Source organism: Neodiprion fabricii, chromosome 5 (genome assembly GCF_021155785.1).
Source record: "Neodiprion fabricii isolate iyNeoFabr1 chromosome 5, iyNeoFabr1.1, whole genome shotgun sequence".
NCBI classification, from domain to species: domain Eukaryota; kingdom Metazoa; phylum Arthropoda; class Insecta; order Hymenoptera; family Diprionidae; genus Neodiprion; species Neodiprion fabricii.
The window spans coordinates 7948390-8020316 of NC_060243.1; the positions used below are offsets into that span (position 1 = coordinate 7948390).

At 37.2% G+C, this 71927-nt stretch overlaps 5 protein-coding genes, 1 long non-coding RNA gene and 1 other non-coding gene across 10 annotated transcripts; 3 read left to right on the forward strand and 4 right to left on the reverse strand.

Annotated features, from left to right (window-relative positions):
* Positions 1-2443: 2443 nt before the first annotated feature.
* On the reverse strand, positions 2444-30027 carry LOC124182370 (synaptic vesicle membrane protein VAT-1 homolog-like). 2 transcript variants are annotated; one of them, XR_006870753.1, is made up of 8 exons: positions 29450-30027; positions 18528-18657; positions 11314-11529; positions 6778-6926; positions 6361-6520; positions 5860-6286; positions 5632-5716; positions 2444-5275 (listed from the first exon to the last, which is right to left on the reverse strand). XR_006870753.1 is itself a non-coding variant. In XM_046569528.1 (7 exons), the coding sequence occupies exons 1-7, from the start codon at positions 29764-29766 to the stop codon at positions 5691-5693; spliced, it is 1425 nt and encodes a 474-aa protein (XP_046425484.1). In that variant the 5' UTR covers positions 29767-30027; the 3' UTR covers positions 2444-5690. The 2 variants fall into 2 exon arrangements, 1 of the variants encoding a protein (XP_046425484.1); XM_046569528.1 differs by having other exon boundaries at positions 2444-5716.
* Positions 30028-32295: 2268 nt separating this feature from the next.
* Trnac-gca lies at positions 32296-32367 on the reverse strand. The gene has a single exon. It is a non-coding gene; the product is annotated as a tRNA-Cys (tRNA).
* A 1033-nt stretch (positions 32368-33400) lies between these two features.
* LOC124182200 ((Lyso)-N-acylphosphatidylethanolamine lipase) lies at positions 33401-37621 on the forward strand. Of its 2 annotated transcripts, none has more exons than XM_046569140.1 (7): positions 33401-33602; positions 33792-33945; positions 34204-34410; positions 34779-35108; positions 35336-35453; positions 35537-35723; positions 35855-37621. In XM_046569140.1, exons 2-7 carry the CDS (start codon positions 33846-33848, stop codon positions 36086-36088), a joined length of 1176 nt encoding a protein of 391 aa, XP_046425096.1. In that variant the 5' UTR covers positions 33401-33602; positions 33792-33845; the 3' UTR covers positions 36089-37621. The 2 variants fall into 2 exon arrangements, with proteins under 2 accessions (XP_046425096.1, XP_046425095.1); XM_046569139.1 differs by having other exon boundaries at positions 33869-33945.
* Positions 37221-39057, reverse strand: LOC124182201. Its single transcript, XM_046569141.1, has 3 exons — positions 38906-39057; positions 38158-38773; positions 37221-38069 (listed from the first exon to the last, which is right to left on the reverse strand). The coding sequence occupies exons 1-3, from the start codon at positions 39055-39057 to the stop codon at positions 37734-37736; spliced, it is 1104 nt and encodes a 367-aa protein (XP_046425097.1). The 3' UTR covers positions 37221-37733.
* Positions 39058-39451: 394 nt separating this feature from the next.
* LOC124182199 (retinoblastoma-like protein 1) lies at positions 39452-47852 on the forward strand. 2 transcript variants are annotated; one of them, XM_046569136.1, is made up of 9 exons: positions 39452-39931; positions 40596-41127; positions 41278-41574; positions 42643-42744; positions 43377-43474; positions 43569-43958; positions 44069-44508; positions 44601-45549; positions 45647-47852. In XM_046569136.1, the coding sequence occupies exons 1-9, from the start codon at positions 39794-39796 to the stop codon at positions 45836-45838; spliced, it is 3138 nt and encodes a 1045-aa protein (XP_046425092.1). In that variant the 5' UTR covers positions 39452-39793; the 3' UTR covers positions 45839-47852. The 2 variants fall into 2 exon arrangements, with proteins under 2 accessions (XP_046425092.1, XP_046425093.1); XM_046569137.1 differs by lacking the exon at positions 42643-42744.
* A 1384-nt stretch (positions 47853-49236) lies between these two features.
* Positions 49237-53668, forward strand: LOC124182768 (DNA replication licensing factor MCM4). The gene is made up of 8 exons (XM_046570419.1): positions 49237-49535; positions 49775-50100; positions 50319-51214; positions 51278-51600; positions 51700-51977; positions 52066-52466; positions 52556-52766; positions 53087-53668. Exons 1-8 carry the CDS (start codon positions 49376-49378, stop codon positions 53180-53182), a joined length of 2691 nt encoding a protein of 896 aa, XP_046426375.1. The 5' UTR covers positions 49237-49375; the 3' UTR covers positions 53183-53668.
* Positions 53669-55753: 2085 nt separating this feature from the next.
* On the reverse strand, positions 55754-56236 carry LOC124182779. Its single transcript, XR_006870857.1, has 3 exons — positions 56181-56236; positions 56061-56120; positions 55754-56000 (listed from the first exon to the last, which is right to left on the reverse strand). It is a non-coding gene; the product is annotated as an uncharacterized LOC124182779 (long non-coding RNA).
* Positions 56237-71927: the final 15691 nt, after the last annotated feature.

Sequence of the window (71927 nt, forward strand, 5' to 3'; positions counted from 1 at the left end):
TCGATTTCTCTCGCAAAATTACGTCGGAATAGTGCCAGAAAGAATTTATTCAAGCACTTTTCGAATTCGCGAAAATTTTCGCCAAAAATACAAAGGGGTTAACCTTCCTTTTTTTTTGACCAAAAAATCTTTCGTCTTAGAATTGATTTGTATGACCCTTACCCGACTAATTAGACCCTCAGGAACTCAGAAAACGCAGCGAAGAGAGCGTGGGACCAACGGGAGAGATAGGGCGAGCGAAAAATCACCTGCTGAAAAATGTCGAAAACACAGGTTCACGTTTTTTGGCTGTAACTTTTGATGCGTTGATCCCAGCGTATTGGGACTGCGCCCAATCGATTTCTCTCGCAAAATTACGTCGGAATAGTGCCAGAAAGAATTTATTCAAGCACTTTTCGAATTCGCGAAAATTTTCGCCAAAAATACAAAGGGGTTAACCTTCCTTTTTTTTTGACCAAAAAATCTTTCGTCTTAGAATTGATTTGTATGACCCTTACCCGACTAATTAGACCCTCAGGAACTCAGAAAACGCAGCGAAGAGAGCGTGGGACCAACGGGAGAGATAGGGCGAGCGAAAAATCACCTGCTGAAAAATGTCGAAAACACAGGTTCACGTTTTTTGGCTGTAACTTTTGATGCGTTGATCCCAGCGTATTGGGACTGCGCCCAATCGATTTCTCTCGCAAAATTACGTCGGAATAGTGCCAGAAAGAATTTATTCAAGCACTTTTCGAATTCGCGAAAATTTTCGCCAAAAATACAAAGGGGTTAACCTTCCTTTTTTTTTGACCAAAAAATCTTTCGTCTTAGAATTGATTTGTATGACCCTTACCCGACTAATTAGACCCTCAGGAACTCAGAAAACGCAGCGAAGAGAGCGTGGGACCAACGGGAGAGATAGGGCGAGCGAAAAATCACCTGCTGAAAAATGTCGAAAACACAGGTTCTGGTTTTTCGGCTGTAAGTTTTGATGCGTTGATCGCAGCGTATTGGGACTGCGCCCAATCGATTTCTCTCGCAAAATTACGTCGGAATAGTGCCAGAAAGAATTTATTCAAGCACTTTTCGAATTCGCGAAAATTTTCGCCAAAAATACAAAGGGGTTAACCTTCCTTTTTTTTTGACCAAAAAATCTTTCGTCTTAGAATTGATTTGTATGACCCTTACCCGACTAATTAGACCCTCAGGAACTCAGAAAACGCAGCGAAGAGAGCGTGGGACCAACGGGAGAGATAGGGCGAGCGAAAAATCACCTGCTGAAAAATGTCGAAAACACAGGTTCAGGTTTTTTGGCTGTAACTTTTGATGCGTTGATCGCAGCGTATTGGGACTGCGCCCAATCGATTTCTCTCGCAAAATTACGTCGGAATAGTGCCAGAAAGAATTTATTCAAGCACTTTTCGAATTCGCGAAAATTTTCGCCAAAAATACAAAGGGGTTAACCTTCCTTTTTTTTTGACCAAAAAATCTTTCGTCTTAGAATTGATTTGTATGACCCTTACCCGACTAATTAGACCCTCAGGAACTCAGAAAACGCAGCGAAGAGAGCGTGGGACCAACGGGAGAGATAGGGCGAGCGAAAAATCACCTGCTGAAAAATGTCGAAAACACAGGTTCTGGTTTTTCGGCTGTAAGTTTTGATGCGTTGATCGCAGCGTATTGGGACTGCGCCCAATCGATTTCTCTCGCAAAATTACGTCGGAATAGTGCCAGAAAGAATTTATTCAAGCACTTTTCGAATTCGCGAAAATTTTCGCCAAAAATACAAAGGGGTTAACCTTCCTTTTTTTTTGACCAAAAAATCTTTCGTCTTAGAATTGATTTGTATGACCCTTACCCGACTAATTAGACCCTCAGGAACTCAGAAAACGCAGCGAAGAGAGCGTGGGACCAACGGGAGAGATAGGGCGAGCGAAAAATCACCTGCTGAAAAATGTCGAAAACACAGGTTCACGTTTTTTGGCTGTAACTTTTGATGCGTTGATCGCAGCGTATTGGGACTGCGCCCAATCGATTTCTCTCGCAAAATTACGTCGGAATAGTGCCAGAAAGAATTTATTCAAGCACTTTTCGAATTCGCGAAAATTTTCGCCAAAAATACAAAGGGGTCAACCTTCCTTTTTTTTTGACCAAAAAATCTTTCGTCTTAGAATTGATTTGTATGACCCTTTCTCGAACAATTGGACCCTCAGGAACTTAGAAAACGCAGCGAAAAGAGCGTGGAATCAACAGGAAGGAAGTTACGAAGGAAAAAGCACCCGCTGAAAAATGTCGAAAACTCAGGTTCTTGTTTTTTGGCTGTAACTTTTGATGCGTTGGTCGCAGCGTATCGGGACTGCGCCCTATCGATTTCTCTCGCAAAATTACGTCGGAATAGTGCCTGAAGGAATTATCGTGTATTGATGGTAATAATTGATGTAGGAAATAGAGTTTAACGCAGACGTGTTTTTGAAGCAATCTTTAATATAGCAACATAGTCAGTCTTACAATAATAAGCCAAAATACAATCTTCATATTAAGCTGTTTGGAGCAAATGAAAGATATTTTTCAAATTCATTCTGGTTCCAAAAGATACATCATTTTTGCAACGGTATAATTTTATCCGCTCCATGGATAAATTTTACACCTTATACATGTATATCATGAGTTACCATTGGCAACTTAAATTTCATTGACTGGATTCTGAGTTGCCAAAAATCCTGAAACCTAGAATAAAATCAAATTTATACAACGTTTTGGCGTGAATAAAATATGCTAGTTTGCAAACAAAAAAAAAAAAAAAAAATAATTAAACATATCCGTGTTATATTGTACATTTTATTAAAAACTGAAGATCTTCCTTCATACTGTTTATAATTCTACAGCTGGTTTCAAATATAATAATTAACTACATTAAAAATACGTATTCTTAGATAATAATTTAGAAAAAATATGAAATTATCTCAGCAAATTACAAAATATGTGATCAAATACGTTTTTCCTCTGCGACAAATTCAATTTGAAGCTAGCTGTATACATCGTAAATTAATATCATGGTATTATTATCGCCTTTCTTCATCTAAGAATACAGCGGTAGAAAGAGTGCCAAACTTTTTTTTATTTATACACCTCAGACTTTGTAGTGACATCAGAACAGGAGTGTGTTAAACTTCTCTATGTATGTAAAACATCTATGTATCTACGTGCCTGCAGTTGTTCCGAAAAAATTATACACGAAACGCACTACATGATTATAAAACTATGCTCAAGCTATCAAAGGTTTTGTTGTTTACATACATTGGATATAAATACTGTTCCTAAAAACTCTTTCTTCGACCATATCCTTAGTCTATAAACTAAAATAGAGAAGATAGTTGATACAAATATATAGATATATTATATTATAATAGATAGGTATTTGATGAAACATTTAAAGCCTTACGTAAAATTTACATTGTGTGTTGTATATATTTTTTTATCATTCAAACATGTAGCCGCGATTACTGTGTATTGGCAAATTTCCTCTTTTTTCACTTTTTTCAAATTAAATTATTATACATATACTTTTTTACTGCTAGCATAGCGTTTTAATATAACTATTTATATACACACACATATATATGTATATATATAGGAATATTCAAAAATTGGTAGATATTTTTTAAAGTACAGCATTAGTAGTATCAAATTCACTAAACTGGCTATAGAAAATTGATCCGATGTTCCTTGTCAAGATATGCACTTGTGTTCTTATTAAAAATTAATTGAATACATTATACATTTCAATAGTTACAAGAGATATCAGGTTTACAACGTTAACATGAATTACCAAACATATGAATAGTTGTTTTTTCAGACATTATTGTTATGTTTAGTTGCATGGTATTCGTAATACTCAGCTTTGAATTAATCGCGTTTACTTTTTTATCACCATTGAAATGTACTACATATCGCAAAAACTGAATTTAGTCGATGTATAGGAATAGACGTTAGGCATATTATCTAATTATTTACTCGCCGTGAAAATTTATAGTGAATGTGTATACCGAATAATATTGACTAACTAAGAATTACAAATTACAAGAAATTGAGTAACAAATATTTTTGGCGGTAAATTTGCGTAATTTTTCATTCTTGTGTCCTAGCTAAAATATCTTATGCTAATTGGATTCTACGTGCACGTGTTTACGTGCAATAATGGTAAATAAAATTTGTATGAAGTGATGAAAATAACGGAATAAGATTTTTCTTGTCAAGTAACTAATCGCAGGATTATGTCGAAAAATGTGAGATTAATTTTCATATGAAATTAAAATCTCAATATGTAATTTCAGCTTTTTTTGAAAGCGACTTTACCATATAACTTTCCACGTAAAATAATTTGATACAATCACGATTTTTAGAGAGTTCGAATAATTCGTTGGTTATTAAAACCTTCGGGTCACCAGGAGACCGTTAATTAGAGCGCCAAATGGTTAAAGTTTGACTTATAAAGATAAATATCCACGCAGTAACTATTATTTACGTTTTCTTGTGCAGCACTTCTACTACATGCTTCTATAAGATTCTAAGTTTCTCAAGGCTCATTCATACATTGAGCTACGTTTCAATTCTTATTTGTGAAATAATATTGTTTGCATGCGTGTACCTTGGATAAAAGTAGGAAAAAAGTTTTGAAAGATTATTAGTGTCTGCAAAACGCGACAATTCAGATGATTTCGAAACGCTTGTTCTATAGAATTGAAATTGAAATGTAGCCCAGGTAAACACACACAGTGGCCACGATCAACTATGTTTCAAGTAGTTATGTATTTATATCAAAACTGAGCAATTTATTGTAAAAATGGCAATGACAGTATCATAGGAATAATAATCAGGATTTGAAAAATTCACTATTAAAAAGCTTGTAATTTTGTATACAATGTTCATAACGCGTCAAAACTTTGGTATGTGTACTCGAACTGTGGCTCAAGGCAATATAATATGCATGGGTGTATGTATAATAATGTGTATGTATGAAACATGAATGCTGCCACCATGTGAAATGTTTTTCAATCTCTCGCACACAGCTTAGTTTTTAAATTCAAGTGATTCAAACCTCGATACATCATCATATATTATTCAAATTACAAGATAGGTATGCAAAAATTAAAATATAGGTATTAAAAATAAAATTGATATTTACGTTAGAGACTAACATGGACCACGTCAATTGATATTTGGTTGATTTGTTTTTATAGGTAGCAAATCTTCAATTGGATATAGGAGTCCACCCTTTTAGTAGATGAATATGTGTCTGTGTAATAAATTTGAAGCGATTTAGAATAACGATTCTGGCATGTTTTTTTCATTTTGTAATGTTGCATGCTTCTGTTTTACAAGTTAGAAACAAATCGTTGGATACACTCCTTTTAAGCTAATATCTTACAGAAATGTAGCACACCCCACGGATTTTAATCTGTAATTGATATTGATCATAGCGGGGTGCTGCTTTTATTGATTTTACAACTTTTCCATTAGACAGAAATTTATCGATAAAATATTTGCATGACGCTTAACGAGTCTTTTTGATTAAACTTAGCAGCCCAATATAATAACATATTTTTTTTCAATCTGTGATGAAACTTTTTAACATTACAAGATTATTCTTACTTTTCACAGACAATCGTGTGCAGGTCTTTTTAATTAGTAGATTAGCTGACACTGCTGATTCAACTCGATTCTTTTTCTTTGGAATCTGAAACAAATACATTAAACAAATAGAAACAAAGTAATCGTATTTTTATGTAAGAACAAAAATTTTAAATACTTCGTCAGACTTTGGTAGAACTACTAGCTTAGCTACTAGATACACAGATCATCTCAATTTAGTCACTGTACCGGTGTCTGATTTGTCTTCCGATGTTCCGTTAGTCAGTTCTGGTTCCTTCTTCTTATCGCCATCAGTTGATTCCACACTAGAAGCCTTTTTATCGTCAACGATCGCAGCCTTCTTTTCCTTTGCCTTACCCTTGGCGGGCGTAGCTGGTTTCGGTTTGGGTTCCAGGCTAGGATCCAAAACAATCTTTCCAATATTTTTCCGGTCATGCATCTTCTGCATGGCTTCTGGGACGTCTTCTAATGCCCAAGTAGAATCCACAACTGGTTTTATCTTTCCGTCAGCCCATAATTTGTACACTTTCTCAACGGCTTGTCTAACGAAACCCTGTCCGCCGTGTTGATGCATCAGATGACGTAAATTGAAACCGGAAATAGATTTGTTTTCATCGAACAATTTTGGAGGAGACACCTTGTCGACTTGCCACCACTGCAAAGAATATATGCAATGTTAACAGTTGCAGTCCATATATAAATACGGTATCGAAGAATATCTCTACTCACGGATCGGGCAGCCGAAAACAAGCTCTTAGTTTCGCCAGTTACAAGGTTGCTTGAACCGTACAGGATATATTTCCCCATCGGTTTAAGTAGAGCATATCCTCTGTTGCATTCTTCGCCACACATGCAATCCAAAACGATATCTACTCCTTCTGGAGAAACCCTGAAATAATTAGCAATTATGTCATAATTAGAATATTCCCTGTAAAAATTTAAGAATTCATTTTCTTCAACGAGCTGTGGGAATTGTAATATTTTTTCTCAGAAGTTACTTCGCAATCTCGGAATAAAAATTACCCGTCATTATCGAGTCAAGTTAATTTCAATATATTCAATTGAATGAACTTGACAATCAGTGAAGTTGTTCTTTACTTGATAAAAAATACTTTATTTGGGTGTATCGTTAATTGTTGAACGTACTTTCTCACTTCTGCGCTGTAATCAGGTCCTCGTTCCAACAAGTGATCAATGGTTCCAGCTTCTTTCAGAGCCTCGTGTTTAGACTTACTGCATACTCCGAAAATTACGACATCCTTCACAGTTTTCGCTAATTGAACAACCGCTTGGCCCTAAAAGTGAATAGAAAAAATAAACTTAATTTCGAGATACAAAGATAATCGCTCTGACCATGACGGTCATTACCTAGTGTAAGGTCCAACGTTTAACGTGATTAAATATTTTTAAATAAAGTCGTAAATCTTACAAAACATTCCAAAGTGACTGCTGCGAATATAAGTTGGTGTTCGATATACTTTCACATTTGTATTAGTATAAGGATGAGTACAAGATAGAAGATCATTCCCTCAGTTCATACGGTATGAAACACTGTCTCATTGAAACAGTTTGAAAATTAATCCAGCGCGGTATGGATTTTGAACAGAAGAAGGCATTCATGACAATTTCTGAGAACTCAGCCCCGATGTCTTGAAATTTTTATACACACATATACCTACTTTCTAGTCTTTAACTTATCAGGTCTGAAGTAAGAAGACATCGTGGAATTTAAAACCGTATGCTGTTTTTCTACCCTGTACAAGTGAAATTCCATCAAGTTACTCCCTACAGTGCATAAACGGACTATATATAAAAAGTCTAAGATAATATTATTTCAACAAATAATGACCACCGCGTTTCTTTTGCTCCAGACGATCCCCGTCTTCCCATCACACGCGATATCAATCTTTCATTTAATTCGGAGCATATGTATACAGGGCATTCCACGTAATATCGATCAAGATCTGAAATTTAGATTTAGATTTGTTCCAGAATTTTTTATGCAACGTACTGGTCGAAATATAGATCCCATTTTTTGTTTTTATTTTTTTCAACTACCTTTATCTGAGATGTGATTTAATCTGCTATTTAATGATAAAAATAAATTTTTCACATTAAATGAACTGGTAAAAAAAGGTCTAATAATGTGGGTTGAAATAGGCACATTTAGAGAATCAGAATGTAGCGAATATATTGTGACATAAAATATTCATTACTTATAAATTTTTATAATTATTATTTTAAACTACATATCTTTTGTTGTTATGCAAACTCCACTTCCAACAAGGGCTCAAAAGTTTTGTTACATCTTACTGGATTTTTCAGAGATTTTTCAGGTTTTAGAAAATTAGTGTTTCGGAAGTAGTAAATCAAATTATACCTCAGATCGGGGTTGTTAAAATGTCTTGACAAAAAACAGAGTTGTCCATTTGGACTCGTACAGTCATGTAAAAAATTCTGGAGTAAATTTAAAATCTCAATTTCCGATCTTGATCGATACCTTGTGGAATGACCCATATCATATAGCCAAGAAAAACCGCTAGAAAAACTGCGGGCGACATGCATGACTTGATTACAAATGATTACATTCCTATTATCGATATGAAGAGAAAACCAGGCCAAATCTACAGTATTATCTGGATTTTCTCAGGTGATATGAAAATGAAATTATGCATGATAATTACCGTCCTATACTTAAGAGTTTTGTCGGATGTCTCATAATCGGAATATATCGGCCGTGAAATTGGTTTTCTACGGATAAATAGGAAACTTAATAATTACAAAACGAAAGAAGACACCACAAAGATAATCTCTTCTTCAGAAATTGTACAACAGTGCGGTACAAAAAATGAGTTGTCTTAGTGGAAAAAGAGATAATTAATGTCGATGACTGTTGAAACATCTTTAGACTGTGAGCCTACTATACAGTAGTTCGGAAGATAACTTTCAAACAGATGTGTACACCTAGTACATATCATTATGTATAAATATATATCTATATATATTTATATCTCGTGATCGTTTTTCATGTGCTTTTACGGTTTATTGACAATCGATTTTACGCCTTGGACGTACAGCGTACAAAGGAATCGCACCAGTTTTATTGTGTTCAGAATTCCCCGCGAAAGGATAAAAAAAATGTACAGTAGACGCGAACCTGTTTTGTTATAGTCTGCGTGGTTTTATATGAGTACCCAATTATTCGATTCTCGACATCGTTCGCGACATAGAAGCAACAAAATTAAATTTTCCTCGTATTCCCAATCGTGACAATAAAATTACATAACCCGTGTTATCAATGATAATGTTTGTAGTAAGAAAAATGACCCCAACTATCAAACGTATCCGAGAAGGTATGTACTCAGAGAACGAATTTTACGTTCTTTCAAAAGATTCCATCAATAATTGTTGATCTCAGTATGCCTACGAAATGAATTGAACAATTCCGCAACATCTCAATGTTGAAATTTTATAGAATAAAATCATATCAGATTTGATAAAACAAAATTTTTCTCTTTTAGGAATATCAGAAAACGATATCATCAATAAAAGTGTCTATATTTACAAGTTATTCAAAAAATCCCTACGTTTCGCAGATAATTGTAAGATTCTCATTATTGCAGTGCTAAAAATTTTAAAAACCATATAATCCATCTTGTTACGGGGTGCAGAGTTCAGTTGCATGTATATTGTACATAGCTATCAGTCTGTAAATTATAAAGCATTAAGATTGGGTATTCGAAATGTGTTGGTGGACCGAACACACTTTACGCATCGACACAGACGTGTTCATACGCAGAGCGACTCGAAAGTGATTTGAAACGGTGTGAACGATATTTGAAAGCAGAGTGTGCGTGTATTTCCTTCCCTCCTGCGTAGACCGGGCGGGGTCTCAACGCGTAGGGGTCGATGGTCTCCTAGCAACGTCGAGAGGCCCGCAGCATCCCTCCGTTGCACCCTATATATGTACATTTGAACCTATGTAATATACATATATACTACACGTCGGCCAGAATTCGCCTCACGACGCGACGAAAGGAACGGGTGGCCGGAGGGAAAAGTAGGGAAAAAAGGGAAGGAAGGCTACGATGTTTTCTTACCGTGTCGCAGTCTATGTATGTGATACTACAGGGTTACGTGTATGCGCGTCTGCACCTCGCAAATTGTTATATCTATATATACATAAGTTGGGATTAGACGAAAGGATATATAAGAGAGGGATGAGGAGGAGGGTGGGGGAGGGTAACGAAAACCTCTCTCTATGTACCTGTTGAGTGATATTGATTACCCGCCTAACATATGGTCACACTGGATCTATGCAGTACCATATTTATCCTGTTAAGAGCAAGGACCGATTTTGAAAGTGCTCTATATATGCACGGATAAACAAGGGACGAGGATTTATGCCATGTAACTTATTCGTTAGACAAGGAAATGAGATTCATGGTTAACGTCGGGCGTCTGGTTTTAACGGCGTGAGCGTTTACAACATCCTGATATTTTTCGATTTTTCACTCGGGAAGTACCGTCTATTTTGTTTTTTTTTTTTTTCAACGACACATTGAACACTCACGAGGTACTTTGCATAATGGAGCTATACCAGTGATGTGTATAAATTTCGTTTCTCTCTGTATTTCACAAACAATACGCATTACAATCAAGAAACTCTAAAAAAAAAAAAAAAATTTTCCTTCAAAACTAAGCTGTATCGTAACGCTATATATTTTTATTGATTTGATTTGAATTTTCACAATTTTGACAAGGATGAAAAGAATTCATCTAGATTCTAGGAATTATGATTCTAGATTATAAAAAACAATACCCAACTTCTTCCAAATCCTCAGTTCAAAATTTTCTTTAATTTCTTTCCAATATTATATTTTTGTGTATACATTCCGAGAACAGAAATTCGTATTAATACCACAAAACTTGTGAAATTCAATCTTAAATTCAGATATAAAATCAAAAGTCTCAACTTTGAAGTAAAAGTTAGAGTCATACAACTTCTGTTCAGCCAACGTTGTAAACATACACTTGTCCGCAGTGATTCCGAAACGGCTAATTTTATGGACATATCACTTACGTTGGCAGTGCAGAATCAACCCGCAGCGCCACTGCCGGCCGGCAGTGAAACACCCTTAATCTTTGTAAATACAACACAACCCATGACCGTAGAATTCCGTATGTATTCTTGGGTTATATTCAACGGTCATGTTACGTTTACAAACAATTGAGTGTGTTTCACAGCCGGCCGGCTGCGGCGCTGCGTGTTGATTCTGTATTACCAACATAATCGAGTACAAGATAGAATCTGAGACGGCTAATTTTTTACACTAGACAGTTACGTTGGCAACACAGAGAAATCTACAGCGCCATAGTGGGCCGAGCGCGAAACAAACTCAATTTCAATAAACATAACTTAACCCATGACCGTCGAATCTAACCTTAAAATATCGCGTCGATAATGACTTGTTAGATTGACAGGTATTCTTCGGTTAGATTCGACGGTCATGGGTTATGTTACGTTTATTGAGATTGAGTTTGTTTCGCGGTGAGCCGACTGTGGCGCTGTAGGTTTCTCTGTGTTGCCAACATAACTGTCTAGTGTAAAAAATTAGCCGTCTCAGATTCATTGTCCCCAAGTGTATATACTCAGCAATTTCCATGACAATACAAACTTACCACACCACCGCCGGCGCTGTGTACCAAAAGACTTTTCCCCGGGGAGAGATTCGCCAACTCGAACAGCAGTATGTAAGCAACCGTGTAGTTCATCGTGATCGTAGTTGCGTCCAGGTAGCTCATGCCGTCGGGGAGCGCGAATACGGACGTGGCAGGTACCGCGACTAGTTCTGCCCACGCCCTGTGATCCGGCAAAGCCACGACCCTGTCACCCACCTGTAAAAAATCAAGAGGATCGTTATGATTATGATTATTATTGTTTTTATTATTACTGTCAGTACGAAAAACCAATGAGCATAATCGTTAAATTGGGTCGATATTCCTGGAGAAATGGAGAGGTTAGCTGCTCTAAAACGTAAGACGAAACGGCGACACGTGTGCTACACGAATTTCAGGGTGCTAAGTCGAGGGCAAACAGAATTGTATGCTTTGGGATTTACAATGTGTGTTTTTTCTTCATCTTTTTATTATATCAACGGCAGCGTGTTTGCGGGGTTTCCCCTGTTTCCTACAATAAAACGTAAAAATTGGGGACCTTGGAGTGTAGTACCTTGATATAGGTATGTTAGGTAGTGTATTACATAAGGTAAATGTTTGCAATGTGTAACATGGAAGCGGCAGGATCATAAAAAACGTCCGCGAGTTTAACTCATACCGAACGACGCCATACGCTTGTCCTTTTATGCGTACAGATTGAACCGCGATTAATGCATGACGTAAAAGCATTTCTCTATTATTGTAGGTATACGCGTATACAGCAATAAAGACTACTGCAGTTATACATATTGATATAATATCGTTGATCACGAAACAAATTTCAGACAGTGAACTGATTTATACACAGCTATAAAATTGAGCGGTACCGATTAAAGTTGGGACATAAAATTGTACATGATAAAATATGAAAAAATATAGGCGTATAACCTATACAACGCTTGCATGACTTGGGAAAACAATTATGCGGCTTTACTGTCGCAATGCTTACCCAAGGTTGAAGATCGAGGAAGAACGTAACCGCTTGTCCTGCGGACTTGATAAAAATAAAATATATGCATTTTTAAGGCAAATAAAACGTGGATTATAATTTGATTAATTCTTCGTCGTGAAATTTGAAAAGGTATTTTTTTAATATTTATTTTTTATACGTCATATAATTGAAATCGGAAGGTATAATGATTGAAACTTAATACTTATACTTGTGTACGATTACAAAAATTGTAAAATTTCGAATTTCTAACCTTGATAAGATAAATTTATTGCAGTACACTATACTTGGCAAATCCACCATTGTACATCAAAATAAATTCTTAATTACAGGCGTTACTGTCTACATTCCTCGATTGCCCCAATTTTTTTTATCACAAATGAAAAATATACTTCAGAATACGAGGTGAAAATAATGTTTATTATATTTTCATGTAACTACTGAAGAAATTGATGTTGAATTTTGATACTAGTGTTAAAAAAAAAAAATATGTATCAATCAGAAACTATAATTATACGTTAGAATAGTTGCTTAATTGTACCCATATTTCTTACTAGTTCCAACAATATTTAAACCAGTGTTATATAACGGTGACAGTTTCACTAGAATTTTTCATTAACCATAATACGAAATAAATTTTTTCTTTTACAATTGGCGTCTAACTTATGCAGTCTCGGTAATTGGAAAATCGATTCTATACCACATTACAGGTATAGTACAAATCAAGTTTTTCCCCGCGACGACAGGAATACGCGCCGAATGTCTGCAACGGTAGGGTCGCAACCCTGAACTTTGAACTCTCGCCACGTGCGAACGACCCTCGGGTTGTAGGATGGGTTGCCGGGCGGTTTTACGACCCCTGGAAAGTCGAGTGGAAAGACTCGCAGAGCCGGCTTTTGCCGAATCCTGATATACGGATTAGGATCAAAGATACATACCCGTCTGCGGTTTGCGAGCGAAATTTAGCTATTTCTGTACATCGCACAGTCATATAATACATTTGTCATATCTCAAACGTAAAATTAGACGATTTTGGCCCCCTGGTGAAAATGAACAAAAGACGCTATTTCCTGACGAACGATGTGCGCGTTGGGAAATAATGTCTTTTATTCATTTTCAGCAGAAATTTTCATACCCAATTTTTATTATATTCGCATTCGCCTCCGGCTCGTGTGGCTAACTTCACACTCCCTCAGAATCGTAACTTTTTCCCACACGTTGCACACACTAAGAGAAATTTTTAGTTACGGTTACCGCTCAGTCCTTAACTATTTTCATTTTTTACCACAATCGAAAAATATAGTTCTAGGTAGAAAATTAGTTTTTCCTTCTCATTACGATCACTGTTGCTATATTTTCTCGTAACTGTTGCAAAAATTTAACGCTTGTGTAACAATAAATTGACGTTAAAGCCTTATTTAACTAAAAAAAGTCGAGTAAGCCTCACAAACTGATTTCGCGTTGCAATAACCAAAAAAGGATCGACGATAGCGCAAAATGGTTACGCGTACTTCGTTTTTCGTAATTCCAACAATGTTCAAACAGTTTTTTCAACGACACCTGTATTACTGAATTTTTCTAGTTACTGTAAAAAATGAAATTTTTCTCAGTGCAATATATTATTGCCAAATTTGACCGCCTCGATTTTCCCTGCCTCCCTGATGTATCTTATACACATACTATAAGTTATATATACTCTGTGTGTGTGTCTTATATAGACATAATACGTAGGCTCGGAGTGCGACTGATTAAGAAACTTCGGGCCGAACCACTTTACGACTCCCTCCGCATGCGGCAGCGGCGCTACGGAAAAAGGAACTCGCTGTGGGTACATATTAGAGGGACAACCTTTTCAGCCCCACGGTCCCTTGTATGTATTCTTCAAGTATTCAGTCATCTCATTCCCCTTTGACTCTTGATTTAGTCATTTGGGCGTTGACTTTTTATTCTTCTTATTCCGTCACTGCCCGCATAAAGAACATCCGGTCTAGCTGCAACGCGTATACGGGGGGGTGTCCAGTCGACTTTTTTCCATATCGAGACGTATGTAAAACATACATACGAAACATACCGACAGAAAAATTCGATATCAGAATATTTCGGAATATAAATAGCTACATATATTTGCCGAGTTTGCGCCAAACCTGAAGAGTAGAATTCTACGGTGAGTTTTTACCGACTGAGTAAAATGTCGCCAATTTTTATTATTATTCAAACTTACGCACGGCTGATGTGAAAATGACGTTAGTCAGCGCAATTCTACACGAAATACCGGATAAAAATAAATAAAAAAAATCTTTTGTCTTACGCAACAATCAAGTGTCAAAATATTATGCAACATTTTACTCGATCGATAAAGTCTAACTTTGGTATTCTCTTAAATCTAGCGAATAATTCCGTGCAATGAGCATTTCAATTATGCGGTGAAAATTCATAAAAAATTTACCGTTCGCGAGAGGTGAAAAATATACGAGCTCAAAGACAATAATTGTGAGTCGAAACGTGCGATGTATATCGCATGATGAAATGAAAACACCGTATGTAAACGGTGGAGGAAATGCGGCAAATGTAACAGCAAATAATAACAATTTAGCTACCCTTTTCCGCACATTCGACACGCGCCACGTTTTTACATAACAGGAATGTATACACATGGTCGTATACATACGATATATACGTAGATTATGGGTAATATACACGTACGCCACCGCACGCAAGTGTCACATTTCAGTTTATAACTCGAACCGAGTTGTGAAATGAAAAGTTTTTACTGTTAACAAATGACCTATTAGTTCTAATATATGGTATTGATAATTTTAAGGAACTACTGACATTGTAACTTTCAGCGTAATGGAATTTGTTTGAAAATTATCATCTGAGTAATTTGTTGAAATTAAGAAACTTAATTTGCAAGTGAATCGATTTAATTTTTTCACCCCAGGAATTGACGAGTGTGTTGAAGTCGGAAGGAGATATTTGTAAAAAAACAAAAACAAAAAATAGATTATTCACTGCAATGCTAAAAACTAGTTTTGTCAGGCAATAAGCTAAAAATTTTTCTTTCAAATATATCCGATGATAAACTAAAAATTTCATATTCCGACCAAAATATTGTTGAAAAAAAATTTTGGTATTGAAATTCAAATATCTAGCCACGAGCACGAATCGATAAACAAGTTTCAAAGAGCGTGTCAGAATTTAAAATCGATTGTCGCGATTTTGATTTTAACTTCATTGAAAAAATTCAAAAATATTATTGAAACTATGAATAATAAAGTCGTCAAACTCAAATTGCTCTGAATGTTTCCATGTTCTGAAAAAAAAGTACTCCTAAAAATGGAAACGATTTTAGACCGTCTAAGTTGTACCTCCACCCCCTTAAGACGGCTCTGATTGTAATTCCAACAAGCTGGTCTATCAGTCGAGAAAGCGTCAAAGGGGGAAGCTAGGTGAAGAAAACCTAGCGAAGCCTAACCAATAAAGGCGTGACTTTTCAACCAAAGCACGTGCAGCGTATCAGGGTTTCATTTCCATCGCTCACATATCTCTACCGCAGGGATATATATATATACAGAATTAAATTGCGGTTTAGATTCCGCAATCCAGCGTGTGTGACACGTCCGGTTTTGCGGTAAACCTACAACTGACAAAGACCGCCGTGACAACGACTTCTGCAAGTCGAATTGCTCCGCGCATGGATTTTACATGTTGAGAGAGTAAAAAGGAAAGTGTTTCAGTGAAGAATTTGTCGAAAATAATTTTCCAAGAAAAATCTACAACAATCTACTGGATTTAGAAAAAATCTTCAAGTGATTCCAAGTTTTTGTTTAAAATATGATAATTTTCTATCTTCAAAGTACTCGAATGTAATAATTTCACAAATATTCAGCATATCTTCACTGATAAAAATTTCATTTGTTACAGTAACTAGAAAAATTCGGTAAAACAGGTGTCGTTACAAAAAAACTGGTGTGCAGCGTAAGGATTAACCCTTTCATTCACAGCCTTATCACAGCGTATTCGCAACTTCAAAATGATCTTTCTTACTTCGTGTAACCCCAAAAATCCTCAAGTAACAAGTTTCGGCTAGAATCATCGAATTTTGATAGTTTTTCGATATTACACCCGCCATATTGGATCCACCATCTCGGATTTAGATATTATCAAATTCTGACTTTAGATTCGTGATCAGCGATCCCAGAAAACCCTCGATCAACAAAATTCAAAGCAAAACATTGGGTTGAAAAAAGTGTCACTGAAAGGATTAAACCGATATTTCTAAGATTTGAAAAATAAAAAAGAAAACGTGATTTTTCTTCGAATGTTTCGTCGTATGTTACACCGTTGACGTTCCTGTTACTGCAATCTCGGACAAGTCAGGGGAAAAAAAAAAAAGGCAAATTGACAAATAACAAAAAGTAACAAATCCAACGATCCGCGTGTCGCATCAGATTCACATCGGCGCCGGCGACTAATAGACGCGTCTGTGTAGTATGTATTTATAATTAATAACACAGGTGCCTGGCGCCTCGCATCCACCTCACGCATGTCTGGATCTAGGTAGACAACTGGCGTGAGTCACTCACCGATCTATGCACGGATGCATGGATGTATATACGTGTATACATGTATATAAGGAAAACACCAGCGCGCATGTAATATAATGTATGCATATGTGTGTGCGCGCGCCTATTTATGTGCCCTACTGCAATTTATTCACGTTGAATATCGCTGCGATTGCAACCCCCGGCGAAAATTGCATAGTATGCATGTGTCGCGCCCTGCGGACCTCGGGAAAATTTTCGCGTTAGCGTGACAAAATTTTATAAGTATGTATTTAATAATATCTTCCGCGTGGAGGGAGGTTTTACTATGACGAGGCTGCAGTTGGTAACGTTAACGTATGGAAAGTCATAAGTTAAAAAAATCATTACGGTACGATTAACCGAAGAATTACTTTCCGGTAGTTGGCTTTTCAAAATTATACATATATGAGTATGCCTCGTTTATCATCGTTTACCAAATTGCAGACGATCCGAAAGTTCCGGAGTAACGATTTTCCTCACATGCATCTCTGCAATAACGATCCGCCATCTTGAATTTTTTAAATTTCATTTTAGACTTGTAATTAGCCATCCCTAATATCACCGCATACAGTTTTTTCACCGAATTTTAGTAAGTTTGAAATTTTCATCGGCCCCGTTAGATCCGCCATCTTAAACTGTTGAAATCTAATTTCAGATTCGTGATCAGCGACCCCGAAAACCATGGAATACTATTCTGTTATAAGATTTAACTCAGCACAATAATGCGTATCTCAAAGGGTTAAACGAGTTTAAAGCATCGTTCGTCACGTACAATGAAATAATCCGCAAATATATTTGAAGTGGTAGTAAATTGGTTTATTCCTCGATTAAGAGAAGAAGAAGAGAAAAAAATAGGTCAGCAAAAACGGTTCACTGTGCAATATAAATATACTACAGACGTTTGATCCTTTCCAAATTCCACCATTCCTGTAACAACACTTTCATTGAATTCTGCAGCGTAGATAATATATCCACAGTAAGAGTAATCTTTTATTCTCGTACGCACAGTAAAAATGTATATAGTTATCTATAGGTATATTAACATTACAGGACAAGCCTGCACAAGCCCTTTATCTGTGAGAAGACAACGTTAATCTTCCCCCCAGAGGATTCCCGAGCACTTTCTTTCCTTTATACTCTGCACTTGCATTATCTTGGACATCCGCTCAGCTTTTGTTATACGGAAGGCTCAAAGCTTGATCGTGTATACATATGTGTGTGTGTGTGTGTGTGAATGTAGCTTTGTACGCGTCTGACAATCAGCTTGAAGATCGTTTCCGCATTGTGTCGCCTAATCTCCGCACAGTGTGCTCGGCGCGGTTATAATAAACACACATTGAGAGACATTGGCATCAATATGACACCGTGTATACGAAATAAAGTTTGAAAATGAAGTATAAACTTTGCGATATTTTCCGAACGCGATGTTTGAATCTCATGAATAAAACTTGATGGAAAAAGAAGCAGCGAAAAATTTCCACATTGCAAATATGAAACTTTTCCAGTTGATATATGCGTGTACCAATGTCGGTACATAAGACATATTTCGTTGTATCTATAATATGTGTAGAGGACAAGTTTATATCTTAAACCGTATGATAAAATTTACAATGTAAACTTGACGTATATAAGGATTAACGTACCTTGAAGTTCTCGACACCTTCGCCAACCTGTTCGATGTCACCGGCGCACTCGACGCCCATAATGAACGGGGTTTTCGGTAAAGAATCTATCGCCCCCTGTCGTGCCATGAGATCTTGGAAATTGAGACCGCTGTAACATCGTTAATAAAGAAAAATATAAAATTTCTTTCGCTATACCGGGGGGGGGGGGGCATCAAAGCATACGGAGTGAATTGCTAACCATTAAATGATTCAATTCTTTCAGTCACAGTGGCAACTATTCTTATCAGCTATTTTATATCCAGTATTTTTTGTATATTTAGATAACTTTTCAGCATATTTCTTTACAGTATTTTTTTTTTTTTTTTTGCTATTTCTGACATTATACCAACAGGTTTTCAATGCTCGAGAGTAATTAATGCGGTATAATGTAAATTATTATTGTTAGAAAGAAATTGATTGAAAAGAATCTTGAAAATTGAAGGAATAATTAATTTCAGAGAAAGTAACCCCTCTACGCATATAAATGTTTTACATAAATTATAGATCTTTGGCGTTACTGATTAAGAATCTGAACTCAGATTTTGAAAATTTAGTACGACGAATCCATTCAGCGACCCCAAAAACCTCTGCATAGTGTTTTTGGCCGTAATAGATCGAATTTGAAATCTTCGTCCACCATATTGGATCAGTCATATCGAATTTTTAAAATCTGATTTCAGACTCGTAATCAGCGACTCCAAAAACGATAGAATAATATCTTGTTATAAAAGTTGACACAGCACAATAATGTACGGCCCTCAAAGAGTTAATGCGCATGCGCTGAAGTTCGTGAGCGTTAGCAGTTGTTTTGTCAGGGCGACCAACGTTCATAAATTGAGATGACAGGTCGCCGTGATGTATGTAACCTCAAAATTGTTACAGCTGTCGGTAATCTGAGATTAAGAATGTTGGTCGCCCTGAAAAACCAACCGCCATATGGTCGTTAGAAATTCACTCCTGTATATCTCTGCGAGTATCGACAGATGATCTTACGATTAATGAAATTCATTCAACTTTTATTCAAATTTTGACACTCCAGTGCCACCACACTGACAGAAATTTTTAGTTCCGGTTACCGCTCAGTCCTTAACAATGTTCATTTTTTACCACAATCGAAAAATACAGTTACTAGGTAAAAAATGAAAAATAGTTTTCCAGCTGTTACCAGAAAGTCTGGTATTCTTTCTCGTTGCGATAATTTAATGCTCGTGCAACGATAAATTGACGTTAAAGCCTTGTTTAACTAAAAAAAGTCGAGTAAACCTCAGAAATTGATTTTGCGTTGCGATTACCAAAAAAGGATCGACGATAGCGCAAAACGGTTACGCGTACCTCGTTTTTCGTATTGCTAACAATATTCAAATAGTTTTTTTTAACGATTCCTGTTTTACTCAATTTTTCTAGTTACTGTAACAAATGAAACTTTTCTCAGCATGCACGCACCCTTGAACTTAGAAGATAACGTTGAAAATACTAAGACGAGACTCGACGGTCTCTTTCTTGGTAAAGGTGCCTGCGTAATGCGTATGTATTCCTGGCTCCCGACACTTGAATAATAGAAAGGACGAGAAGGCGTGCTTTATCAAGAATCGGGTGCCTCGCGAGTTTGGCGTCGCGTGAGACGCCGGCAGCTCGAGGGCGTCGCGACGTCTGAACAACGTACACATAAAACTACACCCACTACACGTCTTGTTGTCTGTACAGCAGTTACGATCCACATACGAGTCGAGTCGAGTCGAGTCGAGTCGCTCCTCTATCCGGAGGATCTTTCCTTCCGTCTATGAGGTGCGTGCCTGGTTGAAAAAACACGTGCGTTGTAAAAGATGAGTGTGTGTGCGCACAGTGCACGGGTGTAATAACGAGTAAGCCCAGAGCTTGCATACCGCGTTCCCTGCACCACGTGATGGGAATATGTATTCTATTTCCGTATACAACGGAGTAGGGGGAGCATCCCTTGTATAATCTTGCGGTTTTGCATTAGTAGGAGGAGGAGTACAAAGTTGTTGAATACAGCGGGTGCAATTCACTTTTCGAATTATATTATTACACTCGCGAAGGAATATTCGCTACATATTACACGGTGAGAAGATTGAAGAGGGGATTTAACTCGAAACTGCAGGAAAAAACAAACACTTGCAAAAGTTTTTGGTAAAAAAAGAAATATATCCCTGTCAGCTTTATTTTTTACCACAAATATTGAATGCGTTTTAAGAAGTTTATTTTAATGAAAAAAAAAAACAAAAAAAAGAACCCAACGTTTTCCTTTATTTTCTTCAGTTTTTAGTAAAATATGCTCTTTTATTCTCTCCGTGCAGGTATGATTGTCAACAAAAATTCGGAGCATGTAATGAATTTCATTATAAGTATAAATTATACATGAGAAATCTCGAAATTCGTGAACGCGAATATTAATATACAAACATATATACATGTATACATATACTATACATACACGTACTGCAATCGAATTTGACACGAAAAGATACCAATATACATAACACAATTTGCGTACGTCTCATTTGTATTCTGAATTTGTTTAGCAAAATTTAGCGAAAGCACGCGTTCCAGTTTAACACCGCTTGTATACATATATATGTATATATATATTCTACAAACTTCAAGTTGTGTAATTATTATCAGTTGCGAATTGTTATAATGCAGATAATTTATTCGTAATTACCGGGCGGGAGTTAGATTAAACCTTTCATTATTCTCCGTCGTTCTAAACTCGTCGCAAACTACATTTATATTCACTGCATAGGTATACATATAAATATATATACGGTGTCTAACTTGTACAGCTATGTTACGCAGCGGTATAGTTAAGAGACTACCGACTGGTAATTTACGATGAACGGATAGATTTTCGGAATCTTAGATATTTTTTCGTAGTACTGACTGGATAGAGCAAAATTAGATATATGTATATACTAGGGTGTTGCTTTGGTCGTTTTGGAATTCTTTCGACTGTACCCTAAAAATATTTTCATATTATAAAGAAAAAAAAAATATCTCCTGTGAATACACAATTTTTTGGATAACATTAATACGTGCCGGAGGACGATTGAAATTTTGAATCTTAATTACAAAAAGTAATTTGGGATGAGGGCATGCAGTATTCCGTAGATAACGACGCTCGGACAAATTTAAAAAATGATATTTTTGTGAAATACGAGAGAGTTTTGAAACTGGGTGTATGTTTTTTTTCTGCTTTTACGTTAAGTTGGAAGTATGAACATTGTTCTCAAGCATGAAATTGATTATTTTATTGATAAAAAAAACAGCAACTGAATGGCGAAAATAGCGTGGTTTTAGGGCGGAAAATTAACTGCCTGGGGTACGTTTAGGGGAAACCTTCAGTTTTAGAGTACTTATAAGGGAAGAAGAATAAATAGGGTACTTTTAGGAAAATAGGGGAATCGCTGTGTAGCGTGAGAAGTAAATGGGGCGGGGTTGGAAATTCCGAATTTGAAAAGTTCCGAAAGAGCGTAACTCCGACGAGTTAAAGTTCCGAAAGAGCGAGAATGGGAAAATTTAAAAATCTGAAACATATAAATTCAGAATGATCGAAGACTTTCGGTTCTGTAAATTCCGGGCTTCATGAAATTTCACCACTTTGATCTTTCTTTGTTTTGGATTTCCGACATTTTTACGTTCGGAATCCTGGTCATTGCGATTTTTAGTTTTTCTGATTTTTTACACCCACTCGTTCCGTAAACTAGTCCTAAACTTCCGACCATTCGAAACATCGAGGTTTCGCAAGGGTTTGATTTCTTTGCTTCAAGCTTCGCCACCGAATAATTCGGAATTAGGCTCTTTCGGAACTTTTCAAATTCGGTACTTTAACCCCGCTCCAAGTGAATAAAGTAAGACGCTATGCTTCAAGGATCAGCTGTAGGCAAAAGCGAGAGAGAAGTTCGAACGACACGCAACTTGCTTTCGGCCCTTCTGTCTTTTCATCGATTAGGTTGTCGGGTAGGGGATATAAAGGTAGGCGTAAGGTAGCCTGAGCCCAAACCCAGACTCGTCGAGCCTGCAGACTGTCTGGCTGGTGCACCGTCGGCCTCCAGACTACAAGGCGCCCTGGACTGCAGTAATAAGTGGTGCAAGGCACGCAGGAAGCCGGCATTACTGTATAAGCTGCCGTGACATATACGACGACGATTTTTATCTATACAGAGTGGGTGGCTACCGCAGTCAAGGATTTGGATTCCAAGACTATTCGAGGGGGAATTGATGAGAGTTAACTGCAAAAAATCAGAAAAACTGAAATTTGGAATGACCAGAATTCCAGGTAGCACTGAGAAAAATATCATTTGTTACAGTAACTAGAAAAACTCGGTAAAACAGGTATCGTTAATGAACAAAAACTGTTTGAATATTGTTGGACTTACGAAGAACGAGGTACGCCTAACCATTTTGCGCTATCGTCGATCCTTTTTTGCTCATTGCAAAGCAAAATCAGTTTGTGAGGTTTACTCTACTTTTTTGGTTGAACAAGAACAAGAAAACTAATTTTCATTTTGTATCTGCAACTATATTTTTGGATTGTCGTAAAAAATGAAAATAGTTAAGAACCGAGCGGTAACCGGAACTAAAAATTTCTCTCAGTGAGAAATCCACGGAACTGAAAATCTTGGATCATTCGAAATTTCAATGTTTCAGATTTCAAAACTTTCTTATCCTCGCACTTTCGGAACTTTGAATTGTCGGAGTTACGCCCTTTCGGGATTTTCTCCATTCCGAACTTTGATGTTTCGTCGAAGTTTCATTTCATTATTTTAAATTTCACCGGCAAAAAATTCGGAATTCGTACGCTTTCGAAAATTTTCAAATTAGGTACTTCAACCCCGCCCTTAATTTAGTGGTCGTAAATAGTTGCGTTATTGTACAATAAAACGCATATTTTTCTATCGACTTCCCAAACGTATATATATATATATATGAAAGAGTGCAAAGTTTTAATCGGTTCAAAAGTTTGAACAAAAAAGTATAAAAAAAAAAAGAACAAATAAGTTTAATTTATTTCTTCAAAGCAGAGGATTGTTATTAAACAAATTCTCTCGTTATTTTTCACCAGATAACATTACGCGCTATTGATGTTTTCGTTTTCACGATGAAAATAATCAATTATCTTCTGATATATACTTACATGTACGTATACATGTAATCGGTGTATCTATTACACATTGCCGATAATACATAACACCTAAATGTGTATACATAAGTTCGCTGTATAAATCCATACAATAATAATCACACACACTGACAATACTGCGGTGCTGATAAGCAGGATAATTATACGTGTAAAGCATTACAAATAACGCGTGCGTGAGACTTTAAATACATATGTAATATGCATATAAGGTATATATTATAAGCGACAAAGAGTACGTTACTTTGCATATTTATCTACGAATGCAGTTGCAGTTTTCGCATATGTATGCGTATGCGTGTGTGTATACGTGCATTACACGCAGTTACAAGTTAGGTGTGATTGTTTCATTTGTGTCTTTTCTCCGACAGATGCTTGATAAACCCGTGCGTTAATACTTGCTCATTCTATCGACGATGAGAGATTCTTCTTCGCTGTACACCAGTAGAATAACACACCAGCTGTACGGTAATTGTCCAAGTAAATTGCAAAACTGTTTTTCTCCAACTCATTCCACACACACACACACACACACCTAGTATCTCTTTTTATAAAGCGAAGTACATACAAGATAAATCTCCCCGCTGCAAGCAGCTTTCGCATTTCTCTCATGCTGTGCTATGCTGCGGTTGCAGTAATTTATATATATATGCGGACAATCGATCATTCCAGACGTAGAATTTCAATTCTATGATGAATTGAAAAATACCGATTGCTGTAAACCAAATGATCTTGTGAACAATATGTATAGAATTGTACCTACAATAACACACACGCAATTAAGAAGGTAGGAGAAAAACAAAAAACGTCTGCAGAGGTTTTGTGTACGTTCGTAAATTCTGTTGTCCGAGTACTGACAATGAACTGTACAACATAAGGGTATATTTTCCCGGATTTGAAGCGGATTAAAGTGAGACGGTATGGGTAAAAGTCGAGTCGGCCGGCACCTGTCGATATGCGGTGACGAGAAAAAAACATACACAGACATGCGCACACGGTAGAACGTATAATCGAAGAAAGGAAAGAGAGATAGGACGTGGTACGTACGTGGAGAATTGCGCGTGACATTATTGACAACTTAATATTACACCATACGTATGTAGCTTTGTTTGGTCGCTTGCATTGAATAACTATACAGGTACGTTGTAACGTTGGTATCACTGTACACACTGATTAACCATTTGAGTCACACATTATTGTGCTGATTTTGAGTCAACTGTTGGCAACAAGGTAGCAGGTATTCCATGTTTTTTGGGACCGCTGATTACGAAACTAAAATCCAAGATGGTGGATTCAATATGGAAGACGAGAATTTGAAATTTGATCGAATATGATCAAAAGACTTTATACAAGGGATTTCGGGGTTGCTGAATGGATTAGCTATGCTGAATTTTCAAAGTTGCATTCAGATTCGAAATCAGCGACCCAAAAAAACCCTCGACAGAGTTTTATCTCGGACTTGAAATTTTCGTCCGCCATGTTGGATCCGTCATCTCGAACTTTTAAAAGCCGACTTCAGATTCGTAATCAGCGATCCAAAAAACTTATAATTTATGTAAAACATGTATACGCGTAGAGGGGTAACTTTCTAGGAAATAAATTGTTCCTTCAATTTTTGCGACTTTATCAATTGATTTGTTTCTAACAATAATAATTTACATCATATTAGAAATGGCAAAAAAAAAAAAAAAAACGCATAGAAATGTTTTAAAAATTCTCTAAATGTACAAACAATGTATATAAAATAGGTGGTAACAATATTTATCACTATGATTCAAAGAGTTAACGGGCATTGCACAATTAACCGACGAAGATAACGAAGAGAGTGAGTATATTATTTTTCTACCGCGTAATTTATAACTCCTCTCTCTCTCTCTCTCGTCTGCAGCGCATACATATTACAGTACATACTTTAGCATACACTATACTACATACACACAATATATATGTATATAATAAATTTTTCTCTTGAAACATTTTCCCTCCCTCTCTCCTATCTTGGTATAAATGTATTTATACGTTATATCTTTTTTGTTGTTCAAGCTGACCCATCTCCGCGAAGTCGTTTAGTAGAGAGGTATTATAATAAAATTACCACGCAGTGAATACAGGGATGCATATCGGTGGTGTAAAATACATGTGTAACACACATATGCGCGTAGAAAACGCAGGATGATTAACGACTGGTAAGAATCCTGCGCTATGCCTGCGATCGTTATAGTGCACATCCTGAATCTGTGTTATACCGCAGATGGTTTTCGCCCCGGTGAAAATGGGTAATCGACGTCCGTACGTCGCGTTGACTGTGTAATACAAGGTAAGCTGGACTGTAGAGTCCTGCCTCCGATACGAATCATAACACGTGGTGGTGTGTTTAGGGGTGCAGCAGACCGGAGGAGTAAAGCGTTGAAGCAGATGTCATTCCGTACACGGCGTTGACGATCGCGATCGCAGCTGGCTTCGTCAAGTTTATACATACCGGAGAGCGGCGTACGTGAGAGGATGTATGCATGCATTAGGCACGTAATACGAATGCAGGGAAAAGTTGAGGGTGAACAACGTCGGAGCGGACCCGCTGGGCGTATACGAAAGGCGACATGACACACACGTGCAGGATGAAGAGAAGAAGAAGAAGAAGAACAGGAGGAAGAAGACCCCCTGAAGTCAACCAGGTCGAACGAGTTTCAGACGTTGTCTTGGGTACATCTCGACAAGGGCGAACGTAACAAACAAACTAGAAGAAATACGAAGAGGAAAAAGCAAAGGAAAGGAGAAAAAAAAAATAAATAAATAAATGGAATAGAGACAAGAAAATAAATAAAGGTAAATAGAGATACCGGAAGAAAAAATGTCGCTGTGAGGCTATTCTTCATCGAGCTTATAGACATAATATTTTTATAAGTGGAATACCGAGTGAGAATGAAATGTGAAGGCTTTCTATATACGGGTAATAGAAGAATAATATGAATAGTATAATAGAGTACGAGAATTCGGTTAAACGAACAAACACTGCGATTAGTACCCGAACATGTATGAATGATTTTGTGTATACATACAAACGAGATTTGAAAATGAATTCAACGAACGGAAGTGCGATCGCTTTTGTTTGTGTGTTACGATACAATTAACATTGCAGGAAACAATTGAATTAAGACAAATAAAATGTGACTAGGTTAGATAGAATTATCTGAATTCGTTATATTGCATGTGAGAAAATTCGAATTGTTTCAAGTGTAAGAGGAAAAATGGAAAGAAGAAAGGAAAAATTCAAGCCTTGAATAAGACGTCGAAGGGATCAGAGTCCACGCATAGGATAATTTAAGTTAATTAATCCTTTGAGTCATTGATACTTTGGTAAGTACTCTTACCACCTATTATATAGAAATTTTTTGAATACTTAGAGAACTTTTCAACATATTTCTTTTGCGGAGTTTTTGATAGTATATTAATAGGTTTTCAATACTCGAGAGTAATTATTGCGATGTAATGTAAATTATTGTTGTTAGAAACAAATTGATAAGTTGTTGGGGTCACTGATTACGAATCTGAAATCGAATTATAAAAATTCAAGATGGCGGATCCAACACGGCGGACGAGAATTTCAAATTCGATCGAATTTGAAGAGAAAACTCCGTCCATGCGTTTTTAGGATTATCGATCACGACTCTGAAATCAGATTTTGAAACTTAAATATAGCGAATCCAATCAATGATTCCGAAAACCCCTGTATAGAGCTTCTTGGCTGAAATCGATCGAACATAAAATTTTCGACCGGAATACTGGATCGGCCATCTTGAATTTTTTAAGTCTGATTTCAGATTTGTAATCAGCGACCGCGAAAACCAAAGAATACTATCTTGCGACAAAAGTTGAATCGTCACAATAACGCGTGACTCAAAGAGTTGAAAACAATTGTAAAAAGAGAGGTGAAGAGAATTGAGAAGGCAAGAGGCGCGCTGTGCAACCCGTTGTTCGTTAGCGAGTAAGAAGGAAGTTTGAATCCGATTTACCGGACACACCCTGCGGGTTCGGGGCGTCGCGACGCCCAGACAGTGGTTCTCCGCGTCGATTTTCATTGCGTAGGACGACGCACTTGGCACCAAAGTGTCTATAGGGTGGCGGTATTGATCGGGCCACACCCCATGGGCCTCAGAACGTACGCCTTGCCCAATACCATGGCATCCCGTATACATTACGCCGCTTGATCATCCGGGCCTGATAATAAATATGCGTTGCAACGAAACAGGAAAATATTATTCGGACGATGATTTTCGATCCGTATCCATAGGACGGAGATACGATGTTTAAAAAAACACGCGATACCTCCGCTCGGAAAATCTATGGTGGTGTAATTTTACATTTATCACGGTATAACGCGACGCGTCGCAGGGAGTCGCAGGTCAGAGATAGCGTCCCTGATGACTGAACGAATGACGCGTCAATCGGCGATATACGAGGGACACCGAGAGGTGTTCGTTTGTGTCGTGTCTCATGATTGTACCGGCCAAGAGTCAGCCATCGTGGATTTATCATGTTTATTCGAAGAATTTCTTTTCCTCGGCAAACTACGCGGATATTAAAAATGAGATATATGTACGTATTTACTCGTATATTTTTATCGAATCTCAAACGCGTCAACATTTTATAGGTACTAACGTTTGTACGATATTTTTATAATTATGTTCTTTTTTGTTTATCTATTCTTATACACTCCTACGTCGTGTAATAACGTCGAAGATGTTATTACACGCAAGACCGGGGTGAAATTCCTTCAGCTCTAATGAAAGACGCTTTGTTTTTTAGTTACTACGACTGATAAGAATGACTAATTACCTCCTAATATCTCTCCACGACGGAATATGAATACCCTTCTTTCAGGATCAGACCTGCACGAAGTGCCGGCTTTGACCCTGGAGTCGAGAAAGTTCTATCTCTCGAAGAAACTACTGTAACGTAAGCAAGACACACGTCCTGGACTCTGGATGAAAAAAAAGAACATAGGTATCACGCAATTTTGGGTCAGGTTTGCGACATGAGAGAATTAGTCGAATTGCCGAGGCTCATTTTACTCTGCAGAGAAAAATGCTCAAGTTCTGTACAGTTTTCGAAAGTAACGAAAAAACAGTTCGTTGGGGTTCTATAGATATTTAAAAAAATTGGATCCCCTTTATTTTTCATTCTTGTCATCTCTCTGTCTCTCTCTCTCCCTCTCTTCCTCTTCGTGTATCAACGACAGCGGAGTGACGCGCCTTCGGGCGGTAGGAAACTAATGCATCCGTCGCGTCGCGTCATTTACTATATAATAAAGCGATGCTCGACGTGAGTCACGCGTAGAAATGCATCAACGGCAGAAACAACGAACGATCGGCCGGCTCTCACGTGTTCTCGCCTCGACCTCTGCTGCGATTTGTCAAAATTAACGAGGCGAATCCCAGGCTTCCAAGGCGCCTGAATAAAAGTGCACGTTAGGACTCGCTAACGTCACGATCGCAGTTTCTAAACTCGACTATTTTGGAAAAGCCGTTGCGCGACGTCGAGCGAAGAAAAAAAAATGACGATCGAGAAAAATCGCCATCTTTATGCGGGCGATACATGCCAATGACGTACGAAGAACAAAAGAAAGTGAGAAAAACAAAACGCCGGCTGGAAGTTGAGCCGTCGTTTGTTTGCTGACATTGACAGAGGAGCGACGGGGAACTTCCGGCATGCAGATAGATGGATCGCAAGGGCGTTTTCGGGTACTCACCATGCTTTGACGCGAATAAGAACCTCGCCCTCGCCGAGCGCCGGTTCGGGCTTGCGAAGAACCTTGACGCTCTTCAATCCGCCAAAACCGTTGAGAACGATAGCCCGCATGTCTTTCGGCTCGGGCGACGGCTTCTCCTCGCCGTTTTCTTTAGATTTTTCGCCGTCCCCGTTCTCCTCGGCCTTTTTCTCATCCGCGGACTCCTTCTGTCCCTCGGTTTTTTCATTTTTCGCCTCGTTCTCGTCCTTCGCTGCTATATCCTGGCCCGTTTTATCCCCCTCTACGGTCGGGCTGGTCTCATTTTTCTCTTCGGCCATTTTTCGGCTTTGAAACGCGGCGTGTGCGGCTTCTCGATTCCCTTTGTCTTTCTACCACCGGTCTGCGTTACCTGACTTCTGCGTATATCTGCCAAAACGCGTTATCGTGTTTCCTCTCTATGTAGCTCTGTGTCTTCTTTGATTACCGGGAATTCAGAGCTCGATTTCCTACGATTTTTAACGCCGAATTTACTAGCTAACTCTGCAAAGACTACACTACGTCCTCACGAGACAAGCTCTGACAGCGATCTGACGCGCAGCGTCGCTTAGCAACTCGCCGCCCCTGTAACAGGTGCCCGACGACGCCTTCGTCCCCGGCTACGCCCACGTAAAGTAGTCCCTGATCCTACGCCGCAATCTTAAACGCCGTTTCACTACCGAAATCTATGAACAATGATAATAATAATATGTCAAGAAATAAAGATTCACTCGGTCCAACAATCGCCCCCGATTATTTTCTTACTTTATTTCGTACGCTCGGATCGTTTCGCGCTCGTTAAATTACGATTATCGTAGCGATAGTGCCGGTAGTGCTGATATGTACCGGCTTATTAGTACAACCCAAGGACGTGAATTTATTTGCATGTACTTTATAGAAACGTATAAAAAATAGCTGGATATGATATCTACGTTCGACTTAAAGATAAACCGAAATACTCGTATTTGTACTCGATTTGTAATCTCATTAAAAACAAATATATTTCCTTTCGGATGGGAAGTATCGAAATGTACAAATCTTTCGTTTGCAGTGTAAAATTTTCGTTTTCGTTGGCTCATTTTTAGTTTATTCTCTCTTTACCGTCTTCTTTGCATACATTTTCCATCGATAACGTCGCGTCTCTTTTTATCTTTTACAGAATTTCTGGACGCCCTTACGAGCAGTATTTCATCGCTGAACCCGTGAACCCAACCAGTCACCGCGGCTCGAGCGAAACCGGCGTCGGGGTGGCTCCGGATTCGTCATTGGAAAAGCAGTACAGCAGACGACGCCCGGCGTCCCGACTGTATTAATCCGCCGTCACACGGTTTCCTATAGCATCCACGATTTTCCAGATACGCAATGTGCGGTACATTTATCACTGACAGAGCTTAATTCTGAGAGAAGGGCCGACGATGCGTAACAGGAATTATGAAAAGGTTTTAATCAATCGGTTCATATATAGAATCGCAAGATTCAAATCCTTGTTAAATGGTTAAAAGCTACCGTTGGATTACAGGCAGCTCCATGAGAGTCGATACGTCAATCCCGCCTCTACTTCAATAAGCAATTATCGTGTACGTCCACAAATCGATTCTTACTTTACGATTGTAATAACTGCCTGGCTCGTTGGAGCTAATCGCCGAGTATAATTTCCATTTCGATAAACGTAATTATGCGAATTAATGGTTGAATCTATACCCCCCGCACGAGATCGTTTCACGTTAAAATTAATAACGTAATGTGCATCAATGGTTTGGCGATACACCGCATAGTGCCTGCTTTAGAATAATTTTTTCGGAAAGTGGTATCGACTGGGAACGATAAAACAGTCGTAAAGCGCTACAACAAAGAGCTCTGTTGTATCGAGAGAAAGAACAACCGCTGCTGCTTGCATGAATTTATACGAAATGCGTAACGCGGTGGCTAATTTTCGGACCTTTCATTGCCATGCACAGATCGATGGTATTATTCAAAATATTTCGCAAATCTTCCTTCAAATTTTAAGCATCAAACTTTCCCGCTACGAAACAAACTTCACTCCCTCCCCCTTTTCGAATGCAACTAGGCATACACGCCACACACACTTGAAAGCTGAAATCAGGGGGTATTTGTGGGGATGTAGACACGTATTCATACGACAAATGTGCTTGGACACGAATAATGTAGGTATATTAAGCTACATGGTAACGTGTTGCACCGTACGAATACTGTACATATATACGAAGCACAGATTAGCATTAAAGTCATTCACTCCAATCAGCACATCCTCATTGCGGACTTGCAGTTCTCATGATTCGGTCCAATTGTTTCGCGAATTTACCGTTACAATGCGATAATTAACTCTCGGGTTTGCCCATTGTCAGATATGATATAGTTGCTCGTGCAATCTGTACATACCTATATTGCCGTTTATTAATTCGTATCGTAATATCGTAATTACAAGAGTCGTTCTCATCAATATGCATTACTTGTAATAGAAAAAATAACGAAGTTCTATGAGTCAGCACAAATTTTCCTGCCCCTTGAAATTCGCCCTAAGTTTTACCTTAAATTATTTCTAGCCGATTACTCTCGTTCTATTTCCGTATTGCTTACTTAGCCACGCCCATAAGTTATCGTTACCTCTACATGTAGCTACAACGCCAATCTAATCTTCAAACGGCCCTGTGGACACTCGAAAAATATATTTAACCGATTAAAACTTGCATGGATAATAATTTATAAAACTGTACCACTTACAGCGAATGAACTTTCAAGGATTAAGTATAATTTTCTGACGGCTTTTCATATTCCACGAGAGTTTTTGTGGTCAAAAAATAGTATGGGGTAGGGGACACCCGGGTTTGAACCGGGGACCTCTCGATCTGCAGTCGAATGCTCTACCACTGAGCTATATCCCCAAGTGGTCGTCATACGATTCTGATTGTACAGAAAGAAACGGAGAAAATTAGAATAACGATAAATTGAGTTTTGAGAACAGTGTTTACGAGATAAAATAATTTTCGGAGAACTATTTACTATATCTGTGAAGAATTGAAGTTGTGAAAAATTCGTTCGTAAAATAATACTAACGATTGTTTTCCCCGAATGCAGATACGTGTGTCCTAGACGTAGATCCCGTATTTTGCGTACATTCGTGTGGGCACCGACAAATTATAGTACGTGAACAAGGAAATATATATGGCGTGTGCGGCCTTTGAATCCCCCCTTCTACGTTTCTTCTATTCGGGCTGCAAGTCAATACAAACAAACGCTTATCAGCGTAAAAAATTATTTATATCTCCACGATGAAAGTTATACATACTGCAGTTATCCGTCAAGGAAATCAAACGCTGGGACTACATTGTATGTCGACAAAGTGATCGAACGCATTGCCTATACGCGAATGCATTGTATTAATTGTAAAGTGAAAGATTCATAATTTCAAAGTTGTAAAGTACTTCGAACCGTGAATTAGAAGAAAAAAAAACTCGGCGATTATCTTTGCGTGCGAATAGAGAGATCGCAAGTAAATCATGTCATCAAAAACAAGTCATAACTTAGGGCCCGAATTAATATATGTAAATACATATTTTTTCATTTAAATCATTTTCATTCTTTGATCGATTTTCCACACAAAGTAGAAAATTGATGATTGGAGCCAGAAAATCCTGCAGTGTATTCTAATTTACCATATTTTAGTTTTTTAAGTCTATATTGTATCATGTACGTATTTTGTAATTTTTGAATGCACGATTATCCGGGCCCTGCAGTTATAACGTTAGGTAATCTTGTCATTTCCGTTATAATTTCGAATCATCTACCTAACGGAATACGCCGTGTACGAAGTTGTAGCTAATTGCGCGGTACATTCGTAGAATTATCCAGTCCCCCCCCCCCCGAGCCTTCTACTCCCCCCCCCCTCCACCGCCGCGCGCCGCGCGAGACATCACACAGCCCCATCATTCAGAGTCTAGCAGACGACACAGACGCAAGTGGTCGCGCGTTGCGTTACCAATTGTTTACGTTAAATTTTGTAACTTTAGACCGAAAGAAAAAACTAATAATATAGAAATAAGAAAAAGTTCTACAGGATAATATTGTCTCGTGTGGAAACTCGTTCGATGGCCGAGAATGCTGTGGTTCAATCCGATAGGTAAGTTAAAGATATCGGGGTGATATTAAGTGACGATTAAGACGGAATCAACTGTCAAGAACATGTGGTTTCATACCGTCACATTGCTTCGGTTACCAAACAACTACGTATTTCCGTTTGCCTATGTACGTAATAGGTTTTTCTGGTCATCCTCGGCTATATTCTATTTATAATAATTTTCGCTAACAGTGTAAGACTCGACGCGTTACATAACCTATAAATTCAATATCTAAGAGTTTGAAAATGGTACATTCTGACGTTGATAGCTGGATCTGGGGATGGCTGAGCTGGTCCCGATCGTCCACCACTATGTTACGTGCTGCTGAGAAGAAAATACTATCATGTAAGTGCTTTTGTTACTCGTTTTATCCTTGCTGTGATTATAATCGCCAAGGCCACCAAATGACTTGTATTATATACATTTGTGTATGTTGTATTGATTGCTTGGTATGATGTAACATGTTGTGAGTCATGAAGATACAATGAAATGAACAAATTCATTGTTTAGCCAAAAACGTTATCATAAGATGACGATAATGTTTAATCGATATATGGTAAACTGATATCTGTTCTATAATTTGCATCGGAACTTTCTGACAAGGCTTGAAAACGGCATATCGTGGATGGTACGTTGATATCGGACCGGTTGTGGGAAACGCGGACAAAATTTGGACAATATCATTGAATGAAGAATCGCCAAAAACTCCGATAGTCTTGCTGCATGGCTTAGGCGCTGGCGTAGCTTTATGGTGTTTGAATTTGGATGGGCTTGCGGCTCAGAGACCGGTTTATGCCATAGATTTACTAGGTGAGTAAAACCGTTAGCTTTACTTTGATCGTTGAAGAACCAAAACACTTATCCCTTGTAAAAAAATGTGACAATAATGTTACATTTACTATGTACTTTGTCAAATACAAAAAAAATTCCTCCACCAGTAAAGCACAGCTGGTATTTATTAACCGATGATCTATTTTGATAATAGACCGACCTTCCTCTTGCTGTATTGCTTTATGACTCGCTCATGAGTAAGACAACGAACTTTGCCCCCAATGTTCTTTTCGTTGAATATCCTTTGTCTTATGTCAATTAATCTTCCGTCATGTGAATTATCTAAATCTCAATTGGTTTCAGAGTCTACATACTTATGCTGAACTGATTATTCTTACTTTTGACAGGATTTGGACGGAGTAGCAGGCCTGATTTTAGCAATGATGCAAAAGAAGCTGAAAGTCAGTTGGTTCGATCGGTCGAAGAATGGAGGCGAGAAATGCAGCTTGAAAGGGTTGTCCTCCTTGGCCATTCCATGGGGGGTTATTTAGCAGCTGCATATGCCATGAAATATCCAGAACGAGTAAAACATTTGATCCTAGCTGACCCATGGGGCTTTCCTGAAAAACCATCAGATTATGCTTCCAAAAGCAATGTTCCGCTTTGGGTCAAAGCCATAGCATTTGTTGTACAGCCTTTGAATCCATTATGGGCGGTCAGAGTTGCCGGACCTTTCGGTAAAATTGATTTTCAATTAGTACTATGACAGTAATCTCTACTCTTGCCGAACTCTGCATAAAAAATACAACGCAATTTAAGATTTACATTCCGTCGGACAATGAAATTCTTATTTTTGACTTAATTTTTTTTTTTTTCTTAGCATGTTTACTCATTGATTTTTCTTACTTAATTTTCAATGTGCTGCTTTTTTACTGAGCAGTACTTATTTATATGTGTTGTTTAGGACAGTGGCTGATTGAATCAACCAGACCGGATATCGTAAAGAAATTTACCCCTCTATTAAAGGAGGATGTTGGAATTATTGCGCAGTACATTCATCAATGCAATGCACAAACGCCCTCGTAAGTGTACAAAACATTGGGTTTTTGTCGAATTCTGATATATTATTCAAATGGTATTAATGGTATAGTAAATCAAATTTTAGGGGTGAGAGTGCTTTTCATGCCATGATGCACGGATTTGGTTGGGCAAAATATCCAATTGTAAAAAGAATGGACCAATTAAAGGACGATATACCTATTACATTGTTGTACGGCAGTCGATCATGGGTGGACAACACTGTAGGAGACATAATAAAACAGAAAAGATCCAACTCTTATGTTAATGTACAAGTAAGTGTACATCATTTTTATGCACGGTAAATGTGACAATGGAATTGCGTGTTCAAAGCAGAATTTCACCTTGCACATATCTTCATCTTGCTCCTAATCCAATTTACAAAACTTTTGATTGTCTATTTTAGGTAATAAGTGGTGCTGGTCACCATGTATATGCAGACAAGAGTGAAACGTTTAATAAACATATACTAGAGGCATGCGAGCTGTGTGACGAAATTGAGAAGCCTACATCTTCAAATGTTAACTTGAAAATAAAAGATGCCAGTGATGAATGTGCAGCAAAAGATGATGAAGAAGGATCTAAAGTAGACCGAATAGAACCACCCGAACTAACAAGCTCTCGACCAAGATCTAGTTGAAGATCGTAGAAAGTGCATTATGTAAATTCGAATCTGTGCATCGAGGTCTTGCTTTTATTTATATTCGATCCATTCTGGTACAGCGTAGATATGAGATGATCGGCTGTAAATATTATTCATCAAATTTAACATAACGCGACAAATGAAGCTTTTTATGTCATACGAGCCTACTTACTCTTCATATTTTCTTTGTATTTATCATTTCGATATATGTTAAACAAAGCTTCTTATTTATCAAAAATTACTTATCTCTGATAAGGTGATGTTTAAATATTTTCAAACAACTGCATTATTACGCTGGCGTTTTGTTATGGTACTTCCAAACTTCATAGCTTTACGCTTAATACTTGCGAAATTATAGGCAAAGTGTAACCTCAGCTACTTTTTATAGTATCAGAAAAAGTTTTTCTTGCGAGTTACTTAAAACTCAGCATTACATTGGTGTTTTTTTTACGACATGAAATTTGCTCCTCAAACTCAAAATCAATTTTCCGAATCTAAGATTACCTCAACATGAAGTTAAACATACTATCAATGTATCGTCAAATTTGTGTAAAAATTGAAACTGTTTTCGATAGACAATTGTTTAAAATTTTGCGTGATTGATGGAAAAATATTGATCAAATTTGCACTCTAAACCCGTCGTTTTACTAATACTTCAACTGTTTCAAGATTTTATACGTACATGCTATACATAAATAAGATTTCGAATAGACAATTTCGGTTTCCTTAGATAAGTCTTAATTTCAACTTGTTAGATGCTGTTATATTTTAATATTATAATTATCTAATTTTTATGATTGTATGTCATTACTACAGTAGCTAGAATTAGAAATATCGTAGAAAGTTCTGGAGTCAGATTACTACGAATTGTTGCTATTGATAATAGGAGCAGGACAAAATCTTTATGTCAAAGAAAGTGGTCATCAAATATGAAGTACAAATTAAGATTGCTTTGTCAGGAAAATTGCCAGTATGTAGAGTATACGAATATTGGATCAAATCTTATGTTGTTAATGTTATATTCCGTACGCTGTGAACCGGTGTAAATCACTGAAAATTACACTAAAAGAAAACTAATAAGTTACCTCAAGTTGTGCAGGTAGAAATTAGAAAAATTATTTAAATGAAATATTACAAAGAGAAATTTATTTTTCTGTTATTTTTATTTCTATCTGAATCTTGCCATATTTATGTACAAAAAAACTGATAAAAGTTTACAACACTTTTACTCAGCTGTCAAAGTATTACGAAATACGTGTATATTTACATATTTTGCATCACTGAAAACATACGGAACTTTAATAATGTAAGTATTGTATTTATACGAAACAATAAAAGTATATTCTTTGTTAACATCTTTAAGAACATTGTTTCAAGTAAAACTGTACACCATTATTCGTGAGAAAAAGCCGAAAATTTGAATTATTGTCAATTATTGAGAAATATATTAAAATACAAATTTTGGTGTAAAAAAAAAAAAATATTGCACCGTTGAATTGCGAAAAATTATGAATAACCCCTTAACGATTATCTCACAAATTTTTCCACCACCAAAAGTACTGGGACAGAGTAATTGAACAAGTATTGCGTTTAAATTATTTTCAAGAAGTTTCTTAACAGGTAAACAATGAATATACAGATTCTATGCGAGTTTATTGTCATAGAATTCATCCGAATCATCATTCAATTGATGTACATCGACATCCAAAATATCGTTATCATCATCAACGATTTTCGGTTCATCTAAAAAGCTAAGCTCATCTTCACGGTTCAAACTCCTCCCTTTTTTAACCTGTTTTCTAATTTTTTCGTCAATCTGTCTTTTGCTCAAGAATGCGGAAAATGCTTCACTCCTCTGCTTCACAGACAAATATTCCGTCACCTTTGAACTCTGTTGTGTTTCTTTGGATAGAGGGTTTACAATATTGAGGCATCGATTACTGAAAGCTGCTCTTGATTTATCCATAGAACTTTTAACCTGACAGAGAAAACAGGATGAAAGTATTAATTTATGATAACTAATGCATGTATAGATAAGGTAGCATGTAGCACCGTTTGAAATATACCTTGGCCATGATAAGAGCTTGATCTAATCCCAAAACATCATTTCTCATAGATGGTAATGGATCCTCAGTTACGTGTTCCTCGATTTCTTGAGTATCCTCATGTAATTTTTCAATTTCAGACCAAACCTGAGCAGGTAACTTGATGTCTAATACCGGAATAGTCTTCAGACGTTGAGCCGGATCTGTAGGAATGAAACCCTCGCCGAAATCGGCGACTGTTAACTTCTGATCAACCTCTATAATCTTGATATACTGCCTATCTTTCACAAATTTAATCATCGGAACAACCCCCATTAATCTGAGCTGGCTAAGCTCGTGTCTCAAAGCTCCCTCCGCCCTATGCAAGATTTGTTCGATACGTTCATCTGACTCGGCGCCATCCTTGGCAAACCAAAATACGTTGACTTTGTTAAAATCTGGCGTCACACTGACACGAGATATTTCAACCCCTTGATCAATAATATCTGGAGCTACTTCTCCAGTGGCCAGTAGATCTGTAATGTACTTCATGAATAGCTTGTTCAGAACATCATTTCTGCGTTTACTCTGATGAGGCAGGCGTGGCTTCAACAATGTGTGAGGATTTGATGAACTGTCACTACTCTGACACCATTTTCTGAAATAAGATTGTTATAAATGAAATGAATTTGAAATTGAATGTGGAAACATAAAATCTTATTATTCAAACAAATCTTGAAAAGTACCGCATTAATTTTGTTGCATATTACTCTCAATTTGAGATTCTCACCTCGGTGTCCGATCTCCTCTCATGATTTTTGAAATAAATTTTCCCTCCCTCGCGGCGTAGGATTTTGCGAAATTCGTATCGCAAGTAGAGATACCGCGGAACAAGTTATAAAACAATTTTATTTTTGTCAAATCTTGCCATTTGCAAGCCATGGCTTATCGATTCGTGCAATTTTCAATACAGGCAGTATTGATAACGGTAATAAATTCAAATAATCGCTGAATTTTACGATAGTAACATTTCAGCGTCACAGAAAAACGACAATTCGTAGTAGATGATTATTTGAGGTTATGTTCTAGGTGGATCAACCAGATGATGGCCTCGGAACGAAAAGCAGAAATAAAGTAGTAAGGGTGTCCAAACTAATTATTGGAAGTAGTCCCGCAACCGAGGCGTCAATGTGCAACTTCTGCTACATCACCGTTGCAGTGAAAACTAAGTCAAATGATGAGAATGTTGGGATTCAAAAGTATGATGAGTTGAAAAGACGGTTGAAGAAACTGTACGTCGAGTTATAAACCAGTGAAGTTAGAGGAATAATACATTTTTATGCACTTCTTGATGTGGATCTGGCACAACCTCAGAATACGCGTAATAAAATAGTACCAAATACGAAATAAATAAGCTCGAAATTGTTTAGACTACGGCTTTTAAATTATGAAAAAGATATACCGAATCTCGATCGGAAAAATGTATCAATTTGCAGTTTTAAATATGATATTTTTGGATGAAATATTCGTTTCTATATTTCCCGCCAACTTGGCAAATATGGCGACAGTTCATCGTTTCCCGCCAAGGTGCTACGGGTCCTCGTATGGCGCACCCCAGTTGTGTTATTGAGGGTTTTCCGTAATTTTGAGTGATTTTATAGTGAGTATCATTTGAAAAATGGGGCAGTCGGACGATGTTGAAGATTCTACGTACAGTAGGCATCAAGATTTATGCCAAAAACTCAATATGGACGCGACAGCAGCTTCTGAAGCTTGGAAATCGTACGAGACTATTCGACAGAATTACACTCTTGAGGTATTTTATCATTCTAATTACCTAACAACAATTTCAATGTTTTCAAACGTTCCTCACCTGCACATAGCCTCTTTAAAGATAATTCTGAGATAAACGTCTCAAAATTACAGTGAAATTATCACCTCTCGATGACTCCAAAGCATCAATGCAATTATTCAAAAAAATCCTAGAATTTTCGTGATACGTGCAATAATGTACAATAAACATTTAACAAACAATTGCGAACTTCAAACACTTCACTACAAAATGGCTATGCAATTTGTATTGTTTAATCATCATGAACTATCCGATCAAACTCAATCCACTTCTCAGTTGTAACATTTATGATTTGCTCCGACAACGACACGTCGCAATCACACAACAGCTTTAGTTCAAGATATATTTTCAGTAACTTAATCAAAATCCCTCTTATTTGAATGATTACCGTCCTTATCAAATTTATTCAATGCATCAAAATTACATGAATTTTTTTTTACCATGTGACTCATTTTTCATCTACATTGAATCCGTTGTTTTGTATGGTTAAATATTTCTTCTTACTAGTTCCTAAGTTTCTGAGTCAGTTCAGACATTTGAACAAGGATTTGTGTTACTGTCATTTTAGAACTTTCCAAATTTCTCTTGTTATTCCTTTACTTAAATATGTATTGAAATCATGTTCCAGGGAGATCAACTGCATTGGATAGGCTGTGCATTGTACGTTGCGTGTCGAAAGTCATCGACACCAACGGTTGGTCGAACAGGCCCAAACGTCGAGGGGAACTGCGTGTCATTGACACGTCTTCTTCATTTGTGTAATTTGTCACTGATACAATTTTTCACAAAAAGTAAAAACTGGGCAGACATGGCAAATATGCCGCAAGATTTTAGATCTAAAATTGACAAACTTGAGAGGAATTTTACTGTCTCGATGCTTATCTTCAAAAAGTACCAACCCATTTTCACGGACATATTCAAAAATCCAGCTGATGATGTCGCTAGACCCTCCAGATCTAGGAGGCAGAGAGCAATGCCATGTACACCATCGAGAGTTTTTGAGTTTTGTTGGACACTGTTTGTATGCATAAAGGGAGCTTTCCCTGATATTTCACATGATTTGGTCAATTTAAATCATTTACTTCTTGCCTGCTGCGATCTGATTTATAGCAACGCACTGTTGGCCAACAGGAGAGATCTGCTCAATCCAAATTTTGCTGGTGAGTTGTTGACCGATATGCGATGAACTATTTTGTAGAGACTTTACTCAGTTTCCGATTGGCATGCTTGTTCAAAGCTCAAAACCTTCTTTCAGACTTGTTTCAACTTTTCTTGATAGCTGGAATTAATTTGATAATCTTTCTATGTAGGTTTACCTGCGAATTACAACAACGATGACTACGTACCTCCGGAGACAGCAAACTGTATTATAAGTTTACTGTGTGAGACTCGTGAAGGTATCGCTGTGGAGGCTAAAGTGATTAAAGAATATTACTTGAAGGATCACATAAATAAGTTGTTCAATGACAAGGTTCTGCGTGGAGATCAATCAAACTTCTCAGGTATCCTGGAGCCGTTAAATTTTGACGGCAACAGCAAAGCCGTCAACAAAGCATACGAACAGCACGTTCTTAGTGTCGGTGATTTTGACGAAAGAAAATTTTTGGGTAAGAAACTGCTTCTGAATATAGACCTTCGACATAGCATACGATTTTTTTTTTCTATGTGTTTCAAATTCCGAATGTTTGTTCATTTGGAAATTTAAACGATTCCCATCACGAAAGTCTTCTTGGCAAAATTTTTCCATAAATTAAATTATGTATTTATTTCATATTAGTTTTTGTGAATACGTCTTTTGAAACAACTAATGTAGTATAGACGCATTAATATTTTCGTTCGAATCAACATTTAAAACTTCAAGCGTATATTTTTTGATAGGTAAGAAAGCGCATGATCTTGCGTGCGTAATTGTTTACCTTAGATGATTGGGTTTTTCTTCATATTTAAGAATTAAATTGCATTTAACGTAACCCTCAAATACTTTGATATGTATCAGTCACATACTCCATTTGGCAATTGGAAAAAAAGTACTATATTATGACAAAGTATGCTAAGTTCAATTAGTGTACATGAGTATCAAAAACTGTTATAGGTATACTCTGTATAGGTATACTTTGTCAGCTAGAATCAGCTACCCTGAATCGATGACGTTTCATCACCCTGTTTTATCCTCTGTATGTCATTCGTCATCAAACTGCTACTGTCATGTTTATGCTTGCTTACTTGAATGTTACTAATGGCTGGAATTTTAGATTTTATCCTGTTAGCTCAGAGTGTTGAATGATGTCCGTCATCAAACAATGTAGCCGAAGCTAGCCGTCAAAATTAGCAGCCTTGCAATTTTGTACCTATGGATCTGTAAAAGTACTAACTTTGCATCAGGAAACATTCTGGGTGTTATATTTCATTGCCTTATATGAAGTAACGTTAGCATGTCTATCTGCTAACTCTGGTTGCTAGCTTTTGCTTCATTGTCTAACAATTTATTTATTATTATTACTATTAACCTATAATTTTGGTTCGTTTGTATCACCATTGTATCGTTTATGTTCTTTATTTTCAGTATCATGTAGTGTTAATATTATTTGTAAATTTGACTGCATTCAATTGTAATCATTCTCATTTATGGCTGCTAACCGATTTGTGTTTGCTGTTGTTGTGGCTATGGTTTACAGCCGAATGGAGACGAGTGAGACTGAATAGAATCTCGGCCAACGAGATGCTTAGCAGAGATATTACATTCCGCGGTAAAATACCCAGGCACTACAAGCTTAAAGGTGGGTTTGCAATTGCCAGAAAATAGTTGAATAAAAGGCGCGTATATTTATAGAATCCAAACCGCATATATGACACTCCAGCGCGATCTTGTTTCACTCTATGAACAACACGATTATGGAATATGGCTTGACTGGAATGAGCTACCAATTACTCCACAATTCCACCAGATATTTTCTACAATGAGATAAGAATACTGAAATATTTTAGTCCTAAAAAAATTATAACTACATTTTTTTTAAGTTTTAAAATATAGTCCAATAACTCGGATCATAGTGGGAAAAGCTTACATCAAAGTACTAATCCATAATTCAGTTCTCATATTTCCATCTTGTATTGTATGCTTAAATAGCCAATTATTGCATTCTTCATAGCTGTGGTGAGTTCTGATTACTCCTTTAAAATATGCATGAGAAAATGTTGATTTGATTTTTGCACATTCTTATGTACCTCCTGTCATTGAAGCACTCTGAGTCGTATTTCTAATTTAACTTTTATTTACATGTCATTTGGTTCAAAAAAGTAGAGTTGGTTCAGGCATCGTTCGACAAACCTACATTGGATAAAATAGGATAATGATTTTTTCCATTTACAAATCAATGATGTTTAGGATTTTGTTTCATTTTTATTTCAGATGCCGACGCCAGTGACAATATTGGGTCACCGACATTAATTAATAACGCAGGAGATTTCCATGAGAAATTTACACTTAAGCATGAACAATATGGTGGTGTAAGTGTCTATTCTTTATTGTTATATGTAATCAAATTCACCTTTTATTCTCTTGCTCGTTATAATCAACATCAATTTTTAATTTTTATTCAAGCAAATGCAGCATTTAGCACCTCCAACTCCACTGACTGGCCGCAAGTACCTGCGATCCAAAGATGTAGCGAATGTAACATTACTATCAACAGCAACACAAGGCGTTTGTCGTTTACAAGCGCTCTTAGCTGGTCGTAAGCCGGCACCAAGCGATACTCTTAAAGAAATACTAAATAGTTGTACACAGGATACCGAAGCGACAATCGAAGCAAGGGTCAATGAAATTGGTGAACAATTCTATCGTAATTACACCCAAAATACGGAAGACAGTGACACCACAAATGTGGATTTTGGTAGAAAACGACTTCAACTAGCACAGACTTTATTCTACAAACTATTGGAAACAATTTTATCTGATGAAAAACGTAAAAACCCCAATTTTGACATTATGGTAAGAAAAAGCAATTGGTTGACATTTTCCTTTTTGAAAATTACGAATTTGAAATGACCTTACAGTAAATTAGCTTGTTGATTAAAACACGAATTTATCAATGCTTGCAGAACCTAGTGTCGCAAGAAATATTTCACCAGTGTCTCTTCGCCTGCTGTTTGGAGATTGTGATCTATTCTTATAAAAGTCATAGATCATTCCCATGGATTTTAACTGCCGTCAATGTGGAGCCATACTACTTCTACAAAGTAATCGAAATTATTGTAAGATCAGAAGATCAGTTGTCACGTGACATAGTGAAGCACTTGAATGTGATTGAGGAAAAGATACTAGAAACTCTAGCTTGGAAAAGTGAAAGTCCCTTATGGGTAGCAATTGAAAACACCAAAGGAGGCGTACCAAGCTATGAGGAAGTTTCTTTACCCGGGACTTTACATTTGGATACAGTAGATCCTAATACACCTGGACAACCTGTTTTGAGACGCTTGGCATTGGATAGAGGTAACCATCATGATGTTCAGCAAAGCCCAATTTCCTCTGCTTCTGAAAGGTATGTAAAAACGAAAAGATTCTCGAACAGTTATGTCAAAAATGTTGCAGATTACACGTATTCATAATTACGTAATCTTTGGTTCTCAACAGATTTCAATCACCAGTGGCAGTTACAGGCTTAGCTAAGAAAAGATTATTCTCAGAAGGTAGACTTAGCGGTCAACAGAGTGTTCTTAGAGTCGGCTCTGGGCAAAGTGTGTTGCAAAGTAAACTATCGTCTGTTGAAGGTGATCAGAAATTGCAGTTGGCTCCGAATCAGATAACAGTTTTAAAAACAGCGTGTCCAATCGGCACGAATACTCCCTTACAACAAATTTCGGTGAATAAGGAATCAGCAAAGGCAAGGCGAATGGGTTCGGTAGCCTTGTTTTTCAGGAAATTTTATCACCTTGCTTGGGTCCGAATGAATGACTTATGCACAAAATTGGAATTAATTGATACAGATTTGAAAAAGAAGATATGGACAATATTTGAATATTCTGTAAAAGATCAAACGGAACTTATGAAGGATAGACATTTAGATCAAATATTAATGTGCGCTGTATACGTAATCTGTAAAATAGCAAAGCTCGACAGAAATTCATTCACAGAGATCATGCGATGCTACAGATTGCAGCCACAAGCAGAGTCTCACATTTATAGATCTGTTCTCATTGCTAAGGTTGGTGCAAACTATATGAATGACAGAGAATTAGAAATTTGTGATGATAATATGGATGAAAATAACGGTGATGCTCCACCCACTCCTACTTGTATGGCTGGCACATCTCAAAATTTTGGTACTCAGATACGAGGAGATTTGATCAAATTTTACAACACGGTTTACGTACCACAAGTGAAAGAATTCGCAAATAAATTTACGTCCAGAGGCGGATCTACGAATTTAACTTTGAGTCCTTTACCAAAGAGTAAATCAACAATACAGTCACCCGTCAGACGCGTCACGAACAGTGTTATGACAAGAACACTGGACCCAAAAGCTATCACAGCCTCACCTGCGCCTCAGCTAAGCTATTGTTTCAGCCGCAGTCCTGCCAAGGTTTGCAAATTTATTTGACAGTTTGGTCAGAATATTGATCTGCAATTAACTATTGCTTAAAATATGCATATTGAAAATGGACCGTTCGAAATTACAGGATCTGGAAGCAATCAACCGAATGATGATATCTGTTGATGCAAGAAAATCTGTTGGAAAACGCCTTCTAGCTGATGATACAACTGTTGATATGAATGCAGCAGAACAATCTCCTGCTAAGAAAACGACGACCCCTTTTGTTGCCAGAAAATTGGAGAATATAATAGGTGAACGCCGCACGCAAAGCCAGTAATAATTGACCAATCAAATTTGTAGTTTGACCTTCTACGTATACTGAGAGAACATTCGTGTTTTAATTGAGAGAGTACCATGGAATATTAGAGAACCATCTTTATTCTTTAACAAAGATAAGTAGATAAGTTGAAATAAATATATACATGTCCATATATATTTTATCATTAATACCTTTTTTTTTATTAACGGGATTACCATTGACAGTGTTAATTCATTGTGAATTTGTTGTACAGATTATGCTTTGAACAAGCGAAATAAATTTCCCTTCGTGAAATTTATATGAAAACTAAAGAATATAGATTGTAAGTTGCACATTGTAATGTATTGAAAGCTTTTATAGTACATTCATATGAGAGGTGGGTGGTTGTATTCCATTCTTGCGTGATGGAAAGCTTTGTCGAAAACATTGCACATTCAATGCAGCAATAGAAGAGCTAAATCAAAAATATGAATGAATTTAATCTTCTTGTCTTTTTGCATCTATTTTATGTATCAATCAAATCAGATTTGAAAATATTGTATCCTTGGCTCCAGGCATATGATCACATTGTTAATGAAAATCGAATTTTTTTTCGAGTATCTGACAAACATGAATTTTGTTTTCATGCTGCCCACCTCTGTTCGCTCATGCCTAATAATTAAATTTTCAATTATCTCCCATTAATATTAAATACATCTGGCAGGCAAAACAAGTCTGTTTGTTGCTTCTACACTATCTAGATGAAACCACATGAGTTCAGAAAAAGTACAAGAAATCTGTTTGGTGCTTGAGTATATGCTACACAGTTTCGTTGCTCCGATGTATTGTATTGCATATTGTTTGCTGCTGTGAAAAGCATGCAACAAATACAGCTGTGGCATTCAAAATTTACACTTATAGAACAAATTTAATGATTAGGATGATTTTACGATTGAAAATTTGCACCAGTTTAGACTTTCATATCAATTTCACCTCAACAACAAAGTGAGTCATGCTTACAAGAATATAAATCTGAATACAATTGTAAGGAATGTTTTCATCAATTTACACCTACAACGGACACCAAGAGTTGTAATACACTCGATATGTTTCGTCACACTGATATCACATTACACTCATATAAGGTGTGTTGCTACATTGTGACTTACGAGGTAGTGTAATATATAACCAGCATCCAGCAGAATGTAGCTTAATGTAGTCTATGCGTTATATTTTGTGTAAAAGCAATCAACAGACATGAATAACCGTTAAAAGTATGTTTAATTATAAAAATATAATTGAATATTACATGCGATTGTCACAGGAAAGAATATCGGAGAGTTGTTTTTGCTCTTTGCTCAATAATGTTACGTATCGAGCAAGTGCTGCACATTCATGCTAGCCGTAAACATACATGTTGGAAATGGTTTGTATCGAAAGTTATATTCAATTGCAAAGTTTCGCTGCCAGTAAGCTGATACTTATGTAATATTTGCCTCCAGCGGGCCGGCTTATGATTCTTGTAAATAGACAATTTCATGACTGAAAATTTGTGATATCTGGGGAAAAAAATGATAAGGATCACAGTTTGAACGTTTGACAACGATTCGTGTTTCATAAACTTTGTATTTACTCGAATGGGAACTCTTTTCCACGCATAATAATGTGTCATGTTTCGAATGCGGAATAATAATGCAGAGTGTTTAATATTAAGATCTGTTCTTTTCTCGTTTCTTTTTTTCTTCTGTGTTCAATTTAACATCAATGTTTGAGTAATGGTACAAAGTGAACAGTATGACTATTTGGGTAGTCGATATATTTTTTTTCTTAATTTATTAAAATAGTAAAAGATGGATTCCACCTAATATCCAACTTAATTCAATGAATGTATTTTTAAATAACTCAAATTCGTTTAACAACCATTTATATACCCTTGTACAAATTAAGATACTTTGACTGAATATTTTATCTGGTTGCAAGAAAAGTTTGCGTTCATAACAGCAGCATTGTACCAAGTGTGTATATCTTATTAAAGGAAAACATTTTATTATTATTATTATTATTATTATCATTATTTTTTTCTTTTCAAGTGTGATCAACGTTTACACAGCGTTACTTCATTCATTTCTTGAACATGTTTACGTGAATTTGAAAATCAAAATAACTTTGGACAACATGTATTTGTTGTTATTGGTATACAGTGAACCCTTGGTTTTGTTACCATTTCACTAAAGCTGCGATACAGAGAAAGTATAGTATATGGTTCTCGGGGTAGTTATATCGTTGCGATTCGGGTGATAAATGTATAAGTATATATACATTCATGTATGTATATCTTATATATACTTTTTTTAGGATAGGTTACAAGACTAATCATGTTAAATTGTTTCATTCGTTTTTTTTTGTTTTTTTTTTTTTTTAATCAGTAAAACTGTTTTAATTTCGACGGAACAGACTTCTGCACTACCCTCACATTTGCGGTATCTGAGAGACTAGAGAATAATCATCTCAATCATGTTTGCTCTTTTGAGACTTCACTTGAAAAAATATTCTTAAGCTGCTATTCATCGCCGTAACCAATGGATTACTTTATATTGTTAAATATTATCTGTGACTATGTTGTTGTAATAGTATTTTACCATGCTGAATTGTAATTTCAACTTTAATTTTAGACTAAATTTACAGTCAATAGAAATCTGTACAATTAACAATAACTATGTGTATACATTGAAGCGAACTAGGTTCAGTTCAATTTTTTCACCAATATACTATTATGAAAATAATGAATTCTTAAACTTTTGATGGTAAATTTATGCATTGCCTATCATTCGTACATTCAATGACAACTTATTAATTAGAATTATATTTTATATACAGACACACTCACATGCATATGTATATATATGTATAATGTCAATACATGTACTGCCTGCAATTCAATTAATTAAAATTTTAGGCTGTAATACTATCACAATTTATTTTTGTCTGTCAGCCTGAATAATGCGTCGAAATTATATAATATTCTATATTACATTTTGATCTCATAATTACTCGTATCTTCTATTAATTACTAAACTATGATACTTGTGTAAAAAGAAAAAAATATAAAAAATTAGAAATCAGTAACTAAAACCTGCCTCTTGTTGCGCTGCATATAAAATACGTTTTACTTCTGAGTGAAGTAAATTACACTTACGTTAGATAAGTTTTTAGAAAAATACACTTTTTTTCTATGCTTTTCACCTTTCACCTTGAGGTAATAATTATTCATTTTTATATACCTACTAATTATTGAAAATAAATTCTGTTTTAAATGCCAGTTACGTACACTCGTGTAATAGGTGAAAATTAAAATTCGCATAATATTCCGCGTCGCATTAGATACAATCGACTATCGATATCACACACGTGATCCTGCACGTCTGCTTTTCCCGCGCAATTAAATGGTATCCAGTATGGCCGTCAATAGCCTCGTATTCTACTACCGGCGTTGAAAGTGTGAGATAATTCTCTATTTTATCCGATGTAATACTTAGTTTCTATTTAATTGACCCCGGTAACACTACCATAAGCAACATGTCAAGTCCAATGAAAAAACCCCAGACTCCGAATAAGAAAGACGCTGATAGTTCCTCGACTAATGGAACACCAAGTCGTCAGCGAAAAACTCCAACACCGAGTGGCACTCCATCCGTTAAAAGCACGCCGAGCAAAAACCGTACACCGAGTAAACAGGGTAAGTAAACGTTTTCACGTTGTTTTACTCGTTTACCTGTATGAATAAGATAACACGAGCGAGTCGCATCATATTGGTACTTCACTATTACTCTCACTCAAGTCGGTTTTATTTTCCTTCCGTAATACTTAATTTTCCTTTGTATGCCTACCCAGCATTTTGTTCCACCTTGAAATTTTAATTAACAATATGTAAAAGAAATTGAATAAAATACCTCTGAATGCTTCTTATCTTTGTAGGTCGTACACCCAATAGAGAGAAAAATAATCCAACGGCTGAAACTCCGCTAAGATGGGGAACACGTGGTACTCGAGATACGATTGCCCCTTCTTCCGAAGGTACATCCTCTGTACCTGCCTCATCGCCGACTCAGGGAGTACAAATGACCAGTCCTTTAGCTGTTGGAATGAGTGAGATAGATTTGTCTTCGCCTTTGTATTACGGGACACCTAGCTCCTTGGGATCGATACGAACCCCTAGAAGTGGCGTTAGAGGTACTCCGATTAGACAGAGACCAGATATCAGAACAGACAAACGAATCAGGCAGGTCAACCTTGGCGAACCGGTAAATAACTATCTTTATGGTTTATAATTTATTAATTGAATTTTTTCTGTCTTTGGCAGATATGTTTCACAATCAACAGTATCAAACGCGACATTCCATTTCAACATACATCGATTATAATTTTAACGGTTTAATGTGCACGTTACCATTGGTGTCAGAGCTTTGCCAGAATATTTTCTCCCAAATTCAAATTCACTAGATTTCTCTCAATGTTACAGATACCAGAGGAACCATTCATACCTGGATCGTCTGAGAGTGAGAATGCAGGTCCGCAGCTCGTGATTTGGGGGACAAACGTCGTGGTAAACAGATGCAAGGATCAATTTAAACGTTTCGTTCGGCGGTTTATTGACCCTGAAGCTGAAAATGATGAGTTACCAGAGAACATGAATCTTGCCGAGCCACTATACCTCCAAAAACTTGATGAAATCCATACTTTAGAGGAGCCATACTTGAACATAAACTGCGCTCACTTAGAAAGTTTTGATGAGCAATTGTACAGGCAACTGATTTGCTACCCACAAGAAGTTATACCCACTCTAGACATGGCTGCGAATGAAATGTTTTTTGAAAAGTACCCAGCTGCAGTACTGGACCATCAAATACAGGTCCGACCATTCAATGCAGCTAAGACTAAAAACATGCGCGGTTTAAATCCCGAAGATATTGATAAGTTGATTACAATATCAGGGATGGTGAGCAGAACTTCAAACTTGATACCAGAAATGCGAGAGGCTTTCTTCAAATGTACAGTCTGTTCTTTCACAACTTTGGTAGAAATTGACCGAGGTCGAATTGCTGAACCAACTCTGTGCACTCACTGTAATACTAATCATTGCTTCCGGCTGATTCACAATAGGAGCCACTTCTCTGACAAACAAATGGTCAAACTTCAAGAATCTCCTGATGACATGCCTGCTGGTCAAACACCGCACACTATCGTTGTATTTGCTCACAATGATCTGGTCGACGCTGTTCAACCAGGAGATCGAGTTGCTGTTACAGGAATATATCGTGCGATTCCTCTCCAAGTTAGCTTCAAACAGAGTAATGTTCGCGCCGTGTACAAAACTCATATAGACGTCGTTCACTTCAGAAAGCAGGATTCTAAAAGGTATGCACATTTTAATTTGATGATAAGAATATTTGCAGTATATTTTCTCATTATTGCTTTCAGGCTCTACGATCAAGAGGATGGCAAAGATCATGCATTCCCGCCTGAGAGACTTGAATTGCTACAATTGTTATCCCAGAAGGAGGATGTCTATGAACGATTGGCGCGTAACATAGCACCGAGTATCTATGAGAATGAAGATATAAAGAAAGGAATATTATTGCAACTGTTTGGAGGGACAAAGAAGACCCACGCTTCTTCAGGCAGAAATCATTTTCGTGCTGAAATAAATATCTTGCTATGCGGAGATCCTGGTACCAGTAAATCCCAGTTGCTTCAGTACATCTACAATTTGGTACCAAGATCGCAATATACCAGTGGCAAAGGTACGTTTCACTTTATGGTCATTTTAATATTTCCACCGATGGCGATTTAGCGTTTTTATTCGATTCTTATACGAGTAATGTTTTTGTTTATGCTTCAAGGTTCCAGTGCTGTGGGTCTAACTGCCTACGTCACAAAAGATCCAGAAACACGACAGCTTGTACTGCAAACAGGAGCTTTGGTTTTGGCCGACAACGGTATATGCTGCATTGACGAATTTGATAAAATGAACGATGCTACGCGATCTGTATTGCACGAGGTCATGGAACAGCAAACTTTGAGTATTGCCAAGGCTGGCATTATTTGTCAATTAAACGCAAGAACCAGCATTTTGGCGGCAGCTAATCCCTGCGAATCCCAATGGAATAAGAATAAAACGGTACTGATAGTACATCATACCTGTGCTGTCCATTGGGAATTCAGTATTATATTCCATCTGAACATAATTTATTAAATTTATCTTACAGGTGATTGAGAATGTTATGTTGCCTCATACCCTGATGTCTCGATTCGACCTAATTTTTCTTATGCTTGACCCTCAAGACGAACTATTCGATAAACGGCTTGCTCGGCATTTGGTCTCTCTGTATTACAAAGCCAAACCTGAGGTTGAAGATGATCTTATTGATATGAGCATTTTACGCGACTACATAGCATATGCCAAAGAACACGTGCATCCAGTTATGAGCGAAGAATCTCAGCAAAGATTAGTTCAGGCGTATGTAGACATGAGAAAAGTTGGTAGCGGCAGAGGACAGATCAGTGCATATCCAAGGCAATTGGAATCCCTTATAAGATTAGCGGAAGCACATGCAAAAATACGACTAAGCAGCTTAGTTGTGGTGGAAGATGTTGAAGAGGCCTGGAGGTGAGTAAAGAAGCTGAAACTCAAACGTGATAAAGATGTTCAACCCTTCATCACGTGATTCCTTGGATTTTTTTTTTTTCTTGTTTTAGACTGCATCGCGAGGCTCTAAAGCAGTCGGCGACAGATCCGTTGAGTGGGAAGATTGATGTTGGCATTCTGACAACTGGCTTGTCAGCAGCTGCTAGGAAACGAAGAATGGAACTAACACAAGCGATACGTAGCTTGATCGAAAGCAAGGGGAAGATTCCAACTTTGAATTACCAAAAGATTTTCACTGAGATTAAAGAGGCGTCTCAGATCGTGAGTAATCATATTTATTTTATTTTAAACATCGGTTATACCTGGGAATTGCTACAGTTGTCAAACTGCAGCACATATCTAGGTATGGCAGACATTAGACACATATTTTCATATCACATAGAAAATTAATTGCACGTCAAAAATCTAGCATTAACAAGTTATTAAGTAAATAAATGACACATCGAACGGTGTTAATTTCAAAAGGAATACCTACAAAGAAATTAACGTCCGTAAATTCATTACGTCATTTTTAAATAAATTATCGAATATGGCATCGCAATTGTCAATGAAAAAAATATGACTGAAAACTATTATTTCAGCTGATAACACGTGAGATGTTTGAAGATTCACTGAAGGAGCTACAAGATGACGGTTTTATTATTGTTATCGGTAAAAATACCATCAGAGTCTGCTGAAAGTTTGATATTATTTCCAAACAAGCTCTGTCAGATATTTCGGATGAATTTGATAAATTGTATAAGACAAATAAGCGTTTACAAGGCACTGCCACTATGACAATAATTACATAAAAGTTCGCGATTGAATATTCCATCTTTTCGACCAGCTGAAAATGAAATCCAGAGAACAATATTCCTTATTTATTTTTTCACGAGAATCAGTGGTAGAAAATTTTTACTGCCCCTTCTTACGATACAAAACGAAAATATCCTATACAAACAAATTTTTTACCAAAGAGACCGAGCAGCGGAAATGTTCAGTTTATATTTCCTCCTCTTAAGTCTTTTTCTGTAATGCTACGTTGTGAAAACAGCCCGAAATTGGTGCCTAAACAAATATCTATGCCTTACGGATTTTCGCATTTCCAAGACGTAATTTCCCCGTTTGAGATGCATCTTAGATTATTAATTTTTTATTTCTAAAACCATTATTATAATTAACATGGTTATTTTTCAATAAAACTTTTAAAAATTCGTCTTTTTTCATCTAATTTACCGCACTTACCTTGAAATCATAGTCATTTTCCTGTTGTGTTCCGCCCATATTTGATTTTCTTACCATATCAATTATCGCCAATCTTATCAAATTGTATTTTGTATTTTCACCATCTCCATACATCATCTTGCCTTATACCTATAATTACACGAACTGTAGCTCTCATTCGAGTTCTTATCTTTCTGTAGCTGAATAGTCATGAAAAATAAAATCAAGCGGGTAATGTGACTGATCTTGATGGGGTCATCATAAGAACTTCCATTCGAGCCCATCAAACATTGACAAAAAAAATGTTTTAATTTTTTATTCAAATAACTGGAAAGCTACATGACCAATAATATTCAAAATCTAATCAGTTCTAAGTTAAGAAAAGCTCCGTTGATTGACTCCAAAATCATCCAAATCTATCCATTCGTTCTGCAGATATCGTTGAATAAAAAAATTATCGCACACGCACAGACACACAGAGCCGCAGAGGATTCTATTCTTAAAAACTGATATTTTACTTTAAATATGGAAAAGTCAATAAATAAAATCCATGAGATAATTTGCAAATAAAATTTATAGTTTTTTTTTTATTCAGACATTTGTTAAGAAATTTTTTAAAATCACAATCACATTCATCGGTTATTCAATTGACAATAAAAAATTTAAATCAAGCGTAAATATGTATAAATAAGATCAGGGTGTAAAGATTATTGGTTAAAAATGTACATAAGTATAAATTTAATAACTGAAACTTAACTTTCATACAAATGTCTGTTAATTATCTCTGATTCTGTTTGTCCTCAGGTCACACAGCTCAATTTATCTTACTTTCTGTTAAATGTTAATTATTTTAAATTACGTCACGTTTCGTAAATTTTTTGTTTAACAATTTCATTATTATTACAGACTACGTAAACTTTTTTTTTCAATGTCAACTATTTAATTTATGGAAAAAGCGACGAATTCAGAAGGCTTCGGAAAGTGCTGAATGATAGATCTATGGATTTTTCGTCTTATTTGACCAAAAATTATCTCTAGCCTATTGCCTGTTACAGCACCCAGCGTCTATCCGAAAACGGTCAGAAGTAATTCTCTAGTGAAAACTCAATTTTTCATTTCCGGAATAATTATAATATTTTCCCTTACGTTTTTTTTTTACTTTTCTTTCGAAGTAAAAAAAGATCGGAAAGTTTAAAATTAATAACTTTCGCAGCCAGCCAGACAATTTAGTAAATTGGTGACTTCTTTTTTTCTTTACCTTTTTCCTACGTTTGTTTAGATTTCGAACGAAATTTAGTTGTGGTAAATTTTATTTAAATTTTCTACTGTCTAAAAGTTTAACACTAGGCAAGTGGGAATAGAGAAATTTCGGGCGTTCGGAATTATGAATCTTGTGTGTAACTTTCTACTGTACTACTCGAACGCATTCGACGTCCATTTTGCCTCGTGGTCGGTAAGTACCTGCAGATTTCCAGTTTTAAGGGTCCTGAATTTCGAGCCTCAAACCCCTGATGGGCGGTTCTGGCAATCGTTGCCATGTAAAACTAGAAAATCGTACCCACATGACAAAATCCACATTTTATTCCTAATAATTATACATCGAACGTTATGACATTGGTATTATTCGTTATAACATTAGTCTACATAAATCTCATATTTCTGCAACATTTTTCGTACAACGAATTACTACTTTTCCTTACTATTCAAAATTCGAATCAACGAATAATTTCTTCGAACTTCAGCATAGGATAAAAGGCCTAATGCTTATTGCTTAATTCTTATCATTTTGTCTGCAGAACAAAACAGCCGCGATAATTACGGTGTTCGTTATAATTTTTCGTTCAGATAAAACGGTAATATTGATCACTCTTTTATTAACAATTTTTGCTTGGAAAACAATACCAATTTTGGTTGCACTTTTCTTCTACGTTTATTATGATAGATCGATAGCAGCTTTTGTTCCGTTTTTGTCACTAATTTTTATTTTAAACAAAATAATAATTTCAAAATTTGCATTTTCCATCTCGGGAGAAATAATAAGAATATCCATTTTTTCCGTTAATTACGGATTTATATATTTATGAAGCACATCTGAAAAAAACCTGAACTTATAATGATTACTCGTCGTCTTGCTAAATGTGAGCTCCTCGTTACTGCATCTAACAAAATATAAATTTTTTACAAATTATGAACATCATATCGTTATATGGATAGTTTCACGAGGTAGCGGACCTGGAGCGCAGAAACTACGGTGCGCTTGTCCTGGCAGTCGAGTTTTACCAAGTAGCAGACCTGGAACATAGAAACTACGCAGCGTTTGTCCTGAAAGTCGAGTTCCTCCAGGTAGTGGACCTGGAGCGCAGAAATCACGGAGCGTTTGTTCTGGAAGTCGAGTTTCACCAGGTAGCGGACCTGGAGCTCAGAAACTACGGTGCGCTTGTCCTGGAAGTCGAGTTTCACCAGGTAACGGACCTGGAACGCAGGATCCAGGAGGTAGAGAACCCGGTACTCGAAATCTGCGGAGCGCGATTCTCATACGTCCGCTCAACTGCGCAGTTGTTTTCAGACTGAGGAATTCGGCTAAATGATTACTATCGATCGATGACATCAAGAGAAAAAAAATTTCGAGTGACGTCACTTTCTGAACATCCGAACATTTAAACTTTGGTTTCGTACTTCAATACTATGTATGATGTATGATGTATGATGTACGATGATATGATATGATGTATAATGATATTAGTTTTTACATTTTACAGACAAGAAATACGAACTTTATCTCTTCTGTCGATTTCAGACTCAAGCGGCTAGGTCCTTCGATGGTCAGCCGTTGACTAAAGATACATTATTCAGTTATCAGCGCGTCTTCCCACGGGGATGATCGAGCTGATCGACATTTCTAAGTCGCAGTCGACAAGTAGTCCCACGTACGCACTGTGTACCGACTTAACCTCAAGCTTCCAAACCGACACTACCCTGGCTGCCACGAATGGCGGTGCGAGCCTGTTAGGTACAGTCGATAGAGCAGAACCTTCCAACGCACCCAGGCCCACCTGGGTCCCCTTGCCCGCCGAAAACTGGTCACAAAAATTTACCTAGGAGCATCCGTCGAAATCGTCAAAAGCTGATTTTTCGACTAGATGTGGTAAAAAAAATTTGAAAAAATCCGGATATGATACTTTCAATACGCACTCCAAGTGAGTAAAACGGTGGAAAACATCAAAAGTGGTGTAGATTTGACGTGGAATCCCCCATATGTATTAAGTAACCAACTGCGCAACATTCAGTCGTGTTTTTTTTTTTCAAATCTCTTTTCCACCAACAACATAAGATCACAGATTGGTAAAGAAAGAAAAAGAAAAAGGCTCCAATATTAAATTTATGTTACGCTAAAATTTTCCGCAGTTACAGAGAGAAATCGCCATTACTTGCGGAAAGCTATTATAGGGGCTGGGGCACTCTTTGGTTAGTGTTCCACGAAAAATTCTTTGTAAGAAACCCGATTTAGAAGAAAAGGCGAAGCGGAACAGGACGAAATGGGATGGGATGGGATGGGATGGGATAAGAACGGACGGGTCGGAATATGTACCTCCTTTGAAGGTTCGGTTGTGGCCCTAAACCGAGACCTTCCTGGAAAATCGGCTAATGCAACCAACCGTCTGTTTCGCACGTACGAATTATACCTGGTTTGTCGAACTCCATTTGCTTGTATTATACGTATATGTATGCCGAGTGAGCCTTGAATGCTGATCATATGCCGCTACATCGTCAATCATTGTCGGCATTTTCCGACAGATCGCCATCAATTCCATTTGGTCCCGCCTTATATTTGCAGCCCGAATTGTCGGAGGGAGTTTCACAATACAATCACTTTTTTTAAGAACCCATTATTTCGCGGTAAAATTTAGTGAATAATTTCAAATTTAAGACATTGTTTTTTTTTTATCATTATTGATGGTAAATCTCGCTGGTATGGACACCTGATTTTAGCCCTATTTAAATCAGGCCGACACATGTTATCTCAACTTTTATGCATCAGATCAAAAAAAAAAAAAAAAAAACAGATTATCAAAACTTGCACTTGTCGCTATCGTTTTAACACCATCAAAATTATCTATCAATATTTAATGCATTGTTTCAAGGATTTAAGTTGAACAAAAGAGGTCGAATATTCAAAATGTCCGTGCCATTTCGTACTTCTTTTTAGACAGACAAGTTCACTTTTCGATAATCTTTTTGTGTTTTTTTCCATACCAGCGAGATTTACCATCAAAAACGAAAAAAAAAAACTTTCCGTATTGCTTTGTAACTTCCTATTTTGTGTGTAAAAAATCGGAAATTAATTAATAACTTCTAATTTATAAAAATAACTTATTAAAAAAAGTTATTGAGATGTAAAACCACCCCGTTGATCAAATGATTACTCATTCCTTGATTGAATCTGATTTATTGTCGCATATTACCCGAAATCTTTTAATTTATCGTGTATAGCTATTCTCCGTCGAGCGGAAAAATTCCAAGCTAGATCTGTAGATGGAAATTGGTAGGAAACTGCGTCGTAGCGAACTTTCACTGCAGGAACGACGGGGGAGGCAGAGAGTCCTACAGATACTCAAATATACAGGGTGACTCAGAAGTATAATCGCCCCCACAAGTTACCAATATATTTCTCCTAAAGATATGCGACTGAAACGTTCTTTATTACTTCCGATAAGGAATTTCCAAGACAAGACATCCATCGTCGAAACGGTACCCTATAATCCAGAAAGTTGTCTTTCAATTATTCCTAAGAGATGCCTGAAAGATACCGAAAACATAGCGGATGCAACATTTTTCGACGAACGTCTCTAAGGTGTCATTCGTTTGCAATTATCTTCTGTTATACAACAATTTCCCAACACAGATCAGCACATGAAATATATATTATGGCTCGAGTTCGTTTAATTTGAGGTCAAATATGTCCCCCATAGCATTGGTTCATGTCAATATAGGTTAGAAAATTTTTGTAAGAAGAACGCAGTGAACTCTCATCTGGAATCATATATAAATTGTCAAAGGCTAGGTATGCAGCAATAAATTATGACGGTGTGTGGAACACCTATATTGGTAACTGTAAAATATTATATTAATTAAAAAAAATTATATTAATATTATATATTGGTTTCTGTAAAAATTCGTCGTAGTAGAAATTTTCACCAGGATGAGCTTCAAGCGTATAAAATATATAGGGTTTTTAAAGACGTCTTTTCGACGGATTAAAATCGATGTCTTATAAAGTTGTCCAAGTAAGAAACCTTTACGCAACGTCTTTTTGATTTGCCTAAAAGACGTCTGAAAGATTACTTTACGATATGTGTGTTCTCTGCGTTGTCGTTTGCGAATTACAGCTGTTTGAAATTGGTTGTATCCGGAAGCATCTGATGGCTAAGAACAAGACTACCGGATCGTCATTCGAGGATGAAGAATTAGAAGAGGCTATAAGTGCCATTTTTTTCTCCATAAGTATGTATAAACGAAGCTCAGTATTTTCTGAAGAAAGTAATAACAATAAAAATAATTTCAATACATAAATAAATTTAAAAAATGGCAGTCAGTCTTTTCTAATTCTCTTTTTCATTTCAGCTTGATGTTCTCGACAACTGTTCTGAGCACTAGAGAAGACACTCGGAAGTCATATTGATTCCAAACTTTCTGTGCGCGTGTGTGTGCGAAAATGATTCGAATTTTCCCGCCATTCGGATGCCTTCAGACCATGGCGTGTCAGTATAAAAACCGTCAGAGGTTCTCCTTACAACTGTCTCCCCTGGTTATATCCTGAGCCATTAGATGCTGCCGGGTCGGCCAATTTCAAACGGCAATAATTCGAAAGCAATAGATTTCCTATTAGAAGTAAAAACCGTTTCGGTCGTAGAGTTTTAGGAGAATATGAGGCGATAATTCCAGGTCACTCTGTATGCAGAGAGCTGGAAGGGAGGGAGAGAGAGAGAAAGAATGAAGAACAGAGCAGGATCCTGGATGGTGGTATTAGTATATACCTCTATATATATTGGACAGCTGTATCTATATGTCACATACAAAGGTCCATAGAAGCGGCTAGATCACCGTGTGTGCAACATGCGAAGATTCCTAGGAAATTTAGAATGTTTCACGTGTCATTTCTTCGCGTATTGACAATTTGGTGCATATTACAAGTTTTAGTCCGTTCGTACATCCGCCTTATCATATGCAGCAGGATAAAATATCACTAGAATTCAGTATTACGGTATTATCGTAGAACAAAAATATGAATTGTTATTATAAACAATTATATTTGAAGTAATGTATTCACGGGGATAAATTGCAAAATAAATACACATAACTGTTAAACTTTTGTTGAAAAAGTGCAGGATTTTTTTGTTTTTTGTTACACCTCATTCACGAAAATAAAATATTTCGAAACCTGACCCTGAAACTCTCCCTGAAAGCTCGTAATAAACCATAATGCAACGAAAGTACGAGAAACATGGACGTGGTGTGGTAAATTTTTCGTTGGCTCGTCGTATATCAGATAATACTTCCGTTTGTATATTTTATTGCCGTCTTTTAAAACCTCGTAAACAATAATTCAGTTGTCGAGATAGCCATGCAATATATATGTATACAAATTTATGTGTGTGTGTGTGTGTTATGTGTTCCGTGTGCAATGGCCGACCAGGGCTTACATTCCTACTTTAAGTAACAATTACAAATATTCGGGACCTATGGTAATACGGAGTGAGGTAAGTTTTAAAATGGTTACAAAGTAATAAACGGTCAATAAATCGACAGAGGAATCTGTGAGTTTTGCAAACGGTCCGAGTTCCGGCTTTCATAACTGGTTACGTGCCCATATTTTCTTACCACAAAGATGTATCAGAATAAATATTAAATAAGCATTCTTACAACAATTATTTATCGAACGAAATTATTTTGCTATTATTTTAAGATCGACTCTATGTGTATAAAAGATACCTGTACCTGTAAGATTTTCTCTTCAATTCTTATTAGTGTTTCCCCTATACTTACATACATGCTTACGTGTATATTTATTTATAGACAATACTAAGTATCAGGATGCAAGTCGGCAATTTAAAAATACCAACTAAATGATGTGTAAAATAAAAATAGCAATAAACCGTTACCACGCATTTGGTGTCGAACATATTGTTTATGTAATTTTAGATGCTTAACCTCCTCTTGGTTTCAGATGCGGATGAGAAAAGGTACATGGATCAGGTCGAGAGGAAGATGAAGAAGAAGAAGAAGATGAAGAAGAAGAAGAAGAAGAAGAAGAAGAAGAAGATGAAGAAGAAGAAGAAGAAGAAGAAGAAGAAGAAGAAGAAGAAGAAGAAGAAGAAGAAGAAGAAGAAGAAGAAGAAGAAGAAGAAGAAGAAGAAGAAGAAGAAGGAAAAGAAGGAGAAGAAGGAGAAGAGGGAGAAGGAATGGGGAGGGTGGTGAGCCTGTTTAGGCGCCTAGGCAGAGCCCATCGAGCACATACCAGAACCGAGAGGCCCAAGCCGGCCTGCCGAGGCTTAGGGTTGTAAATCACCACCCTGCACAGGGCCTGACGCGCAGAAGAAACTCAAGATTTTAAAGAAAGACAGAAACACAGAAGTGACCACGCACAGCCGTTTCGTTAGAGCCGTGACGCGTTTACTGCGCATAGAATTCAACCCAAATTCATCCTTCCACGCGTGTAGTTGTAACTGCACGCATGTGTGCAAGCGTCCCTTTTCCGCAGTGGAAAGCGCGGTGTTTCACTCAAGTTGTCCGATTTTTCATCTGTATATTCTCAAGCAACGTGCCGTCACAGGTTTGGGGACTGCGCTGAGAAAAAATTTCATTTGTTATTGTAGTTACTAGAGAATTTTAGTCTAACGGTTATCGTTGCAACGATCGTTTGAATGTTGCTAAAACTTCTAAAAAAATATGGTTCGAGTAAATATTTAGTGTCATTATAAATGGCGCAATACTTGTACATTTTCTGGCTACTGTAAGATTATATTTGTTTGTGTAGTTGACTACACTTTTTCAGTTAAATAAGGCTTTGATACCAATTTATTCTTGATACCAATATCTTACACTTCGTACCCATGCAGAACTATATTTCTCGGTTATGGTAAAAATTAAATTATATATTTAAGGCGGTATTACCGTATAGAAACTTAAAAAATTCGAGTTTGGGGTTCTGAGAATGTCTCTCGAAAACATTCATTTGAAATTCGTAGAATTTCCACTGCAGTTAGAGAGGCTCAAGAGGGCGCCGTCGTCAATTTCGACGTTTACGTATACTTCTCTGAATATCGAAGTCCACGTATCTCGAATTCGAAAAAGGGCTCAATAGTCTCATTCTATACGCAATTCCGAACAAAAAACCCCAACTCATTTTTATTTGACGCAGAAATAAAGCAGTGGCATGAATTTTGCGAATTTACTGTTTCGATTTCGTAGAATCCGTGCCGGGAACTTTTCTTCAGAATCGCCTATAGAATGGGGCTGTCAAGTCCTTCTGCTCGTTTCAGATATGTGAACCTCGATATTTAGAGATATATATGTCAACGTCGAAATCGACTAAGGCACCCCTTAAGGATTGTATACACTTAATATACACTAAACACAGGTAGAAATTTTTATCGGCAAGGTTTAGCTTTGCGGTTTCTAATATTTTCTCAAATATCCTTCTGCTTCAAATAACGTGGCATTTTAAAAAAGCGAGACTACAGCCTTGCATGTACAATTAATGCGAATTGATCTACAGTCTCTGCATATGCGCATCTGGAAAATTTGTCATCACACATACCTTGGCCCTTCAGCGTGGATGACGCCGGGTCGACCCGAATTTTGAGTCTGTGTTCTAGATGTGAATTTTTCATTTCTTCCACGTAACTGATAAAAGAAAAACTAGGTTCACTACATAAGATTTACTTTTGTACAGTATTTCGGATGTAAAAAAAAAATTACCTACTTTCTCAAACATTCGTTGTAAATAACAATTAAACAAACTTCAGTTCCGCATTTAAGTCGCTTTTCTTAAAAAATAATAACTAACCACAGGTCGACGGATTGTTATATTTAAATAAATAAATTATCAATCTCTGCATCGAATAATAACAAAAGTCTTCATTCGTTACTTACAAAATTTTGCTCTGGTCTTTTTTTTTTTTTTTTACGATGATAAATAAGTCTGCAAGTCATCGGTCGTACGGCTTGTATCAACCAAAAACTTTGAACCTTATTTATCAACTTAAAAAAGGCAAAAGCAAACTTTATATAAATAACAAATGAATATTTTTGCTATCATTCGATGTATACGATCAAAATTTATTTATATAAATATAAATTCAAAAAAAAAAAAAGACAAGGAAAAAAAATTCTCCTGCAGTCGACCCGTGTAATACTTCATTTTTCCAACGGCTGACCAACGGAATGACGATACATTTATCTCGGCGGTAAGTACATACATTTAGGTATAAGCAAAGTTTTCCTAAGCTCTTGCAGCGTAGAACAGCATCTGCAGAGGCAGCAACAGCTTCGGTTCTATCTTATCGGTTGGTCCCGACCGCCCAGCCCCTCGACAAAGGGCTCATTCTCTTTCATTGGCATCTTTGCCGCGTAGGTTGCCTCGTCACCTGCGCAGATTTCTAATGTATAGAATACGAAGTACAGACCGTTGTTTGCCCGAAGCTAGTTGCTTTTGCACCTGTGTTGAATTTACAACAATGACAAGGCAGGCCGTGCTGCACGGTGCGTTCTTCCGCAAAAGCAGGCACAAGCGAGGAAACTCAAAAACTCGAAACCCTATGCAGACCTCTCGGTTTACAATCTTTTATGTACACAGTTCTGTGGAATTTCCGAGGAGGCCCAAATCCTGCGAATATATACTTAAGGCGCCGCACCGCGGGAGTATTGAGAAGCCCATCAACCGTGTATAACCAGTTAGAGGTACATGCCGGATTTACTTCTTCGAGAAATATTTTTCAGGGTTTGACAGGGTGTCCGGAGTTTTCATCCTTCCAGGTATACGCCAGATTTAAACCATTGTCTGTAGGTCGTTATTGATGTGCCGATTCGCTTGCACTTTGGAAGTGCGAAATCGGCATTGTAAATTCAAAATTGAATGTAAATATATTTGTTCATACTTAGCGTGAATTTCGGTAGTGGAAATAGAATATTAAAATTATTTTTCCTAGTTTGAGGTTATCTCAGAGTGTGCAATAACGCGGGTAAGACGAATAACATTTAGTTTCAAATACACAATAGGAACGTTTGGGTCCTGACATTTTTTGGGTCCGGTCGGGTCGGGTAAAATGGATTGCTTGCTGCTCGGAAATCCAAAATTTTCGGACAATGCGAAATTTTTCGAGAACCGACCCGTGAACATCTCGGGTTACCCAGAAATCCCTAGTTCCTCGAAAATCTCGGATCTGTGGAAAATCTTGGTCACGGTTATTTCCGCTTCTTTAAAAATACAATAGGGTTCTGAAACAACAGAGGATTTCGAAACTTTCCGTCCTGTGTCATTTCCGAAATCCCGGAGAGTCTGAAAGATAATTTCGTAGCCGTCTGGAACTATGGGTACTGCAGTTTCTATTCTCAAAATAATCAGACTAGAGGCTCACCGAAAAATATACTCTCGAATTCTTTCATATCAGCTTCATTGGCACATCTTCGTGAAATTATCTTACCAACGACCGGTAGGGCTGTGCGGGTACTGAAATTCTCTAGGTCGGGTTCTCGAAGATTTCGGGATTGCCAAAAACCCGACACGATGTCAATCCGACCCGAATCCGAGTTCCATCATTTGTGTCGATAATTGTTTATTAAAATCCTGATACGTAAGGTGAATATAATAATACATACTTATAATTTAGACCGAAAAAGAGGACAAACTAATATCCAATTATATGGCGACAACACATTTCAACGTTTGGCTTTTGATGGGTTTACTTTGACTTCTCTTCCGAGAAAGTGTAAGCATTGAGTGTCAGTCATTACCGTTTATGAGAACCGTTAGTTATTAGTGTAAAAAATGATGTAAATTTAATTAATTACTGAAACCGTCCTTCAATAAGACGAGGAAGTAGGAATCTCGAAGAAATTCCACAAACTTCTAATTCAACAAAAAAATCCGCTATGATCCTACAAACTACAGCTGAGAATTTAACAGGCAATCAGGAAACTGAAGACAATACAAAATGGTTTAAAGTTACCAGCCCCGATGAGATAAAACCTCCAAAGAAATAAACTATCTTAAGAGATTACTGGTTGAATTTACCTATAGTGTCAAAAGATATTTACTCTACACTGGAGTCAAAACAGAAAATGCCGAAGCTGAAGCTACGGAAGATAAAGATTGTGTAAATTCGCAAGAAAGGATGAAAACTTGAATGAAATACAAAACAGAAGAATTAAATCATCTTCAATCCTTGTGAGTGGAGTTGCGAATATACGTCCTTTGCAAGAATTACTCAATGAAGTTGCTAAAAATAATAACATCTTAAAGATTCTCAGTAATGACGAAGTTAGGATTCAACCTAGCTCTTCTGAATTATATGTGAAAATCGTCTCATAATTGAAAGAAATAAACACTCACTTTCGTACTTTCCAAAGAGAACAAGATGAAACCTACAAAGCAGTACTGAGAAACATCCACCTTTCAGTGGAATTGAATAAACTCCGAGCAGAAATAGAAAAATATACTCATAAAATTATCAGGATCACAAACATCAAACAGAGTGTAACACGAAATCCTCTACTACTTTTTTTTGTAGAAATCGAGTTACAAGATAATAATAAAGAAATTTACGATATAAATAGATTATTGAACACAGCAGTGTCATTTGAACCTTGAGAATTGAATTATTGAGTAACTTAATATTTAAATAAAATTATACGTAGTTTTTATTGTCAACAGAGACAGATTGTAGTAAAATAAGGGAAATGAAAAAAATAAATGGTGTACAAACGTTACATCGATAATTCGTTTACTTTGCGGAAGAGGTCGGGTTTCGGTTTATAAGCGTGACGTGTGAGCCATTTTGAAAATCTAACGCGGACCGATGTCGCTGCGATACCTATAATTATGTATACACTTTTGCGCCGTATAACAGGAGGAAAGCAATATCCGGATGTAGCAGGTAATGTAGAGCTGCACATCTGTAGAAGGAAGGATATTCGTAAATGCAGCGAGTCCTTTGAATGCATCCCAGTGAATAGAATCAATACCGGTTATCGATTTTATGGGCAGATGCGTCCCGGGTCCCAAAATTCAACGATTCTATTGTGAAATAAATGGATCGGTAAACGAGAGGCCCGTATTCGAGGTTGGCATCCCCCGCAGTATGTATAGTTTACAAAATACACTTTTGTATAAGCTATATGTATATTCTTCTCAAGAAGATTAGGACCGGGGAAAGAAAAAATTCAAGTTGCAGGCGACGATCTTCGCTGGGATGAAATTTTCACAGAATACTTCATTATTCAGAGAGAGATATATAAATACGTTATGTATATGGGGCATTCCATGACATCTCGACTAAGTTTCTACGTCGATGATGTCTCAGATTGCCTTTATAATTTTTTTTTTATGAAAGTACGTGACGAAAAGAACACAATAAAGACTAATTTTTTTAAATATTTTATACGATTTTTCTGAATTTATTTAGCTTTTAGAAAGTAGATTTCATTTTTCAAGTGGTCAAATCATACTTCAGAATTGCTTGATGGAAAAATGTGGAACAAATTTCGATTACGCTTTTCGTCGTGTACTTTCATACGATATAAATTATAAAGCCAATATGAGAATCTTGATCGAGATGTCATGGAATGCCCCATACGTAAACTTATTCCGTTTCATATCACGAGACTAATAATATCTTTGATGTAGCACGTACTCGGTATCTATTCGATAAATGCTAGACAAATAGTACGTCGGAAGAAATATAACTTGAAGAGGTAAACAGTTTTTATTTAATCCTCGAAGAAAGTTCACTATATCATAAATTAAACTCAACTCAATTACGTTTATAATTACCTCCAACGAACGAGATGTTTGTAAGTTATATCGTAGTGACACTAATTAACGAGTTCTTTTGACACTGGGAGTAACTAGCATCGACCCTGCGATTTATACACGACTAATCCGGCACGTCTGGTTCACACTAATTGTAAGCTATAGGTGTTAATTTGCACCAGCCATCTTCAGCGATGCATACATACATCTCAAGTTGAAATTTAGAAATTTTAATTTGTTATTAGTGTTTCTCAAATTTCAGAATATCCCCAATCGAATGGTAAGAACAAAATTTGATCACACAATCAAAAGCCCGATTATTACACGTCAGTAATCGCTTCGACGATTGCAGCAGATTACGCAGGTACAGACGAGACACAAATATCTTTGTGAAAATTAGCACCTGCGCATAATTAAAAGGTTACAAGAGACAAGAATGATTCGATTTAATTATCGGCACGCTTATATATCATTACGGGTAACATACAATATAACGGGTGTATAGAAACAGGAGGAAAATCGAACGGTCGCATTAAGAAACGCAGTTATTCCATAGATTGCAACACCAACGGAGACCGATTCATCTTTTGCATTGCATCAACGAAATGCGAGACTTTCGATATCCTGCAATCTGAAATTATCTCTTATGGAAATATTACTTCTAACAAAAAGAAGCCGTCGTCGAGACAAGGTCGAAAGAACCACTCTCGGAGGTCTAGGCGGTGAACTTTTGCGGGTCTGCGACGCAGGGTTGTTGAAACCTTAAGGTCACCTCTGCGTCTTTCGCTATACAGACGCACACCCCCAGACCCCTCCATTGGTACATCCAGTACATGCGGGCACATAGGTACTCGCGTATATCGCTTATGTACGCGGCGGCGTCGCGACGGTGGCGTCGTACTACGTTGTTCGGCTCTGGGGGTGACCTTGAACGTCGCCCACGCGACGCTACAGAGCTCCGTTCATCGACGCGGTCTGGCGGCCTCCTTACCCTTCAGCTTCGGAGTCCGGCGTCCATCCCCCCTCGAAACAGCGACACACGATCGTTAAAGCGTCACGACGCCCCCGCATCCGCGAGTTTCCCACTCGCGCCCCAGGCCTTCATTCATAAGCTTACGCTCGGCTAATTTTCACGATCATCGCGGGCCTGACCCTCCCACGCGAAAGCTTCACATTTTGTAAACATATCGTATTTTGCACCCAGCCATCGTGCCTTTCGGGAGTAGCCGGAGGCGGCCTTTCACCAGTTAACGCAGCTGCAACGAGCAGCTTGCAGTATTTACAAGTTTATCAGATTTCTGTATTTTGAATCGTTGACGCGCGTTACGGAGGCCTCGGAAGAAATCGCTACCCCTGGAAGCCCGGTATTGATCGGGGATGTCATCGTTCCAGCGATGCACGGTGCAGGGTGCAATACATAGGGTCCAATGACTAATAAATACTATATACACCGTGTTGCGGATACAGACACCCTGTATCATATACCGTGTCACGAACGTCATTTCCCAAATTTAATTTATCTAACTCGAGATCTGAGTCGCTCTATCTTTTTACTCTATGTGATATATTTAAGAGGTTACTCGAACCGTCTAGTCAAAGTAAAATCTCACAAGAGTTCGTACTACAACTAATAATATTTATCAATGAACAACAGGATCTTACATTTCTTCACATTACGCGTCTCGTTACGAATTGACGCCGGTTGGCTTCGGCGATAGAAGATTGGGTATTTAGATAGGACATCATCTGATACACATGCAGTAGTGCTCAAAAGTATTTCGATAATATGAAATTCGTATTTACTTTGATCGTTTTTCTTACTTTTCTTTATTTTCACTTTATTTTCGAGCAATCGAGAGTTAATTTTTACCAATTATGCAGAACATCGAATTTCTTTCAACAAATAATATTATTGATTTTTGTAGTATTACTAGCATGTAATTGATTCAATTACTATTTTTGTCAAAATACTTGTGAACGCTACTGTATGTGTCTAACTTGTCCATCGAAGCTGTGTTAACTATTTTGGATTCAGGTTGCAACACCTTTTGCATTTTGTCTCTTTATTTGCACATTACACGCCAGCTCGATTCTATATACACATCCTCCAATTAGGTAGATATTGTACGCGAATTTGATTGGTTACATCGGAATAGCGATTCTCTCGCGTTGTGCGGTGTTCGATCGATCCGCTAACCTGCACCCTTGCAACTAGTTTGTTCTTCAAGTTCAAGCGCTCCGCAGTTTCACAGACATTAACTGGGTCATTATCACGAGAGTAAAAGAAACCACCGTGGAAAAAGGATTTATAAATTTGAATGCCGACGTCACTCGCACCTTTCATCATCCTGCTGTTATCCATTTAAACGAATATCTCGGCCGTTGTTATACATTTCGTCATTGGTTATATAATAATTCTCCAACTGACGAGTCACTTCCTTAAGGGGTTACGTGTATTTTATAGGTATAAAATAATATTGTGGTACAGATTGTGTGAAAGTTCACGACCCACGTAACCCCTTAACAAAACTTCACACGTAGTAAAGTCTAGGGCAAATTAATGTGTAATTCGTCGTCGTTGAATAGCTTTGCCTGTGTCAAAGTAATCGTTATATCTATGACGCTTTGTAATTACGATATTCATTGCGCAATCGAAGTGCGTGCACGTCGCGTAACTGTCTTTTGCGTGTTTACAGCGGTCCCAGTAAACGTTACGAAACCTTTACAAAACCTTTTCAATGTACGAATCTATGTAATGATAGTATAAACACACACACGTTTCATATAGATCAACGGAAATTTACCTCATTCCAAGAACTCATTTATAACTCCGGTCGGTCTTGGTATCTGCATCATGCGACTATCGACATATATACCTATAAGTATCAACCTGTGTGTGTAGTTTATTTTTCTTCCATCGTGCGGTTCTTCGCGCGTAACTTTATCGCTCTGCAGCTAAACTGTAAGGAACATACCTCACGGATGTAATGCCGGATATATCGTACAGAATATAGTACGCGCCATGGGCGCGGAGAAAGTGAGAAAAGAAAAATAACTCCACGACGCAGATGATGGATTAATGAGTTATACATGCATCTCTTATTTCCAAATCATAACACGGAGCAAGGTTTAGTATAATAGAACTGGTATTGGAATATTTTATATACGAATGATTTTATTGTAACATGGTTTTTTTAGTTTTTCCAAAAATAGACTTTTTATGAACAAAAGTGAGGATATACAATATACAGTGTTACAGTACACCGCAAGCATTAAATTTGAATGTTAATAGCTGTAACACAAAAAACTGGACCTGATCGGATGAAAATAAATATTGTTTCATATCGAGGGTAGATCGGTATTTCAAAATCAGTAAGCAACTTCGTTGTTACAAAATTTTTACGACCACTGCAATTCGCCTCGAAATCACCGTATCAGTACCAGTACGTCATAGACACTAAAACGTTGCACAGTGCTCAGAGCGAAATCATATAAGTGTGCATCAAATTATTGCAAATAAGTGACGGTTAAATACTGTTTCAATATAATTATCACAGATCTACAAATTGATTTGGCAAAAATTTGGTCCTGTGGAACGAACAGCATTGTGCAGGAAAATATTTCCAAACTGTACGATGCGCTCGGCGCGCGTCGGCTTGCCCAGTTTCATTTGGAACCAAACATGGCGACTGCATCGTTCGGTCGATACGCCGCGCAGTATGCACCCTTGGCCTCCCCTCGAGTTTCACGGCGAGGTTTTCGAACAACAGAAGCACGTCGACGAGCCGCGACTCATTCATGGATTTCGCGCGCAGGCGCCTTACGTAATCGCACAGCGTACCGGGACGCGGGGCGTCGGAGGCGGCGTCGGGCGTCGCAGCATCCCTCGCGTGTTTACGTTTTCCATCGTCTCGTACTCCCCTCCTTGCCAGCTCAGCGCAAATTCTCCCTATTTCTCTATCTCGCTTACGCGACGCCTCTCTCAATCAAATAATCCATACAGTAGGCTCGGCGGTCGACCTCCACCACCGACGCCGCCGCCGATCCACCCTCTTCTGCACCCACATTTGCCCTCGACACCTTCAAATGCCCCGATGACCAGCGACGCCGCCCCGCCGAGTTCGTACATACATACTTACAGTGTATATGAGGTATTCCATGCCAACTGAGAGGAAATTTTCCCTGACCCCCGCCAATTTGCTTCATTATTTTTCATATGATTCTACAACCTAAAAAAAAGCAGTCACCATTTTTTTAAGATTTTTCGTCCCAACCATCCTTTTTTAAAAAATGCTACAAACATAACATATGTTTTGTATACATAGAAGATAAGAAAAATTATTCCTCTAAAAAAATACTTAAAAAATTCCAAGAATCAATTCTCCACTCTGAACTATGGCTCAAAATGTTTGGTTTGGGATCTAGAAATTATGTTAATTTTTGTAAAAAAAAATAAAAAATGGTGTTTTTTTTAGGACCATAAAAGGGTTTGTAACATTTTTTAAAAAAGAATGGTTGGGACGAAAAATCTGAAAAAAATGGTGAGCGCTTTTTTTAGGTTGTAGAATAATGAAGCAAATTGGCGGGGGTCAGGGAAAGTGTCCTCTCAGTTGGCATGGAATACCTCATACATATACACGCGACTGTCTGCACGCTGTATATGTACACCCACTGGGGTGGATTCTGACCGATTCAAGGCCACCGGCATCGTCGTCTGAGTAGATGCTAGCTGAGGGAAATGGAAAGTACCGTGGAATTTCCCGCTCAGGTTCGTCGTAGGATTACCATTTTTTTTTTTTGGCATAGAATTTGTGTGAATTGTAAAAGACAAATGTTATTTTTGAAATCCCTTGATATATTGTTGGTTTTTTCATTGTTAAATACATGGATGGACAATCGTTTTTGTAATTTTTGGGACAAAGGCTGTCAAAGAAAAAACAAAATGTCACGTGTTAAGCAAAAACTCTGAATCATTGTTGCGGAAACGATATCATTTTTTCAAAACAATCATATTGTATAATTATGATGTATAACAGTATTCCGAAAACAATGAAAGGGTGACACAAGACTATTACCTCATAGGCTACAAACACATTCTTCGTGAAAATCTACGACTCGTGCATTTCTTTTTTTCTCGTAGGAAACGTACCGCTTGCAAATTGCAGCTGTTTGAAAATGGCCAATCTACA

Bases quoted from the DNA above. Each gene is read 5' to 3' on its own strand.
- LOC124182370 (XM_046569528.1), bottom strand. From the start codon at position 29,766: ATGGCCGAAGAGAAAAATGAGACCAGCCCGACCGTAGAGGGGGATAAA. The intron at 6,521-6,777 runs GTACGTTCAACA...TAATTATTTCAG, and splicing joins TACAGCGCAGAAGTGAGAAA to GGTTTCTCCAGAAGGAGTAG. The intron at 5,717-5,859 runs GTACAGTGACTA...TATTTGTTTCAG, and splicing joins GGAAGACAAATCAGACACCG to ATTCCAAAGAAAAAGAATCG.
- LOC124182200 (XM_046569139.1), top strand. From the start codon at position 33,571: ATGGCCGAGAATGCTGTGGTTCAATCCGATAG. The intron at 35,454-35,536 runs GTAAGTGTACAA...ATCAAATTTTAG, and splicing joins TGCAATGCACAAACGCCCTC to GGGTGAGAGTGCTTTTCATG. The intron at 35,724-35,854 runs GTAAGTGTACAT...TGTCTATTTTAG, and splicing joins ACTCTTATGTTAATGTACAA to GTAATAAGTGGTGCTGGTCA.
- LOC124182201 (XM_046569141.1), bottom strand. From the start codon at position 39,057: ATGGCTTGCAAATGGCAAGATTTGACAAAAATAAAATTGTTTTATAAC. The intron at 38,774-38,905 runs GTGAGAATCTCA...ATCTTATTTCAG, and splicing joins AGAGGAGATCGGACACCGAG to AAAATGGTGTCAGAGTAGTG. The intron at 38,070-38,157 runs GTATATTTCAAA...TTTCTCTGTCAG, and splicing joins AAGCTCTTATCATGGCCAAG to GTTAAAAGTTCTATGGATAA.
- LOC124182199 (XM_046569136.1), top strand. From the start codon at position 39,794: ATGGGGCAGTCGGACGATGTTGAAGATTCTACGTACAGTAGGCATCAA. The intron at 43,475-43,568 runs GTAAGTGTCTAT...TTTTTATTCAAG, and splicing joins AGCATGAACAATATGGTGGT to CAAATGCAGCATTTAGCACC. The intron at 44,509-44,600 runs GTATGTAAAAAC...GGTTCTCAACAG, and splicing joins ATTTCCTCTGCTTCTGAAAG to ATTTCAATCACCAGTGGCAG.
- LOC124182768 (XM_046570419.1), top strand. From the start codon at position 49,376: ATGTCAAGTCCAATGAAAAAACCCCAGACTCCGAATAAGAAAGACGCT. The intron at 51,978-52,065 runs GTACTGATAGTA...TTTATCTTACAG, and splicing joins AATGGAATAAGAATAAAACG to GTGATTGAGAATGTTATGTT. The intron at 52,467-52,555 runs GTGAGTAAAGAA...TTCTTGTTTTAG, and splicing joins GATGTTGAAGAGGCCTGGAG to ACTGCATCGCGAGGCTCTAA.